The following is a 72089-nucleotide window of genomic DNA, read 5'->3' as shown; positions in this document are numbered from 1 at the left end:
TTATGAAAACAACGGCACAGTGAGTGTTGTATCAAGAATGACTTGGAACCCACATGTCAAAAATTACTTTGTTGATATCCAGGGGGATAGAGAGCAAAGGGATTTAGTCATAATTTTCTCAACAACAGTTCTAACATTTTGGGTAATTTTATGTCAACATACATTCTGTTAAAAAAAAGTAAACGTGGCACAATAAATGATCAACGTTTCACACATACCATACTTAAGTATTGATAAATGAGGCTCTCAGATTTCTAATAAACCTTTAAGTTCAAAGTTCTACATGTGTCTTATCAATAAATGATCATTAAATAAAAGCCAGACCCAAGTTTATTTAGTTGTAAGTATGTTGTTTATTTAAACCCACGAACCATGATCATTACAGTATTAAATAAAGTATACCATTGTTACGTTGTCATTGACATTCTTTAAGCTCGATGTCGAGTCAATGCAACACAACAAAGGCACTCAAAGTAGTTTTATAATAAATATTTAATGAAAAAATTACCGTGAATGAAATGAAGAATAAACTAAAGAAACGACAGACAAGAACACATACTACACAGACAGGCTCAGCACCAGACAAAGGGGAAGACAGAATACTTATACATGAGGGGATGACGAGACAAGACACACCTGGGTTAATTGTAAGTGGGTACAGCTGGGGAAAGAACGATAGGGACTACAACACCAGGACAGAGAACTACAACTAGACATGACGAATCACATTAGGAGCGCCTGATCAGGGCACACACATAGACCCACACATAACAACCATAAATAGATGGTATATTGCACTCTATATTTACCTTGATCTTGATCCTATATATTAGGCATATTTTGGGTTTTAATCTGACATGTATATAGAATGAATAAATGTGCAGAGATGTACCGATGTTTCTGTTTCTGAGTGACTAAAGCTAAGAAAGGGATTAAAAGGAGATGTATTTCTATTGTTGGGGTTAACTTGTGGAACAATGCTGATATACATTTAAGAATAAGTCATTTGCTTTTGGTTTTCAAGAAAATTGTTTGTATAGCTATTTTTGAGGGTTACAAATGTGAATAATCCTTATTTTCTTTGATTTGATTAGACTTTTATTTGGAAATTACTAACACATCATAAAATCAAATGATCATGACCAAGTTGTATTCCTGAGGATATCACCTAAAAGCATGAATTAAAACACTTATTTCCAAGGTGGTCCTTGATGGAAGACATAAAAACACAGCACATATAGCCTACTAGGAAGAACTGGAGTTTCAGTCCCCTGTCTACTCTAGCCCTGGAATCTGATGTCCTGCCCTATGGCTGCTGAGACATTTGCTCTTCCCATAGTTGAGCCTTTACCTTTGTTTTAAAAATGCTTTTAGTTTTACTTTGCTTGGTAGGCAGAGGTAGTTCATTCCAAAGTACAACACCTGTCACTGCAATTTCTTCTCCGGAGACAGACTGGTCAAGAGTGATTTCTAGATATTTCACACTTGTTTTGGACTTTATGATGTTCCCTTCACACTGTACTGTGATGGTTTCCCTTTTCCTGAGCTTCCTTTTAGTTCCAAATAAAATACTCTCTCTTTCCTAAATGCAATGAGAGTTTGTTATCTATCAGCCAGTCCTTAATAACACCAGCTAGCTATATAACAATATATCATATTTAGTTATTGCCACACTAGTCTGTCGCTTGCTTGCTCTGCTATTAACATTAGCTAGCTACCTACTACTAGGTTAGTAAAGCTCTAAAGCTAAACAAACTACAAACGTTGGATGTCTTGCTAGGTAATAATCTGAGACAATTGCATTTAATAAAACTGACCACAAAACATGACCCCAGGAACTTACCGTTTAGTGTTTCTTTGACAGCCTGGTTTAGCGCTAACATTTCAAAGTTGAGGAGCCAGACCGAGTCAAAAATAATTTAATAGCAAACACTTCAGGTAAACCACGCCCACATCTCAGGTAAACTACACCCATGTTTTTATTTATTCCTCCTTTTCCAAAACGAAAAATGAAGGTTATCCTATAACCCTAGTTATATGATTACTGGCAAAAAGTCTTGCTGCTCTTATTGGACTATGCTCGCACGTCGCGCCTATGAGTGTTCGTTGAAAGAAGCTTTCATGCACCTATCATTCACCTAGCCACGCCCACCTCCCTAGTATATAACCAGGTGAAGTGGCCATGCTCACCTCCCTAGTATATAACCAGGTGAAGTGGCCATGCTCACCTCCCTAGTATATAACCAGGTGAAGTGGCCATGCTCACCCATCCGAGCCCGAATTTCACACGAAAAGAGGACTGGGTCCTCAGGGCTAAAAAAGCAAGACGCTTTGCTAGTAATCATATAACTATAGGGTTATAGGATAACCTCCATTATATTTCATACTGGCTTCGCGTCTTGCTCCGCCTATTGGACTAATGGGTGGAAAGCAAGTGTGAAGCCCTGATGAAATGTACCCCCTGAGGTCCCTTCAAGACCATGGAAATCGGGGAGGGTCCTAGCCCCACACTAACGAGGAGCATAAGGATAGAACACAGACACCGTGCGTAACAGGGCGCAGCTCCCTAAAGTGCACAAAATGTGAGTAAACCGTGTGTAAAACCACAGTCTACATCACACATCCCAGCTATTTACACTAACAGTGGGATGATGATGATAAGGTCCCAGCACTAAGGACCGCATGAGAGACAGAACTCTCAGCCGTGTCCATCAGATAGAACCTGATGAAAGGCCCCGGGGAGGACCAAGATGCCTCCACCAAGACCCTCTGAGCAGGGCAGGAGAAGACCCTCTGAGCAGGGCAGGAGAAGCCCCTCTGAGCAGGGCAGAAGAAGACCCTCTGAGCAGGGCAGAAGAAGACCCTCTGAGCAGGGCAGAAGAAGACCCTCTGAGCAGGAGAAGACCCTCTGAGCAGGGCAGAAGAAGCCCCTCTGAGCAGGGCAGGAGAAGACCCTCTGAGCAGGCCAGAAGAAGCCCCTCTGAGCAGGGCAGAAGAAGACCCTCTGAGCAGGGCAGGAAAAGCCCCTCTGAGCAGAAGAAGCCCCTCTGAGCAGGGCAGAAGAAGCCCCTCTGAGCAGGGCAGAAGAAGACCCTCTGAGCAGGGCAGAAGAAGACCCTCTGAGCAGAAGAAGACCCTCTGAGCAGGGCAGAAGAAGACCCTCTGAGCAGAAGAAGACCCTCTGAGCAGAAGAAGACCCTCTGAGCAGGGCAGAAGAAGACCCTCTGAGCAGGGCAGGAGAAGACCCTCTGAGCAGGGCAGGAGAAGCCACCACACCACGAGTAGACTGCGCTCTGATCCCTGAGGGGGGAACCTGTCCAGCCATAGCCACATAAGGGCGATGCCCTCGCACAACCAATGTGACAGACGTTTGTGTTGACGTCGCTTTACCCTTGTTAGGACCGGCGTGAGAATTTAAATATGTTTAAGTTAAGTATTGTGTGATTTTGTGTGAAGGGCGGACTAGCAAAGTATGATTTTCATTGTATGGCAAACTGTCTGTTTAACTGTGCATATGACAATAAACAATCTTGAATCTTGACTAAATAAAAGCTCAAAGCCTATGACAGGAAGATATAGCCGCAGCATATACTTCCACCGTCGAAGCCGAGAGCCTATCCAGGATAGACTGAAGGAAGAATGAAACCGAATAAAAAAAAAATAAAGAAATTGGGTCCAAATCCTCTTACAAATAAAATACACCACTCCCCGTAAACAACAGTAGTAGGTGCAGCGCCGCGCTCCGGATGGTATTAATCACTTCAGCGTCAATACCTGTCCTTTTCAGATTCAACCTCTCAGCAGCCAAGCCATCACACGCCTGTGTTGTAGTCGAGTCACTAAATCTCGAGTCCGAGTCCAGTCTCAAGTCCCCAGTGTTCGAGTGCGAGTCACCAAAGAAGAGTCCGAGTCGAGTCCCCATTACCCTAGTCCGAGTCCGAGTCCAAGTCATCAAGGTTGAGTCCACTCCTCTCGGGCAGTCAAAGAGCTGACGTACAAATAAAAAAGGTCTACATTAAACATAAATGACACAGCGGTCACCATTTCAAAGAGAGTTTACTTACTTTGTGAACCAATAGCCAAACAAATGCACTAGCCATCAATATCTTATGCCAAATGATTAGGGCCTAATACACAAAATATCTATATTGTAGCGACCGTGGGATTTGGGTGATTGGTCAGCCGAGCTGTCACTCTGCACTCTACCAACCTGGGGCTGGCAGGCGACGCTATTGGTCGCACGAGCCCGGGGTTGGTAGAGGGGAGGGGGCAGGGGCTGACCTGTGGGAAGGTATAAGAGGGTGTTACACCTGAGGGTGCGCTCTCTTGGTGTCTGGGAAGTTCAAATGGAGTTTACTAATTACAGGCAGAGGTGATGCATCCCTTGTATTGATAAATACAATATATTTATCAATTAACAAGTCTGAGTCCTCGTATGCACCTTCAGAGTCTGAATGCAGTCAATGCTCGAGTCCAAGTCCAAGTCATCAGTGCTCAAGTCCAAGTCGAGACTCCTTTGTCTACCAGAAATAACAACATTATACATCGTTTATTTCAGAGTGATGTTGTCTCTGTTTCCTATGTTGTCAAATCCACACACCGAGTTCACTTTATGCCTAGAGAATGTTTGGTTTGGTTTCAATACATGTAATGGCAATACAATCAATCTAATCGAATCATTATTTTAGCAAGATTCCATATCCACAAATCCAAATTGAATAAACGCTTATTTATTATTTGAAAATGAAACCTAGCAAATCATGAAAACAATTTTCTCCTCCAAAAACAAGAAGACAATTAATAAGACAATTAATTTGTGCACCTCTTTTAATGTATTTGTATGAATGGACATTATTCTGGCTTTGTATATAATTTTTTGTAATCACTATGTGATAGTGATTGATTGACTTGAATGTTTTTTTTATTGAACTGTGTATAATTAAGAAAAGGAAAAAAAGGCCAAGAAGAAGACCAACTTCCGCTGCTGCTGCGAGGGTGTCTTTATGTCTATAGATATATTCTATCTATGTTTATATCTATATGGTGTTAAATATCTGCTGCTGTTTATTTACAAAGGGGCGGGGCGTATGGTGCCGCGTGACCCGGCCGTAGCTGATTGGTCCGGCCCTCCCTGACGTCACCAGGAAATACGGAAATGCCATGCAGTATCTCGTCCTAGCCACCAGGGGCACAACACTCCATGCTTCACCTCGTTGTCTGTGGCTATAACGAGCTAATGCTGCTAATCTCTAACGTTAACTCTCTGAACAGATCTAGATGCAGTGATCGTGTAAAGAACGGACTAACTGCAGCTGCTGGAGACACATCTGAACTAAGGAGGAGTCGAGACTGGCCGTAAACTTCAGAGTGTTGTGAAAGTGAGATGAAGAAACACAAAGCAGGTTTGTTTAATCAGAAGGTTATTTGGACATTATTCTTTGATCAATAGGTATGATTGATTGATTGATTGAAAAGTGTATTAACAGATTGCAGAATGGGTACAGTACAGTACAGCTCAGTACATACAATTGTTAAGGGGATGCAGACCAGAGAAAGACTTTCGTCTTGTTTACATCAGGGTCCCCCATTTTCAATTCATCATAACATATATGACATACATGACATACAGATAGACAGTACTGCTACATCTATACATTTATGACATATCAGATTTGCAAATACAGTACTGTTTGTGATACAAAAGTGTCCAGAAAAAGAGTGTATATACATTTGGCGTAGAAACTGTACATTGGAGGAGGTTGGGTGGGTGGGGTGGGGTGGGTGGGTGAGGGCTGTACATTGGAGGTGGGGGGGGGGGTTGGGTAGGGGACGCATATGGGTAGGGGACGCATACACATTTTACACTGTACATTGGAATACTGACAAAGCCTTACTTGGTCATTTACTGTACAACTAGGTTAGGACATTTGTAGGGGCCAGTTTCGAATTGCAGTCTCACGTAGGTGTTTTTTGAGAGTGTTTTTGAAAGTGGGTAGTGATTCACATTCCTTTACAGCTTTAGGTAGGGCGTTCCACATTGATGTGGCATAATTGCGAAATGTGTTTAGTCCCTTGTTTGAGCCGAATCTGGGTTTTACATGATTTGTGGAGCTCCCTCTGGTGTTGTGATCGTGGTATTCACTGACCTTTGGGAAGTATTTTAGGTTGCCATCCTAGGTTGTCAAAGTGGGCAGGGGTGAGGTGGGTTCTAGGAGTCAGGTCAAGCAGTAGTCTGACTAGCTTGTTTTGAGATGTTTGTAATTTGTTTTTTAGTGCCTTTGAGGTGCTTTGGTACCATGAGGTGCAAGCATAGTCGTAGTACCCTTGAACGAGTGCTCCTGCTAGAGTCTTCAGGGTATTCTTGTTTACCAGAGAGGAGATCCGGTACAAGAATCGCGTTCGTTGGTTGACTTTTTTTATTACATTGGATGCCATTTTGTCACAGGAAAGATTAGCCTCTAGGATGGAACCCAGGTACCAGCGGTGCTGCCATATATAAAACATTAGATGCGACATTACGCCATAAATCATACCGTCCGCCATCTTACCTGGATATTGTTTAGGCAGCAACTATGTTTGTCGGCTGTGCAGCCTAGTTACTGTACTAACATGATCAGAGAGACTAGTGCAGCCTAGTTACTGTACTAACATGATCAGAGAGACTAGTGCAGCCTAGTTACTGTACTAACATGATCAGAGAGACTAGTGCAGCCTAGTTACTGTACTAACATGATCAGAGAGACTAGTGCAGCCTAGTTACTGTACTAACATGATCAAAGAGACTAGTGCAGCCTAGTTACTGTACTAACATGATCAGAGAGACTAGTGCAGCCTAGTTACTGTACTAACATGATCAGAGAGACTAGTGCAGCCTAGTTACTGTACTAACATGATCAGAGAGACTAGTGCAGCCTAGTTACTGTACTAACATGATCAAAGAGACTAGTGCAGCCTAGTTACTGTACTAATATGATCAGAGAGACTAGTGCAGCCTAGTTACTGTACTAACATGATCAGAGAGACTAGTGCAGCCTAGTTACTAGTGCAGATCACACAAGGCTCAACTACTCTCTTTCTAACACACACACAACATGCACAAACACACTATCTCTCCCTGTTTGATTGATTGAAAACTTTATTAACAGATTGCAGAATGGGTACAGTACAGCTCAATACACACAATTGTTAAGGGGATGCAGACCAGAGAAAGACTTTCGTCTTCTTTACATCAGGGTAACCCATTTTCAATTCATAATGACATACACAAGAATCAAGAGGTTTATTTGTCACATACCAGGCATACAGTGAAATGCGGGTGGTCATGCCCGCATTGATTGTGCAAAATACAATAATAGAAATAGGCATAGAAAAAAATTAAATAGGTAAGACACAAGATATGCATGATAAAAAAAATACATGCTAAGTTCCTGAGAAACTGGTTCCTATGTACACTACTATACAGTATACACTATACAATTTACAATTTTAACTCTTAATGTATCTAAACTATACTATACAGTACCTCCTTCCTTTAAAGTCACTTTCCATTTTTTAAAGTGACATTTTGTTTAAACTTATATTCCCTGTGTTGCTCAATGAGTAGAGCATGGCACTAACACTGCCAGGGTTAGTTTCAAGTTCAAGTTTCTTTAATAGTTGTCATACAGAAGTACAGAATACTTTTATACAAAATGCTTCTTTTCAGAGACTGTGCAAGACAAGATAAGTATGAAATAAAATAACATAGTAAAATTAGAAGTAAAAAAAATGAGGTCACAGTGTTCAGTTTAGACATATGTACAATGTTCGATGCAGAATAGACGTAGTTACCATACAATATACAATACTGTGCAGTGTACTAATATACAATACTATATAGTGCAAGGCAGAAATGGGACGAGGTGCAATTTAGGTACAATTCACAGTAGGTGTACGAGTTGTAGTGCAAATCCTTTATCAATAAATATAAAGTGTAAAGTGTGTTTGTGTGATCTAAAGTGTGGAGAGTGGGTGCTGCAGTGTGTTGTTTGTTTGAGTGAGTGTGTGCGTGTGGGTGTGTGTGCTGTGTGCATTTGATGGTTGTTGCATAGTGTTTATTGTTCGTTTAGCAGCCTGATGGCCTGGGGATAGAAGCTTCTTCTGAGTCTTTCTGTGCTCGCCTTAAGACTCCGGTATCGCTTGCCTGACCGCAGCAGTTCAAAGAGGCAGTTGTTCGGGTGGCTCGAGTCCTTAATAATTCTCTTAGCCTTCCCCTTGCACCGCTTGTTGTAAATGTTCTGGAGGGTGGGAAGCCCCCCTCCAATTGTGCGTTCGGCTGAACGTGTCACTCTCTGTAGTCTGCTACGGTCTTGTGCAGTGCTATTCCCAAACCAGGAGGTGATGTTGCCGGTCAGGATGCTCTCTATTGTACATGAGTAGAAGTTCCTAAGGATCTTCTGACTGACTTGGAACTTCCTTAGGCGCCTGAGGAAGTAGAGGCGTTGTCGTGCCTTCTTCACAACACTGTCAATGTGTGTGGTCCATGTCAAGTCCTCGGATATGTGGGCTCCGAGGTACTTGAAACTGTTCACTCTCTCAACCGGTGCCCCGGTTCATTCTCTATCTCTCTCTCCCTCTCATTTTTCCGCCACTCTCCACTTAAAACTTTGTACAGTAACAAGCAGAAATGCTACAAAGATAATATTAAAAATATATCACCTCTTTGCTTTTCATAGGGTCTGAGGACTTGGGAAGGAGGATATCAGTGGGATGAGCCAAACACATTCATATCTAAGCCTATTATCCACAAAGTCACCCACCACAGCACAGCCTGATTCTGTCAGTCCCACAGGACTCCTTGTACCCATGACCACCGAGAGGAGAGAACCCTGCTAGTGCAACCCGACCAAGCCAGACACCTGCTGTCCAGGACTGCTCCCCACAGACGGAAAGTCAGTGATCACAGTACAAATGAACCTGACTGGTCCAGACCGCCAGCCTCCACCTTCAGTCAGTTACAACTGGCGATAGCTGCCCACTTCATCAAGCCATGAATGACGTAAAAAATGCTTCACTTGTTCCTCCATTTTTGACTGATGGCAGTGCCATCGATCACCAGCCACTCGCCTCTGCATCTTACGGTCCCGCCAGCCAGAGCACATTCACCATTATGAGTCGGACCGGCAGACAATTGAACCCACAACCGCTGAGATTGACCCCCTGTTCGGGTCCTCAGACTTACGTGGGCATCACTTCGTTCCACGTGGCCACCACACAGGCGAGGAAGAGTATTGTCATCAGATTTAGTGAAACTGAGGTGAAACAGCCCACCGTCCAGATGAAACCAGCCTCCTGTCCTCTGCCTGGTACCGATCACGAGAGTCCAGCTGAAGCATCGTCAGTCACGGCTTACAAAACCCCTGCTCCTGCCCCTCTGATCACCAAGAGTCTGGCGGGGAAAGCATCAGACACTTCTACCAAGACCCCCGCATCCGCGGCTGTCAAGACTTCAGCAAGACTTCAGCCTTACCAGTTTTGGGTTTTAACTCCAGTTTTACCTGCTTGGACTGTTTCCTCTCTTGCTTCTACCAAGACCCACGCATCCGCGGCTGTCAAGACTTCAGCCTTACCGGCTTCGGGCACAGGTAGTAAGACCCTCCTATCTGTTAGTGTGAAGACTCCAGTTTTACCTGCTTGGACTGTTTCCTCTCTTGCTTTGAAGTTGGTCAGTGAAAGCTTGACCCTTCTTCCTCTAAAGACTATGGTGAAAAAGTGTCACGCCTCACTGTCCGCCACCACACAGGCGAGGAAGAGTGTTGTCCCCATACCTCGGAAAACTGAGGCGAAACAGCCCCGGCAGCAGGTGGTCACCTCTCTGGTTTCAGCCCCTCCACCGCAGCCAATAACTCCAACACCCAAGCCAGCGGTCTCTCCACCCCAGGATCTAGACCCCAGCAGTGGACTTCCTCCTGACCTTGTGTGCCCTCTCAGCCCTCGGGTGTCAATGGAAGAAGAGGAGAGCCCTCAAAGGCTGAAGGAGAAGAGTGAGTACTGGGGTTTGCATACATGTTGTACATCTCAAAATGGGTGGCCCGTATTTTATTCTCATGTAAACTTTATTATAGTGGAAATCTCTGGGCATGTTTGCGCTTTTTCAGCATTGCGCTGCCATACACTCATAAAGTTACGCACACACTTCTAGGAGCTGATGAAAACTAAGAAATATATTGTGATATGATATTTTGGCCTTATCATCCAGCCCTACCGTTAATTCATTGTATTCAATCGCAGACATCTTGGTCACGAAGTGATTGTAATCAAATAGCGGGTGATTGTCATTAAGTGACAACTGTGGCCAGTGAGTTGTGGCTCTGTGCCATATTGTATAGCAAAAAAAACTTCATGAGAATACAGTTACACACAGCCTTGGTACATCAGTAATTGAGTATCTCAGACAAAGAACCATACAAATCCCTTTTCAGGGGAACAATGTTTAAAAAATATATATATATATATAAATATATATTATTATAGTCGGGTCCATAAATATTTGGACATCAACACAATCTTCATAATTTTGGTTCTGTACAAAATATAATTGGATTTCAGTGTAGCTGTCTCTCTGCATGTGTCTATAGCCCCTTTCACACTGCCCCTTCAAGGTGAGACTCTTACCCCATTATTCCTTCATGCCTTTCTGTGAGAAGGGTACGAACACGGAATGGGGGTCAGAGTTGACACGGCATTATGCCCTCAGCAGGTATATTAAAATTGCCCGGGGGGGGGTTCATCCCAGTGTCTGTGTGAATGGGACTATCCGGCATTGTGGGACAGGGGTGTGACGTTGTGATATGTGTGGATTATAGTCCTTAATGTATCTTGCAGGTAATGTCATAACCACAACTATTTTCATAAGTGGAGGGGCACTGTCCCATGCCGTTATCCCCAGAGACCTATATAAAGGCTAGATGACTCACCCGCGCTGTTGGCCAATGGAGACCGACGTTGCCACACGGCGGCCATCTTGCCACAGGCAGCACGCCCACTCATAACATGAATGTCTATGGTGCATGTACTATTGAAATAACCATAGCTTGCTCAATTTTCAACCGATTTACAAACGGTTTGGTTTGTTATAAACGTCAGATGTAGTTATCATACTGCACATGTATAATGGACTTTCATATGAAAATAATTTCAACATGGCCAAGCATCCTGAATCATAGCCATGTTAACGTTTGTAATAAACCAAACCTTTTGTAAATTTTGCAAGCTATGGTTATTTCAATTGTACATGCACCATAGGCATTCATGTTATGAGTGGGTGTGCTGCCTGTGACAAGATGGCCGCCGGTGAGCTACGCTGGAGACTCCGCCTTGCACCATCTAGTTATATATATCTATGGTTATCCCCACACCACCAACCGGCAGGAGTATTGCTTCATCTAGCTCAGTTGTCACATGAAAGGTGGGATAGAACAAAGGATGACCATGTGATATAATAATCATAACAATAGGCTACATGTTTTATGTCTTAATTAAAAGAATATGCAACGAGAGAAGAAGCAAAAAAAATTGTAAATGGTGCATTTATATAGAGCTTTTATCCAAGTCTTGCTCAATGACACTTCGACACACTACCTGGGAGGAGCGGGAATCGAAGTGCATGAGGCGAGAGGGGGTAATGCATGAGTTCTTGAAGTTTGATGGGCATATCCAGATCCAGAGTAGACCTTGAACGCCTGCCTCCTCCCAAGGTCTGTCTCATCCCACATGTACAGCGAGTCAACTTCAGAGTTGCCTGCTACAAAAGAGCAGACCAGCCAATATTTGAGAGGCCCAAACCCTATGATCAGGATATGGGCTGGGAGAAGATGATGGATGAGGGTAGGGATGCACCGAATGGGAAATTCTTGGCCGAAACCGATACCGAAAATAGAAAACAGTTGGCCGAATGCCGAAAGGCAGAAAAAGATATTTTTTTACCAATGTTGTGGAACATTATGATTATGGAAAAACTTAACTTAAATAATAAATAATCACTATTATGGGTCCATAAAACATTTATTCAGCACTTCTGAATGCATTAATTCCATCTTTTCTCTGGCTGCGCGGCGGACATCTGTGCTCTACTGAGCGCACCTTTCTAGTCCCCAGTTGAATGTGCTCTCTTGACTCGGCACAGTAGACGCGCGACGTGTATGCTCGAGAAAGATTATATTATCAACGACAGACGGCGTCAATGTGAGAAACACTAACCCCCCCCCCCTCTCTCGCTCTGAAGAATATGCGTATTAGATCACTCAGTGATTAACCGCGACGGGCATATAGTAAATAAGGATGTTAAAGACTCATTTATTGGACGCGCTGCGCGCAGAGTTTACATAGAAACAGCGCGACTCCCGACAGCGCGACATCATCACAACAACACGCGTTAGGTTACAGGTTGTTTCTGCTTCGGTATTATATTTTCGGTGAAAAAGCTCTTTCGGCCGAAAACTTTCGGTAGCCGAAATTTCGGTGCATCCCTAGATGAGGGGGTGTTAGAGCCTGTCTGGACAGTTGGACCCATCCTCCCTCCTTCTCTTGTTGTGGTACTCGCCCAGAAAGCGGAGTCAGAAGAGCAAGAAGCTCTTAATAAGGAGGCAAATTATGCAAAACGTAATGTGGATGAGGATTTCAAATTGTATAGGAAAATGTGTAAATTTTTTTTAGGACAAATTAGTCTTTTCACATTCGTCTTCCACTTTTGGCCATGTTTACACAAAATCTACAATATTTAGGGCATAACGGCATGGAGAAAATCATTATTACAATATTATTTATTTCCAATATTAACCTAAATCGATCTCGTCCAATGCACTACATTTCAGTAAAAAGGAAAAAATAGAGAGGTGATATACTTTTTCAGTTTTTTTGCTTTTTCTGTCCTGAAATTTAACCAAGATGTGTTTGAATCTTAAAAATAACAATTGTACTGAATTCCTTGGGTCAAACTTGTTTGGGAAAATGTTTTAATTTGTCCATCTATATCTATATGTTGTTAACTTCAAAGTTTATGCGGTTTTCTTTTTCTTCTTTTTCAGGTTTTCGTTCAAGATAGGTGTAATAAAAGGTTAAAAATAAACCCCATGGGACATTATGTCAACCTGTTACCTGTCAGAATCTTAAAATAGACGCTTCAAGGATTAAGAAAAAACAGGTGGCGAAAAAAAATCCACCCTATGCAGGTGGACCCATGTTTCCATCTAGACTATATCATTGTTCTTTGCGGTTATACTTTCTGTCATTCTGTGCAAATGTTATGCTAAGATTGATTTTAGAGTGATTTGTGGATCTTTAGGAGATCATCAAATGGAACCCCTCTCCCTCGTATTTTCCATGCATCCCAAAAAGGTGGAAAATAATTGACATAAGCCATCTTGCAATAGGGAGGTGTAGTCTGACGTCACGTTGGACCGCCCGCGAGGTCCACCCGTATAGGGATTTATCATTGGGAAAATGGATTATCGGCTATTGTAACAATTCTGACTCATGAACATTGGCAAGCTTTACATTTTTTCTCAAAATGAGTTCCCTTCTATCACTAACATTATTGTTTAAGCATTTTTGGTTGAAATAAAATTTGACGTAATTATTTTATGATTAACACTTTGCCTGCCACACACGAGAATACTCGGGTTTATTTATAGGTGGTTGAAAGCCACTCATGAGATTTCTCTGATTTTTTTTTTTGTTTTTTTAGCGATCTGAAATCATATTGCATCACCCGAGCCTAGCCGAGCGGCGCCGGCGATCATTGTGGAAAAAAGCACCCCCTGTCGTCTCCCAGATGACATAAGTAATTTTGGAATGGACTCAATGAAAATGAATGGGGAAAAAAATCCGGTACTCCACATTTTCCAGTCCACTGATCCAGCCGGGGTTACCACAGTTCATTCTGGAACCTCAGAGCCCCGCGGATCATGGAGTACTACTGTATCGCGTTGGATCCATACACGTATCGATTTTTTCGAATGGTGATCAGGAATTGGAATATACCAGTTGGATACCATCTGATGTCAGGTAAGGACTCTATGTTATCAGTGTTGGGATAATCAGAGTAAGTTTGATGAAGTTATAAGCTGTTTTGTGAAATGTCTTCTTTCAGTTTCACTGTAAAAGTCCGAGAGGAAATCAACGGAGCGATTATCCGTGCGCGACCATAATGTGCTTGCGTGCACGTATAATATTGATCATCTAGCGTTTATTTGAAAACGAATAGACGAATATCAACGTTGTGGAATATTCCAGTAAAAGACGATTTTCATAGAATGCTCCAGAATGAGCTGTTTTTTTTATCTGAAAACGGGTGCTTTTCTAACTGCTCTGACACGGAAACGACGCGATAAAAAACCAATCTGCCTTGACAGCACTGACTGGAAAATAGTCTTTGATAATGCGATGGGCAGATTAGACACATAGCCATAATTTAAAACATAGATTAGGCGATATTAACGTTAACATTGGCGCCGATGGTGGCATTCAGCCGGTAAAAAGGAAAACCAGGCGTGGCGCTCAAAGTGTTAATTGCGAATATTTTCATGTTGAGCTATAGATTGTGGATGAATACGCATAGAAAGGTAGACCATGCAAATGTTCATGCTTTATTCGTTTTAAACGAGAGAATTTAATGCCATTTCAAACTAGGTGGACCGGCCGGAAACAGCAATGACGTAACCACTACACCTCCCCATAGGGTTTTATGGGGTCGGGGGTTCCAGTGATGACATTATTTTGGGGATTTGAGGTCACAGTCACATATTATTTGATGACTAAATGGATAACAATTATGATCATTTGTAGCAATTATGATAATTTGTTCAGTGAAGGTGAGGATCACAGTAGCTAAATGATCAGTGCGCTGCACACTATGCTTTTTGTTTTCTTGTTAAACGATCAGTTAAACGATTAACCAATTAAATTTGTATAGAATATTTGATTATTAAAACCCATTAAACTGCCCATCCCATGTTTGAGCTCACTAACCTGGCGTATTCCCTTTAAATTGGCTGTGGAAAAACAATACTGCTGTTGCCAAAATGTTTGTGCATCTTTGTCATGATGTTGATGACAAAAAGGTCTATCGCAATTGAATTCCTTCAACTACCAAACATTATTATAATATTAATTAATGAGTAATTAACATACATTTAAATCTTTGTCACAATGTTGCCAACCAATCCTTGGTAATCCTTGAAGTAGGCCTAACTATAGGCTATGTGTTCTGTTGTACACAGAGATGAAAGACTTCCGCCGATCCACAATGGTGCATTAAGCATAATTTCTATTTCAATCTTTATTTAATCTCGAAAGAACATTTACAATGATGTCGATAGGTATAATACATAATACAAAAATAATATAGAAATAAAAAAGTAAATCATTTAAACAATTTTAATTAATTAAAAGAAATGGTTGGCTATTATAGATTTAAACTGACCAATGGATACTCAAGTGTTGAGTTTAAAGTTCTTTGCAAAAGATTCCATGTGTCGGGGGCACAGAAGCTAAAAGCAGATGTTCCTAATTCAGTGCAAACTCTGGGGACCTTAACACTTTGAGTGCCAACGACGAGATTTCTCGTTAGTTCATGCCAACCGTTCAGTGCCAACAACGAGAGATATCGTTTTATTTTTTTATTATCGATTTCCTTCATTTTTCATCAATCTAGCCTCACGTTACCAGTGGGGATCTGTCTGAACTCGAACAGGGAAAATACCGCCCCCTATTGTCTCTCCGGATGGTACTGCACCCCTTTGGATTGGATTGAATGAAACGCATGGAGAAAAAAAAAGTCCTGCTTCCACATTTTACTTGTCAGACATGTAACCGGAGACGATCGAAGTCATCGCCCACCCTCAGAACAGCGGAAAATGTGTGTTTCCAGTACCCAGCGTTGGATCAATAAACGCGATCGTTATTTGGAATGGCGATCAGGAATTGGAATAATCTTTTTGGAGAACATCTGATCTGAGGTAAGGAATCTATTTCTACAACGTGTTTTGTGTAATTCCAGTGTATTCCAGTAAAGGGCGTTTATAACAGAATCTTTATTTTCTTCTGGAACTTTCATAAAATGAGCGTTTTTCTAAAAAGGTATCAAACGGAAATGAATCGATTTAAAAAAAAAATATATATATTATAATAATAATCCGTTTCGACAATGTTGACTGCAAACAAGTCATTGATAAGCAACAGCCATATTAGACAGCCATAATTTAATCACCGATTGTCTATGAGCCATATCGGCCGATACACTGCTGATACCGATAGTTTTTTTTTTTTTTTTTTTTTTATCGTAAAAAAAAGTTATTTTAAATTTTCAACAGTAACAAATACTAATAATAATAATAATGACAACAATAAGAAATACAGATCTAAACTTAACTAACAAATTCAAAACGTTTTTGGTTTTGTTATAGCAGCTGGCGCCTGGCAGTATTATACTGTAGGTCTAACACAGGCATTCTCAAAGTCCGGACTCCGGTCCAGATCCGGACCGAACCACAACTGTCTCTGGACTCTGAGCAAATTAATTCTTTTCATATGTATTATCTGTGAGACATCGTCACAAACGCAATGAGTCAAAATTCTCCACTCTCTCTCTACTGCAAGCAGCTCTCTGCACTGTGTGTGTGTGTCTGCTTTGGTCCAATCACATTCCCCCACCGACAGTCTGCGAATCAGAGGCAGAGTAGGGCGGGTCTTTACGGCATGCTAGTTGTGCCTTTCAGTGACCAGCTGGGAGAGTACACTTAATGGCTGGCCGTCCAGCCCTATGAATTTCATGACTTTTCTTGTGATCGCTTAGCCTTCTGACTATCACGGTTATACTCACGGATGCTCTCTAAAGTGGTTTGCGTCAGCGGTCGTTTTGGTTCTTAATCTGCCTTTTTCTTTTTACTCCGCGCCGTCCGTGGTAAGCTTAACAAACTCTCCATGCTCCTCTGTGTGATCCTCAAGGGGGGGACTTTTGTCTTATTAAATTTGTTGTGTTGAAACGTTTTACCTTGCTTCCCCCACGAGGTATTTTATCCTGGCATACATTGCAGATCACTCTCAGACACTTTGTAATAGTTCCACACCACGACATCATGTTTTAGGTTACTTAACATGCGACAATGACACCAATTGGTCGCCTCATTGATCGGTTTTTGCAATCGGCGAAAAGAAAGCATTATCGGAATTCCCCAATCTCATATTTCTACTCAATATCGGCCGATACCGATCGCTGGCCGATCGATCGGGGCATCCCTACTTAGAAATTAAGTAAAGTGAATAGTACTGGGTGTTAAGCATAACAGCATCTAAGTTAATTTACTTCTGACCATTATAGTCAAAGTATTTTCCTATGAACTGAAACTCATAAGATCACATAAGGTTAGCATCATTGGCGTTCAGTTACAGCTATATTGGCCAACGTTAGCCAGCTATCTAGCCAGATACTGCACTACGAACTGCCAGCCGGCCAGCTGGCTACCTTTTTAATTCACAATACAACAGCCAGATACTGCACCACGAACTGCCAGCCAGCCAGCTGGCTACCTTTTTTAATTCACAATACAACAGCCAGCTACTGCACCCCGAACTGCCAGCTGGCTACCTTTTTTAATTCACAATACAACAGCCAGCTACTGCACTACGAACTGCCAGCCAGCTGGCTACCTTTTTAATTCACAATACAACAGCCAGCTACTGCACTACGAACTGCCAGCCAGCCAGCTGGCTACCTTTTTTAATTCACAATACAACAGCCAGCTACTGCACTACAAACTGCCAGCCAGCTGGCTACCTTTTTAATTCACAATACAACAGCCAGCTACTGCACTACTAACTTCCAGATAGCCAGCTGGCTACCTTTTTTAATTCACAATACAACAGCCAGCTACTGCACTACTGACTTCCAGATAGCCAGCTGGCCACCCCCAATCCACAACACAAGTCAGCCAGCCAGCCAACCGTACACAATACGGTCTAAGCCAATCACATCGATTTGTACAGTTAGTTAGCTAGCCACTCCACAGACTGTTGGTCAGTCTGTGTCTGTTCTCCATCTTCTGCTGTTTTTAACGTTATACTCTTCAAATATTGCAGCATATTTGCGAGTGCTCCCTTGACTGAGAGAATGGCCAGTACCGCATGAACTTTTATTAACCTCTTCCGGATCTGCGTTGGATCTGCGTTGGAATCTGTGTTGGCATTTTTCAAAACTACACTTCCTGAACGAATCTATGGGGTTCAAGGTTCATAGTTCTGTATCTATTATTTTAATAACTCTTATTATTCGGGATAATATACGACAAAATGTAATGTTATTGACAAATATTGAAACGCAGTTCGTTTCTCTTCCTTATTGTTAGCATGTAGCAACAATTAGATCTGAAATTAGTTTCGAAACGGTTGCACTGTGAAAATAAAAAAGTACAGTAGATTTCATTATCTGTTCTTATGCACGCCTGGTGATACTAAATCCAAATTTAACTAGGCCATTTGAAAGATAATATATGTATATATATATATAAATGTGCGAATTGGCTATAATAAGGTAATTTATAAGCCTGCTATTCTATATTCTATAATAATATTTCAAATTGCATTGGTCCGTAGAATTCAGTACTGTATCTACAGAACCTTCTGTTTAATCATCTTCCCTTTATTCATTTCCTTAGATTTTTTTGTACACATGATCTCAAAAAGGTACTGAACGAAATCAGTGGCAGTTTTTAATGTTTGGTCATTATTAGTATGGTGTTATTCACTGTCAAAGATGCAAAGAAAAATCATAATTCATATTCTCCTTTGTTTCATCACAATTTAAGCAAGCCTAGTAATAGACACAATATTTCTGACACTGGAAATACATTCACTGAGGTCCATAGATGTCCCTAGATACCAAGAATATGCAAATGGACCTTGTAGAAGTGTAGCAATATTCCATTTACTTATCTGTATTTTAGGCGGATTTTCAGAAAATAGGCTCCGGGTGGAAGATGTTAAACATTCCGATATTTTCGCGGATCTCGTGCCACTGTCAACTACTAAGCGAGCACTCAGAAGACGCGCACCGTAGCGGCTGGGTGGCGCAGCGGAGATTGCGCTCGTCACCAATGCGAGAGACTCCGGTCTCGAATCCGGGTGTCAGCATTGCCTCCGGCTTGGGCCAGCCGTCATACTAACTCGTTTGGCTGAGTTAGCGGGAGGGAAGTCAGGGGTGGTAATCTGGCGTTGTGGACAGCAACTCCTACAGGTCAGGTCTGGGCGCCTGCACAGCAAAAGACAGGAAGTGGTGAAGGCAGCGTGACCTCCCACGCGTTACACTTCACCAATGAGAGTCCGCGCTGTCAGGTGAAAAGAGAGCCGCTGGCTGTCTCTGCATGTGTCGGAGGAAGCATGTGGTAGACCTCAGGGCTCCCTAGACCGACCAGTAGGGGGCACATGCGCACAACGACCAGGTAGGGGAGGGGGGAATTGGCATAACGACTCAATTGGGATGGGAGGAAAAGCACAGAAAATCAGGCGAGAAAGAAAAAAAGAAGGGCACCGTATGTCCGGGACAAGTAATATTGACGTACAGAGATTGTGAGTTTTCAGTATGACACTGTGAGACAGGCACTTTCTGATCAGATTGAATAACATTACTATTAGTTTGGGGAATATATATATATATATATATTTTTTTTTTACTTGTCCTTCCGGACAAGTTAAATTGTATTATGCTTGTCTGACTATTTTCTTTTACTTGTCCCGGACAATAGGACAAGCCTTAATGTCAAGCCCTGCTAAAGTAAATGGTTTACTGGACCATTTTGTTTAATGCTTCAGTGATGTTGAAAGAGGAGCTGTCACGACAAGTTGCGGAGGCTATTGCACTAGACTCTTGCCATCTTCTGAGCGAATGAGAGGATTTGTTGACAAGACGGGTCTGTGAGGGGGAGGGGCAATGTGTGCACTGCAGCAGCGTGTGTGTGCCTGTGTCATCAACTTGCTGTAGGAGAGAAGACAGCGAGATTCCAACTCCTCTGAGAATTGGATCATGTTTTTCATATTTATACTTAGGGCTGGGCGATATGGCCTAAATATGATATCACGATATTTTCTGACCTTTCGGCGATACACGATACACATCACGATGTTTTTCTTTTTTACCCCAAACAATTCATTATGAGGCTTACCAAGACAGTATTTGATTTTGCAAGCTAACATTAAAGACAAAATAAAATACCCATGCATTTAGCATTTTTATATTATATATTAGATTTAGATTATTAGATTATATATTGCATATATTTAGCAATGAGATATATGATTTAGATATGAAATATGATGAATTGAAAATGGGGGACCCTGATGTAAACAAGACTAAAGTCTTTCTCTGGTCTGCATCCCCTTAACAATTGTATGTATTGAGCTGTACTGTACCCATTCTGCAATATGTTAATAAAGTTTTAAATCAATCAATCAATCAATAGCATTTTAGCATTTTTATGAAACTACTGTATATATGTATGTCTCTAAATGTTTTGATGAATTGAAAATGGAGGACCCTTATGTAAAAAAGTCGAAAGTCTTTTTCTGGTCTTCATCCTCCTGTACTGTTCACTCATTCATTCTGACGGAAGCATAATAATTTTGATTGACAGTCGAGTCTGCCAATTACGTCACAGCGCTTGCACCCGCCCTGCTGTTCTTAGCACCAATCGGCAAGCGCTACTAGTTTTTGACTTCCTGAATGTCCTGTGTGCTGAACAACGTCAACAAAGCTACTAACGTTAGCTCCCCGCGGCCGTCGAGTAGGAGACCAGTGCTCCACAGGATGACTAAATGAGGCATAATGATTTTACTACAACGAATGTTATAATAAAAGCCTTTCCATACATCGGTCTGATTGAAAACTTTATTAACAGACCGCGGAATGGGCATATCTCAGCACGGGCTGAGATATGAACGAGTAACGTGTGGACAGATTGACGCGACACAATCCTCTTGGGCAAAACATCACGATATCCACGATACGTTGAAAAAGTGTATCGTTAATGAACTGTACCCGATATTTATATAATATCGTCATATCGCCCAGCCCTATTTATACTACTAAATATCGTCCGATACCGATCGATCGATCGGGGCATCCCTACATTTACATTTTGTCATTTAGCTGACGCTTTTATCCAAAGCGACTTGGTATGATTAATCTGAGCTATTGTTAATACAGCTCTATTTTGTACTTTATTTTAAATGATAATAAAATCTTGAATCTTGATTACTATCTTGACTATTTTCCTTTATCCTCTTATAAGATCTCACAAGTTTTAAGTTTGAGTGTTTGTTTAAAGTGAGTGTGTGCAATGAGTGTAGATGAATGGGTGTTGTTGTAGACGGCCTGGGGATAGACGCAGGGTCACAAGACACTGACAGTCATCGGAATAACAAAGGCCTCAGACTGGAAGCTGCAAGGTGTGAAGTGGGGAGGAGGAGGGGGTTACATTGATTTCTGGGTAGGGTAGTTATACCTTGTAAGAGAAATGGCCCCATTCTCTCTTAACTCATTCAGCGCCGGCCATTTTCCTCATCCTGTTCTAGCTAGGCCAGGCTTTAAAAGATAGGACTGCGTCACCTTGTTTGTAGAGCTATATCTATATTCTATATTATAGCTATGGATACAATACTATGGTCATTTGACCGTAACTATCTTCTGTCCAAGATGCAAAAAATAATAAATTTTTTCATGAATACATTCGCACGTTATCCCGTGGTGAATATAAGTATAGTTTCGGAGTGATCCAGGCTAATTCCTGGAGAGCTGAGTTATAGGGCCCTACGTGAATTCTAATAAAAGCATTGGCGTTTCATCCCCTGACACGCTACTATTTCCAAATCAAATGTATATAATAGGTATTATGTTTCATCATGAATGCATGAAAGGGGGGGTGGGGGTCGTTTCTGATGCTTTGATTGCCAGTAACGGCATTCGTTGTGAACCCCACACACGCTGATCCGCTGGATCGATATGAAAACATTGTACGATCAAGCTGGAATTGACGTCTGATACCTTTAATCGGGCGTATTCCAAAAAGCGATTGATGTATTCCAATTGTCTGCTTGCGATTTCCAGTATTGGTGTCCAACTGGTCCCGGACATAATTTGGCACAACTTATGGATCAAGTGTAGGGATGCTCGATATTGGCTTTTTTACCTATACCGATATTGTCCAACTCTTAATTTCCGATACCGATATCAACCGATACCGATATATGCAGGGTTCCCCCCCCCCCCCCCCCCAAAAATGGAATAATTTCAGGTAATTCACATTACATATCTCTTGTTGTGGAATTAACACAACATTATGCATACTTTTGACAAATACAATCAGAATTTGTTCTTACTTGCTTGCCTGGGTAAATAAAGGTTATAGAAATGTAAAAAAAAATAAAAAATTTAACCGATACAGATATTTTCCGATATCACATTTGAATGCCGATATCGGCCGATAATATCGGTAAGCCGATAATATCGGACATCCCTAATTGAGTGTGCTAGATGCGTTTCGAAGTGGTCGGATGAAGCGATCTACTTGGCTCCGTCTAAATTCAGCGCCCGGAGGGGTTTAAACATAACACACGGTCTGGAACAGGGTTTACTTCACTCTCGATACTGCCACCTAGCCGGATCTGGCCGGTACTGCACCCTCGGGGTCCCAGTATGCCTTTTAACGGCAACATACAGGTCCGTGACATTGAATAGAATATTAAAATCGAAAAAAAGAAAAACGGACCAAATAACGTATGCTTGTCGAGCAAACATGTATATAAACGTTGTTGGCGCAAATTGTGTTAACCTCTTTAGCCCATGCGGTCTGCCGGCGGACCGCAAATGACATCATGTCATAAATCAAGCAGACTGTGACAAAATTATCGTTTTCTTTTTCAAACGTATTCAAGAATAAACATCATAACCATGTCACATAACCATGTCACACAGCAGTTATAATGTATATTTTCATCAATATGTTTGTTTACCAATAGGTAATGGGTCAACTCTGGAGAGCTTGATTTATGACGTGATGTCATTTGCGGTCCGGCCCCGGTCATTTGTTCTGTTGGATCCAAACAAATGACATTTGTTGGATCTAACAAAATGGTTTGATTGCCAGTAACGGCATTAGTATTGAACACTAAAAACGCTGATCAGCTGGATCGGTATAATAACATTGCACGATCAAGCTAGAATTGACGTCAGATCGTCCTTACCTGTGATCGGGAGTATTCCAAAAATAATATTCCAATTGTTTGATCGCCATCTGGTCCATCCGATGTCCATTTGGTCCACGACATAACCCACCACAACATATGGATCGGGGGCATTTGACGCGCTTCAATGCAACCGGGAGAACCGCTCGACTCACCTGACCCAGAAAACTGCGCCCGGTGACATTTGAGTGTAACGCAGGGCAAGATATAAGGTTTCGAAGGGTGCTCGATACCGCCATCTAGCTGGATGCGGCCGGTATTGCACTTTGGCGATCTCAGACTCATTCCCTATGGTAACACCAAGGTCCCTGGATGAATAATGAATAAAAATATTGACGAGTTAACCCGACTTATCTCGGGTTTGGCAATTAAAGAGTTAACATGATCTAGATGGAAAGACAATCTAACGTTACTGGTGAAAAGGTGATTTACCTTGGAATACTCCTGTGCCAACTTGCTGTACTTTGCTTGCAGGTCTGCAGTCATTATTGCTGGATTATGAATAGCAATAGTGGCCTTTCCCTTTGTTACTTTCAAAAGTAATGGTTACAACAAATTACATTTAAATTATTGTGTGCCCTTCTTTCTAGACTCCATGGCTGTGCCCTTCTTTCTAGACTCCATGGTCTTACAGCTGTTTATCTGTGAAGAGGAGGTTCCCCATGAGCAGGAGAGGAGCCCCAGTCTGGTCCAGGAGGAGCCAGAGCGCCTACAGATTAAAGAGGAACAGGAGGAACTCTGGATCAGTCAGGAGGGAGAGGAGCTTCCTGTCTCTGTGAAGAGTGAACATGATGAAGAGAAACCTCAGTCCTCACAGCTCAGCCAAACCCAGGACACAGAGCCCCTCCAGATTAAAGAGGAACAGGAGGAACTCTGGATCAGTCAGGAGGGAGAGGAGCTTCCTGTCTCTGTGAAGAGTGAACATGATGAAGAGAAACCTCAGTCCTCACAGCTCAGCCAAACCCAGGACACAGAGCCCCTCCAGATTAAAGAGGAACAGGAGGAACTCTGGATCAGTCAGGAGGGAGAGGAGCTTCCTGTCTCTGTGAAGAGTGAACATGATGAAGAGAAACCTCAGTCCTCACAGCTCAGCCAAACCCAGGACACAGAGCCCCTCCAGATTAAAGAGGAACAGGAGGAACTCTGGATCAGTCAGGAGGGAGAGGAGCTTCCTGTCTCTGTGAAGAGTGAACATGATGAAGAGAAACCTCAGTCCTCACAGCTCAGCCAAACCCAGGACACAGAGCCCCTCCAGATTAAAGAGGAACAGGAGGAACTCTGGATCAGTCAGGAGGGAGAGGAGCTTCCTGTCTCTGTGAAGAGTGAACATGATGAAGAGAAACCTCAGTCCTCACAGCTCAGCCAAACCCAGGACACAGAGCCCCTCCAGATTAAAGAGGAACAGGAGGAACTCTGGATCAGTCAGGAGGGAGAGGAGCTTCCTGTCTCTGTGAAGAGTGAACATGATGAAGAGAAACCTCAGTCCTCACAGCTCAGCCAAACCCAGGACCCAGAGCTCCTACAGATCAAAGAGGAACAGGACGAACTGTGTCGAGATCTAGAGGAGGCTGATGGCTCCAAGATGACCTTACAACCTATGAAATGTGAAAATGAAGGTGAGAACACTCTGTCCTCACAACTCAGCCAAATCCGGGACCCAGAGCAGATTAAAGATGAACTAGATCAAGGGCTGGAAGAAGCTGATCTCTCCAAGATCACAGTTCACCCAGTGAAATGTGAAGATGGTCAAGAGAACGCTCTGCCCTTCCAGCCTCTTCAAACCCAAAGGGAGAAAAACAGAGAAGCATACTCTTTACCCAGCACCTCAACTGAACACATGAAAACAGAACCTGAAGGAGAGGACTGTGGAGTAGCGGAACTAGCCAGTAACTTAGATCCAGCTGGTGATTTAGAACCAACTAGAGATAGCCAGCCTCTCTCTTCAGACTGTTCTCTAACTGAGACTGATGACAGTGATGATGACAGTTCTGGAGCTGAAACTGATGACTGTGATGATGACAGTTCTGGAGCTAAGACTGATGACAGAGATGAATGGAAGGAGAGTGGAGGTCCAGGTTTGATGGCACTAAAACGAAAGACACAAACGTTGTCTAACAGGCCTGGATTCAGCAAGAAGAGAGATGTGAAGATGCATGTAAAAAATCATACCGGAGTGAAACCATTTGGTTGTTCTGTTTGTGGGAAAGGGTTCAGTAGGAAGGGAGATCTGAAGAGACACATGTTAACTCATACTGCAGAGAAACCATTTAGTTGTTCAGTTTGTGGGAAAGGGTTCAATCAGCAAACCAGTCTGAAGACACACATGAGAATTCACACAGGAGAGAAGCCATTTAGCTGTTCAGTTTGTGGGAAAGGGTTCAGTGATAAAGGACATATGAAGTACCACACTAGAACTCATACTGGAGAGAAACCATTTAGTTGTTCAGTCTGTGGGAAAGGGTTCAATGTCCAAGCAAATCTGAAGAGTCACATGAGAATTCATACTGGAGAGAAACCATTTAGTTGTTCCGTTTGTGGGAAAGGGTTCAGTAGGAAGACACATCTGAAAAGACACATGATAATTCATACTGGAGAGAAACCATTTAGTTGTTCAGTTTGTGGGAAAGGGTTCAGTCAGCAAACACATCTGAAGACACACATGAGAATTCATACAGGAGAGAAACCATTTAGTTGTATAGTTTGTGGGAAATTGTTCAGGCATAAAGGACATATGAAGTACCACACTATTATGAGTTGTTCCGTTTAAGCTGAGAGTAGACTTTAAAAGAATAAAGAGAGCAGGTCCCCAAACACAGTTTGCAGTATATTAAATAGAAACCCCATGTACTTCTTTAGAAGAAGAACACACACATGAGAGATGGGCGACACACAGGAACACTCACGCACACATGCACTGATGAAATGTCTCTCTGCACTTTTCCCATCTCGTCATCCTTCCCCCCAAGGGCAGCCGGGAGCAGACATGGGCCGCGCCCGGGGACCAATCCAAGTGCTCCTGTCCCTCTTTGTCAGGGACACGACAGCGTTAGCGATCTGTTCTACATGTTTTTCTTTGGGTTTATTTTATCTGGAGGGGGATCCCTTGCGATCACAGGGAGAACATGCAAACTCCACACAGAAAGGCCTGGGAGATACCCCACCTGGGTACCTGGCATTGCAGTAACCTGGTCCCCAAGCGAAAAAAATCGAACACAGGACCTTCTAGCTGTGAGGCGACAGTGTTAACCCCTACATCACTGTGCCGCCCAGAAATTCTGTTCCCACACTAAGCAGTATACACAATAGGAACCCCATGTACTTATACTAAGCAGTATACTCAATAGGAACCCCATGTACTTATACTATTGAAGATATAATGTTTGTTTGCAATGTTTGCTGGAGCCACTTCATCCAGACGGCACACCCCGGTCAGAGAGCGGACACAGACACAGAACAGTCCTTTGTAGTTTTATTTAGGATTCTGTTGAATGAGATGGTGTTTCAGAGTGGTTTCTGTAACACATAAGCAGAAACAAGGAATTATAATACATAATACATAATTAGCAGAGGTAAAGGTCATATGCATCATGCACTATCCACTGCCTGCATTAGGCCGCTAGGTGACCCATATGCATGACCACGGCTAGTCGATACCCCGTGCCATGCCCGGCCCATGCGGCCAACCGAGCCAGCGCCAGTGCTGACATGCCAATGGAAATATGCCATATAGCATAGCCAGCTGGCTAGCACTAGCTCAATTAGCGGCACTGACCAAACGCAACACAAAGCAGCAAACCCCAAGCCATAATCATACACACAAATCACAGCGCCCCAACAACACACAATGCAGGCTACATATGACATTTACCTAGCATAAACCACAGGCACTACATTGGAGGCTGGTGATAACTTACTTCCTCAAGGACGCACTCTCAGTCTGCAAATGGAAACACTGGTGCCGGCAATTCACCACCTGTATTTAATTACCAGACTAAGGACCCTTGGGCTGTCTGGAGAGATGCCTGACTAGGAACAAGAATACCCCCTGGGCTGTCCAAAGTAATGCCTGGATAGAAATAATAATACACAGTATGGCAAACTAGTGGGGAATTTACAACATATACTAAGCAGTATACTCAATAGGAACCCCATGTACTTATACTAAGCAGTATACCCAATATGAACCCCATGTACTTATACTAAGTAGTATACCCAATAGGAACCCCATGTACTTATACTAAGTAGTATACCCAATAGGAACCCTTAGGACTTCTTTTTCTTTTGTGACTGATTTCTGTTTATCTTCATTCATATCAAAACACAAAGATTCTGTACCTCCTTTCTTGATTTAGTCAATAAAATATATTTTATATTCTTGTTTTGACTCTTCATTGTGAGTGTTATAATAAAAAATTCTGCGGAGCCATTAGGACATGATATATTTTACTTAAGTTAAAAGTAGAAATAAATAGTTGTTAAATTAAACAAAAAGGTCTAAAGACATTAATGTTGAGTTTTTCAAATGTATTATTTTGGCACAAACCCGGTGCCATTTAGCTCCATTGTATTGGAGTGACAGCGGACATCTCTACTGCAGATATGTCGTGCCCTAGTGGGCTTCACTCATAAGTAGTTCAAAGTAGCAGTCAGAAGACTGAGGTGTGACAGCAACAGTGTATTCCTTCAATAACTGGTGGCGCCAGAGCATCTGACAAAACCTCAGAGCCTGTTTCACCACAGAACTGGTGGGTCACGTGCTTGAAGCTCTGATCACTAGCAAGACTTCAGTGGTCAATGTTAAGAGACTTTACATTATTTAATTGAAATATGTACACTAATTTAATACAAAGATTTTGTTTTTATTCATATTACCGATGGTATGGCTATATTATTAATTTGTGAGAAATCTCTTAATGTCTTCACATGGGTCTAACCTATTAGCCCCTCTCCCCGTAATATAAGGAACAGGGAGTGATGTGAACTTTAAAACATGTCTTTATGTCAATAAGAGTTTAGAGACATGGGCGGCTACGTGGCGTAGTGGGCAAGGCGCTCGCCACGAATGCGGAGACGCTGGGCTCGACTGTTCGAGCCCAGCGCTCCACATTGCTTTCAGTTTAGCTGGTCGTTCATACTAATACACATTGGCCGTATTAGGGGGTGGGAAACTGATGGGTGGGGATCGGGCGTTGTGGACAGCGACTCCTACAGGTCGGTTGGTGCGCCTGCGCAGTAGAATCAGGAAGTGTCGGGGGCAGCATGAGCCTCCCACGCGTTACTCCTCGCCACTGAGAGATCGAGCTGCGCAGGTGAAAAGATGCGACTGCTGTTACCTCAAGTACCGGAGGGGACTTGTGCTATGTATGACTTAGTCCACATTGCAGCCGGCTTGTGGGAGGCAAGAAACAGCGTTTGTGACAGGGGAGGGTTGAATTGGATGATACGAAAATTGGGATGGGAGAAAAATATAGAAAAATGGGAGAAAAAGTGGATAAAAAAAATAGTTTAGAGACGTAACCTAGGCAGAAAAATTAAATAAAATAATGGTTTAATTTAAAACTAGTGTCTCATTCTCTGTTGCTACTTTACTGTTTGTTGGATACCATTCCCCCACATAGAGAGGAATGTTGGTTTAGTGCTTCTACACTATATATAATAGAATTATCTCCTATCAGGTCGGTTCTGTCCACCTGTCTATCTCTGTCGGCAGCTAACCTCACAAACTACAGGGCCGTTTTTGACAAGTATATAAGTAAATTAATTTCCATCATTGTCCATTGAAATGCATATTCAAATCAAATTTATTTGTAAGGCCCGACAACACACGTTAATGTCCCCATGGGCCGGACACGTCTTCTTTAAACAAGTCAAGAAGAAACATAACAATAAGTCAAGAACAAAACAAGACCACCATAAGGTCCAACAAATTTAAAATAAATGCAAATAAATGAATGAATGAATGCAAGCACTCCCAGACATACCCCACGCGAAGGTAAGGAAAAACTCACTAAAACCTAACAATAGGGAAAAATGCACCACAGGCAGTGGAGGAGAGAAACCTTAGAAGGGCCATTCAAGGGGGGATCTCCCTTAGATGTCGGTGATAGTAGTGTTTCAGACTAACAGTTGGTAAGCATGCACTCGTGTGTAGTGAAACACAGATGAGTGCATGCAATAGCAACTGAACATTTTGAAAGATTAAAGATAGAGCTGATAGCGAATCTATTTGAGGCACAGGGGCGGCGCAAAGAGGGTCGCGTCCTCCCCGTCTTAATCACGGGGCGTTCAACACTCCAGTCATCGCTCCGAGACAGCCAGAGACAGGGAGATAGTGAGCGGCGCAGAGAGGGTCGCAACCTCCCGGCCTTCATAGGCTGGTAAAGCTATGCCTCCTAAAATGTGAATCGGAAATACAGAAATACCGGCTACAGGCTTTCCGGTTTCCGGGCACCCCCTGATCTGTTTATAGTCCCCAGCTAAACAAACAACAAGCAGGTCTGTCAGCCTGTCGAGGGGGGCGATAACGAGGTTGTTTCTGGGGGGGAATACATTTTCATGAGCATCGTGTCGTGATTTCAGGGGCGGGACTTCCTACCTGATTCCCACTTTCGGCCGTAGTGCTTTACCAGGCTTTATCTCTCGAGATAAAGCTGGGAACGAGGTTACGGCCTTCATCACTGGACGTCCGACACTCCGGTCAACACTCCGGGACAGCAACTCACAGGGAGACGGGACAGGCGTTAGACAGCTCGCGTGATTGTAGTGGGCGGACATAGCAATAGATACAAGTGGTAAGCATATATGTGAATAGAGTAGATATATGAAGTAAGCATATTATGTGAATAGAATAGAAGTACTTAACCCAGCAATGAAAGCACGTTGACAGACCACAAACCATGTTGACAGACCACGGACAGAAGACGGTAAGGAGCTGATCCGTGGCCTCAGTGGTGCATGTAGAGCAGTCTCTGCAATCTTGGCCAAGACCCCGAGACATCCATCACCTCAGCACTACGAGACAGGCACTCAGAGAGATGGGGGGGGCAGGGGTTAGAGAGTTCCCATGTTTGTAGTGCTGTGGAAAAGCAGAGATGGGAGAAAATAGACATCCTAACTAAACTAGACAGATTAATATAAAGGTCAGTCCCCGACCAGGTGAGATCAGGGTAGGTTGAAGGAGAGAGAGAAAAGATGGGTCTTAAGCAGGGATTTAAAAGCTTCGACAGCAGGCGCCCCTGACGATGGCAGGTAGTTTGTTCCACAGGTAGGGAGCGCGGTAGACAAAGGCTCTGTGGCCGGCGGATTTCTTTTTAACCCTAGGAATCGATAGAAGCCCCGCATTTTGTGAGCGCAGAGCACGAGCAGGTGAGTATCGGGAGATGAGATCGGATAGATAGAGCGGTGCAAGCCCATTAAACATTTTGTAGGTGAGGAGTAGCACTTTAAAGTCAGATCGGGCTTGAATAGGAAGCCAGTGTAGGGCGGACAAAACTGTTGTGATGTGATAACATTTTCTAGTTCTAGTTAGTATCCTCAGTAACTTCAGTATGAAGTTACAGCTTTTGATCAGGGCTGACGTGTGCACTGTGCACCAATCAAGGGGGGGTCACCTCATCGCCCAGCCGAAGGGCATTGTCTCTGATTAGTACAACGTTGGGGAGAATGCAAGGGAACAAACAACACACAGTAAACAAAAACAACAGCTCACCAACAACATATTACATACATAAAATAAACTCCACATAAACTGATGAAAGTCACCACTGAGATGCATTGTTTTTCCATTTTAGTGAAATGGTGATTTTTATGTTTAAGACACATTTTAAGATACACTGGAAGCCAATTAGCACCACATCTTAGTAATGGTTAAAGATTATGAAAACAACGGCACAGTGAGTGTTGTATCAAGAATGACTTGGAACCCACATGTCAAAAATTACTTTGTTGATATCCAGGGGGATAGAGAGCAAAGGGATTTAGTCATAATTTTCTCAACAACAGTTCTAACATTTTGGGTAATTTTATGTCAACATACATTCTGTTAAAAAAAAGTAAACGTGGCACAATAAATGATCAACGTTTCACACATACCATACTTAAGTATTGATAAATGAGGCTCTCAGATTTCTAATAAACCTTTAAGTTCAAAGTTCTACATGTGTCTTATCAATAAATGATCATTAAATAAAAGCCAGACCCAAGTTTATTTAGTTGTAAGTATGTTGTTTATTTAAACCCACGAACCATGATCATTACAGTATTAAATAAAGTATACCATTGTTACGTTGTCATTGACATTCTTTAAGCTCGATGTCGAGTCAATGCAACACAACAAAGGCACTCAAAGTAGTTTTATAATAAATATTTAATGAAAAAATTACCGTGAATGAAATGAAGAATAAACTAAAGAAACGACAGACAAGAACACATACTACACAGACAGGCTCAGCACCAGACAAAGGGGAAGACAGAATACTTATACATGAGGGGATGACGAGACAAGACACACCTGGGTTAATTGTAAGTGGGTACAGCTGGGGAAAGAACGATAGGGACTACAACACCAGGACAGAGAACTACAACTAGACATGACGAATCACATTAGGAGCGCCTGATCAGGGCACACACATAGACCCACACATAACAACCATAAATAGATGGTATATTGCACTCTATATTTACCTTGATCTTGATCCTATATATTAGGCATATTTTGGGTTTTAATCTGACATGTATATAGAATGAATAAATGTGCAGAGATGTACCGATGTTTCTGTTTCTGAGTGACTAAAGCTAAGAAAGGGATTAAAAGGAGATGTATTTCTATTGTTGGGGTTAACTTGTGGAACAATGCTGATATACATTTAAGAATAAGTCATTTGCTTTTGGTTTTCAAGAAAATTGTTTGTATAGCTATTTTTGAGGGTTACAAATGTGAATAATCCTTATTTTCTTTGATTTGATTAGACTTTTATTTGGAAATTACTAACACATCATAAAATCAAATGATCATGACCAAGTTGTATTCCTGAGGATATCACCTAAAAGCATGAATTAAAACACTTATTTCCAAGGTGGTCCTTGATGGAAGACATAAAAACACAGCACATATAGCCTACTAGGAAGAACTGGAGTTTCAGTCCCCTGTCTACTCTAGCCCTGGAATCTGATGTCCTGCCCTATGGCTGCTGAGACATTTGCTCTTCCCATAGTTGAGCCTTTACCTTTGTTTTAAAAATGCTTTTAGTTTTACTTTGCTTGGTAGGCAGAGGTAGTTCATTCCAAAGTACATCACCTGTCACTGCAATTTCTTCTCCGGAGACAGACTGGTCAAGAGTGATTTCTAGATATTTCACACTTGTTTTGGACTCTATGATGTTCCCTTCACACTGTACTGTGATGGTTTCCCTTTTCCTGAGCTTCCTTTTAGTTCCAAATAAAATACTCTCTCTTTCCTAAATGCAATGAGAGTTTGTTATCTATCAGCCAGTCCTTAATAACACCAGCTAGCTATATAACAATATATCATATTTAGTTATTGCCACACTAGTCTGTCGCTTGCTTGCTCTGCTATTAACATTAGCTAGCTACCTACTACTAGGTTAGTAAAGCTCTAAAGCTAAACAAACTACAAACGTTGGATGTCTTGCTAGGTAATAATCTGAGACAATTGCATTTAATAAAACTGACCACAAAACATGACCCCAGGAACTTACACCATTTAGTGTTTCTTTGACAGCCTGGTTTAGCGCTAACATTTCAAAGTTGAGGAGCCAGACCGAGTCAAAAATTATTTAATAGCAAACACTTCAGGTAAACCACGCCCACATCTCAGGTAAACTACACCTATGTTTTTATTTATTCCTCCTTTTCCAAAACGAAAAATGAAGGTTATCCTATAACCCTAGTTATATGATTACTGGCAAAAAGTCTTGCTGCTCTTATTGGACTATGCTCGCACGTCGCGCCTATGAGTGTTCGTTGAAAGAAGCTTTCATGCACCTATCATTCACCTAGCCACGCCCACCTCCCTAGTATATAACCAGGTGAAGTGGCCATGCTCACCTCCCTAGTATATAACCAGGTGAAGTGGCCATGCTCACCTCCCTAGTATATAACCAGGTGAAGTGGCCATGCTCACCCTTCCGAGCCCGAATTTCACACGAAAAAAGGACTGGGTCCTCAGGGCTAAAAAAGCAAGACGCTTTGCTAGTAATCATATAACTATAGGGTTATAGGATAACCTCCATTATATTTCATACTGGCTTCGCGTCTTGCTCCGCCTATTGGACTAATGGGTGGAAAGCAAGTGTGAAGCCCTGATGAAATGTACCCCCTGAGGTCCCTTCAAGACCATGGAAATCGGGGAGGGTCCTAGCCCCACACTAACGAGGAGCATAAGGATAGAACACAGACACCGTGCGTAAAAGGGCTCAGCTCCCTAAAGTGCACAAAATGTGAGTAAACCGTGTGTAAAACCACAGTCTACATCACACATCCCAGCTATTTACACTAACAGTGGGATGATGATGATGAGGTCCCAGCACTAAGGACCGCATGAGAGACAGAACTCTCAGCCGTGTCCATCAGATAGAACCTGATGAAAGGCCCCGGGGAGGACCAAGATGCCTCCACCAAGACCTTCTGAGCAGGGCAGGAGAAGACCCTCTGAGCAGGGCAGGAGAAGACCCTCTGAGCAGGGCAGAAGAAGCCCCTCTGAGCAGGGCAGAAGAAGACCCTCTGAGCAGGGCAGAAGAAGACCCTCTGAGCAGGAGAAGACCCTCTGAGCAGGGCAGAAGAAGACCCTCTGAGCAGGGCAGAAGAAGACCCTCTGAGCAGAAGAAGACCCTCTGAGCAGGGCAGAAGAAGCCCCTCTGAGCAGGGCAGAAGAAGCCCCTCTGAGCAGGGCAGAAGAAGACCCTCTGAGCAGGAGAAGACCCTCTGAGCAGGGCAGAAGAAGACCCTCTGAGCAGGAGAAGACCCTCTGAGCAGGGCAGAAGAAGACCCTCTGAGCAGGGCAGAAGAAGCCCCTCTGAGCAGGGCAGAAGAAGCCCCTCTGAGCAGGGCAGAAGAAGACCCTCTGAGCAGGGCAGAAGAAGACCCTCTGAGCAGGGCAGAAGAAGCCCCTCTGAGCAGGGCAGAAGAAGACCCTCTGAGCAGAAGAAGACCCTCTGAGCAGGGCAGAAGAAGACCCTCTGAGCAGGGCAGAAGAAGACCCTCTGAGCAGGAGAAGACCCTCTGAGCAGGGCAGAAGAAGACCCTCTGAGCAGGAGAAGCCCCTCTGAGCAGGGCAGAAGAAGACCCTCTGAGCAGGGCAGGAGAAGACCCTCTGAGCAGGGCAGAAGAAGACCCTCTGAGCAGGGCAGAAGAAGACCCTCTGAGCAGGGCAGAAGAAGACCCTCTGAGCAGGGCAGAAGAAGACCCTCTGAGCAGGGCAGAAGAAGACCCTCTGAGCAGGGCAGAAGAAGCCCCTCTGAGCAGGGCAGAAGAAGACCCTCTGAGCAGGGCAGAAGAAGCCACCACACCACGAGTAGACTGCGCTCTGATCCCTGAGGGGGGAACCTGTCCAGCCATAGCCACATAAGGACGATGCCCTCGCACAACCAATGTGACAGACGTTTGTGTTGACAGCGCTTTACCCTTGTTAGGACCGGCGTGAGAATTTAAATATGTTTAAGTTAAGTATTGTGTGATTTTGTGTGAAGGGCGGACTAGCAAATTGTCATTGTATGGCAAACTGTCTGTTTAACTGTGCACATGACAATAAACAATCTTGAATCTTGACTAAATAAAAGCTCAAAGCCTATGACAGGAAGATATAGCCGCAGCATATACTTCCACCGTCGAAGCCGAGAGCCTTTCCAGGATAGACTGAAGGAAGAATGAAACCGAATAAAAAAAAATAAAGAAATTGGGTCCAAATCCTTAGACAAATCCTCTTACAAATAAAATACACCACTCCCCGTAAACAACAGTAGTAGGTGCAGCACCGCGCTCCGGATGGTATTAATCACTTCAGTGTCAATACCTGTCCTTTTCAGATTCAACCTCTCAGCAGCCAAGCCATCACACGCCCGTGTTGTAGTCGAGTCACTAAATCTCGAGTCTGAGTCCAGTCTCAAGTCCCCAGTGTTCGAGTGCGAGTCACCAAAGAAGAGTCCGAGTCGAGTCCCCATTACCCTAGTCCGAGTCCGAGTCCAAGTCATCAAGGTTGAGTCCACTCCTCTTGGGCAGTCAAAGAGCTGACATACAAATAAAAAAGGTCTACATTAAACATAAATGACACAGCGGTCACCATTTCAAAGAGAGTTTACTTACTTTGTGAACCAATAGCCAAACAAATGCACTAGCCATCAATATCTTATGCCAAATGATTAGGGCCTAATACACAAAATATCTATATTGTAGCGACCGTGGGATTTGGGTGATTGGTCAGCCGAGCTGTCACTCTGCACTCTACCAACCTGGGGCTGGCAGGCGACGCTATTCGTCGTTTATTTCAGAGTGATGTTGTTTCTGTTTCCTATGTTGTCAAATCCACACACCAAGTTCACTTTATGCCTAGAGAATGTTTGGTTTGGTTTCAACTTTCAATACATGTAATGGCAATACAATCAATCTAATGTAATCATTCTTTTAGCAAGATTCCATATCCACACATCCAAATTGAATAAACACTTATTTATTATTTGAAAATGAAACCAAGCAAATCATGAAAACTATTTTCTCCTCCAAAAACAAGAAGACTATTAATAAGACAGTTAATTTGTGCACCTCTTTTAATGTATTTGTATGAATGAACATTATTCTGGCTTTGTATATAATTTTTTGTAATGACTATGTGATAGTGATTGATTGACTTGAATGTTTTTTTTATTGAACTGTGTATAATTAAGAAAATGAAAAAAAGGCCAAGAAGAAGACCAACTTCCGCTGCTGCAGCGAGGCTGTCTTTATATATGGTGTTAAATATCTGCTGCTGTTTATTTACAAAGGGGCGGGGCGTGGGGTGCCGCGTGACGCAGCCGTAGCTGATTGGTCCGGCCCTCCCTGACGTCACCAGGAAATACGGAAATGCCATGCAGTATCTCGTCCTAGCCACCAGGGGCGCCACCCTCCATGCTTCACCTCGTTGTCTGTGGCTATAACGAGCTAATTCTCCACTTGCACAATCTGAAAGTAGCCACTTCTGGCTGACTTCCGCTTGCCAATGGCACTTCCTGTCCCATCCAAATACATTGGTTTTAGCTACTTTTCTCCCCTTATTTAAACAACTTTGTCGTCACAGAGAGGCAATGAAACGTTTGTATTATTATAGTATAGAATGTATTTAATAAGCAAACGTTTGTCAGCAGGGTTTTTGGGCCGTATTTCATGTAAAAACGTTTACTGTTAGTTTCCTTGCTCAGCCAGCATTAGCTAACAGAAGCTAGTGGTTAAACAGGCCGGATTAGCTTTGAGCTAACTATCTTTCCCGACCCATGTATTCATTCCATTCTAAACATAACGTTAGTTTACAAAACATGACCTGTCTATATAACGTTGAGGAACAAATTATAAGTGTGTGGGTGTGTGTTTTGGTGAACATTGGACTGCAAACAGAAAATGCATCATAGTTACAGACAGTAGCTGTTAGCTGCACTCAGGCTGGCTGCACTCAGGCGGCGCGATCAGCCTGTTGGACAGGGAATGAAGATCTCCAGTGAACACTTCATTGCCTCGGATTATGTTGTTAGCACCAGCCGGGGACCTGGAGCGATGGCTAGCTAGTTAGCACCAGCCGGGGACCTGGAGCGATGGCTAGCTAGTTAGCACCAGTCAGGGACCGGCGTTAGCTGCCGGGAGCGATGGCTAGCTAGTTAGCACCAGCCGGGGACCGGCGTCAGCTCCCGGGAGCGATGTCTAGCTAGTTAGCACCAGCCGAGGACCGGCGTTAGCTGCCGGGAGCGATGGCTAGCTAGTTAGCACCAGCCGGGGACCTGGAGCGATGGCTAGCTAGTTAGCACCAGCCGGGGACCTGGAGCGATGGCTAGCTAGTTAGCACCAGCCGGGGACCTGGAGCGATGGCTAGCTAGTTAGCACCAGTCGGGGACCGGCGTTAGCTGCCGGGAGCGATGGCTAGCTAGTTAGCACCAGTCGGGGACCGGCGTTAGCTGCCGGGAGCGATGGCTAGCTAGTTAGCACCAGCCGGGGACCTGGAGCGATGGCTAGCTAGTTAGCACCAGTCGGGGACCGGCGTCAGCTGCCGGGAGCGATGGCTAGCTAGTTAGCACCAGTCGGGGACCGGCGTCAGCTGCCGGGAGCGATGGCTAGCTTTTCCCATGGCGACTATGGATAGGGAATTTCTTTATTTAATTAAAATGTTCACGACAACATGGATGCATGTACTCTGCCAGCATGTTTAATATCCATAATACTAAAGGTTTGACCAAGATTTTTATGAAACTTTATTTAAATTATTATTATTTTTTTTTAAATATATATATTTTTAAACTCATAAAATAAATTGGGTCGCACCTAAATCGGCAGGGTCGGTCGGCAACCGGAACCAAACCATTTTTTCTTTTAGGCCTTACACAGAGTGATTGATTGAAAACTTTATTAACAGATTGCAGAATGGGTACAATCAGTGGTGCGTTGTTAATATGGACTGAGCCGGCACGCAGGATAATGACGCCGCGCGCACGGGCACGCGGCCCCGCGCGCATGCGCATATGTTCCCTCGCGCACATAATAATAATAATACACTTTGTTTGTATAGCCTTTCATACAGAAACTGCAGCTCAAAGTGCTTCACAACAGAAGAAAGACAGGCATAAAATGAGCACATAAAGTGCAGACATATAAAATCAGTTTTTCACATTAGGATCTAACATCCCAACAGGCAACCTTGTTTATGGTTTGATTCAGTTTTAATATAAATAATAAAAATAAAGAGAAGATTAATTAATTATCTACTCAGTCCCAAAGTTTGTGATGTAAATATGGAATGTCCCAAGTTGCTGCTGTTTACAGAGTGTATTGTTGTCCAAAGGTGAATGATGGTGAATGAAGGGTTAAATCAAAACAGTTGTCAATTCCAAACGGTGAGACACGTCCTCATACATCATTCACCTTTGGACAACAATACACTCTGTAAACAGCAGCAACTTGGGACATTCCATATTTACATCACAAAGAGTCCAGACGTGGTTGAAGACACCGGCCTAGCGGCTATTGTTATGATAATGCGAGGTAGCGCCGGGAGGCAGGTAAACAGACGAGCCGAGTCGAGCGCAGCGCGTTCTTGAGTGCACGCGCATGCGCGCACAACCATGCATGTGCGTGCACGCGCTTCTGCTCAAATCTTTAATACTCAGTGAGCTTGCACACCGTGCTACCCCGTCCCATGAACAACGCATGCCTGTCAATAACCCTATTACCATTACTGCAATTAAATGCGGCGCGTTACTATGAATGAACCTGTTTCATTCATATATGCGCTGATATCTGCGCTGAGAGGCATATGTTCTTCCTTGTTTAGTGGGCAGTGTGCGAGCCAAGCGGATACATGCTGACGATTGGCTGAGGTTGAGTAAATGTCATGGTAAGCCAATCAGAGGTAGAGGTGGGCGGGTGTTCGAAAGCATCCACAGTCTGACACACAGCGACACAACACAAGCGATTCAGTCAGCGTGAGACCGCGAGTCCGTGTAGTGTACGTTTTGAGCCCAAATAATCCAAAACGAATCCAACCAACATAAGCGAGCAGTCAGCGTGAGACCGCGGTTCACTCTTGTTGTGTTGCAGCGCAGGGCAGTAGTGGCTCTACTGCTGACAGGCTCAACATAGTGCTGCACTTCCTGGTTTAATAGCACAGTCTGGTGCGCAGAGATATATATCTGTATGTCATGCATGTCTTAAATGTCACGATTAGATTAGTTTAGAATGATTCGATTCGATTCTTATATCTGTATGTTGTGTATGTCATAAATGTCATGAATTGAAAATGGGGGACCCTGATGTAAACAAGACGAAAGTCTTTCTCTGATCTGCATCCCCTTAACAATTGTGTGTATTGAGCCGTACTGCTGTACCCATTCTGCAATCTGTTAATTAAAATGTTCAATCAATCAGTATTTGTTATTTATTTTTGGTATAGTGCTTAACAAGCATAATTTAATGTTGCCCAGTTGTGGCCTGTTGAGGGGCAATACATATCAAAAGTTCCAAAACATCTATTGTATTTGTATGATCCACTATATAAACATAGTAATTATAATATCTACATACATGGCATTTGATTGGAAGCTAGTCTCACTTTGTCCCACAGCAACATTAAAATAGTTTAGATTTGTGTGTTGTTTATGTAAAAAAATATATATATAATTGAAAGTAACGCAATAGTTACTTTCTGAAGTAACTAGTTACTTTTATAATTTGTAACTGAGTAAGTAATTTAGTTACTTTTTGGAAGAAGTAACTAGTAACTGTAACTAGTTACTTTTTAAAAGTAACTTGCCCAACACTGCTTTAGACACCATTGAAACAGTCATGAAACAGACGTGTTTTACTTTAGACACCATTGAAACAGACGTGTTTTACTTTAGACACCATTGAAACAGACGTGTTTTACTTTAGATACCATTGAAACAGACGTGTTTTACTTTAGACACCATTGAAACAGACGTGTTTTACTTTAGACACCATTGAAACAGATGTGTTTTACTTTAGACACCATTGAAACAGACGTGTTTTACTTTAGACACCATTGAAACAGACGTGTTTTACTTTAGACACCATTGAAACAGACGTGTTTTACTTTAGATACCATTGAAACAGACATGTTTTACTTTAGACACCATTGAAACAGACGTGTTTTACTTTAGATACCATTGAAACAGACATGTTTTACTTTAGACACCATTGAAACAGACGTGTTTTACTTTAGATACCATTGAAACAGACGTGTTTTACTTTAGACACCATTGAAACAGACGTGTTTTACTTTAGACACCATTGAAACAGACGTGTTTTACTTTAGACACCATTGAAACAGACATGTTTTACTTTAGACACCATTGAAACAGACGTGTTTTACTTTAGACACCACTGAAACAGACGTGTTTTACTTTAGATACCATTGAAACAGACATGTTTTACTTTAGATACTTGATCACATTTAATATGGAGCACCTTAATGCGACAGAAGGTTAACCCTTTCACTGCCACACGACAGAAGGTTAGCCTCCGCGGAGCTAATGATGGAGCATCGCCGTCGGTTGTGTGATAGTAAAGGGCTAACCTTCTGTCGTGTGGCAGTGAAAGGGTTAACCTTATGTCATGTGGCGGTGAAAGGGTTACTGCTTTTACACAAGTAGAACTTTCAATGGAGGACCTTTCCCTTCGCCTGAGTGGATGAAGTGCTTCTCACAAAGAGAAACAGCCATTTATTGACGAATTGAAAATGGAGGACCCTGATGTAAACAAGACAAAAGTATTTCTCTGGTCTGCATCCCCTTAGCAGTTGTTTGTATTGAGCCGTACTATTGTACCCATTCTGCAATCTGGTAAAATACAGTTTTCAATCAATCAATCAACCATTCAACACTCTGACCAGCAGGTGTCGCCATACTAAGAAACGACGTAAACTCCATGATCAAAACTGCAAAAAAGAATTTCATCAATGACAAAACTGAGGAAAACAAAAACAAACCACGTGAACTTTGGAAATTACTCAATAATCAACTAGGATGCAGTAAAAAACTTAAAACCAGATTCTCAAACATAAACATAAAAACGGACAACACGCTCATCACAGACAAGCTGGATGTAGCCAATTACTTAAACATTTTCTTCACAAACATAGCCACAACACTGGTAAACAAACTACCCTCCCACTCAGGGCTTTATGGGGTAGAACACATAGTAGCTTACTACAAAAACCTAGGGGTCCGCAAGGACGACTTCAAGCTGGAAATGGTAACAACAGATGAGGTACTCAATAAACTGAGCGCCCTCCAACCTAACAAGGCCACTGGCCATGACAACATCCCCTCCAAATTCCTCAGAGACTCAGCAGCCGCCATCACACCAATCATCACACACATAATAAACCTCTCCATAAAACAGGGACACGTCCCCAAGGACTTCAAAATTGCGAGGGTGACCCCTCTGCACAAAAAGGGCAGCAAATTAGACCCAGGCAACTACCGCCCTGTTTCTATTCTCACCTCCATCTCGAAAGTCATGGAAAAAATAGTCTACGAACAGGTCGAAAAGTACCTAGCGGAAAAAAATCTAATCTACGAATTCCAATCTGGCTTCAGAACATCCCACTCCACTGACACATGGATTCTCTATTTGAATGACCACATCAAACAAGAGGTGGACGCAGTCAAATACTGCGGCATGGTCATGCTGGACCTACAAAAGGCCTTTGACACGGTCAATCACTCCATTCTGATTGACAAGCTAAAAGCAATTGGTTTTGATAGTCTATCAGTGAGCTGGATGCAATCCTACCTTGAGGGGAGGGAACAGATGGTGGAGGTAAACGGTACCCTATCCCCCCCCCTCACAGTGAGCTGTGGTGTTCCACAAGGAAGCATACTAGGACCACTACTGTTCCTAATTTATGCAAATGACATGTCGTCAGCTTGTGACTGCAACTTGTTCCTGTTTGCGGACGACTCAGCCCTGCTGGTCTCTGACAAGAACAAGTTACAGGTTGAAAAAACCCTCAGCTCGGAACTAGGCAGAATCTGCATATGGCTCGCTGATAACAAACTATCATTACACATGGGCAAAACAGAGTCCATTCTCTTCGGTTCAAATAACAAACTCAGCAAGACCGACGGCTTCTCAGTTACAGTGGGTGACAATATTGTCACAAGGAAAGATGAAATTACCTACCTGGGTTCCATCCTAGAGGCTAATCTCTCCTGTGACAAAATGGCATCCAATGTAATAAAAAAAGTCAACCAACGAACTCGATTCTTGTACCGGATCTCCTCTCTGGTAAACAAGAACACCCTGAAGACTCTGGCAGGAGCACTCATTCAGGGGTACTACGACTATGCTTGCACCTCATGGTACCAAAGCACCTCAAAGGCGCTAAAAACAAAATTACAAACATCTCAAAACAAACTGGTCAGACTACTGCTTGACCTTACTCCTAGAACCCACCTCACCCCTGCCCACTTTGACAACCTAGGATGGCTTAGAGTAGACGACAGAGTACAACAACTTGCAATGGGCCTGGTCTACAAGATACACTACACGACCAAGGTACCCATGTACATGTCAAAATACTTCCCAAAGGTCAGTGAATACCACGATCACAACACCAGAGGGAGCTCCACAAATCATGTTAAACCCAGATTCGGCTCAAATAAGGGACTAAACACGTTTCGCAATTATGCCACATCAATGTGGAACGCCCTACCCAAAGCTGTAAAGGAATGTGGATCACTACCCACTTTCAAAACCTCTCTCAAGGGACACCTACGGGAGACTGCAATTCAACACTGGCCCCTGTAAATATCCTAACCCAACCCCCTCCAATGTACAGTCATTTACCTGAATGAATGAATGAATGAAAACTTTATTAACAGATTGCAGAATGGGTACAGTGCAGTACAGCTCAATACATACAATTGTTAAGGGGATGCAGACCAGAGAAAGACTTTCGTCTTGTTTCCACCAGGGTCCCCCATTTCCAATTCATCGTAACATATATGACATACATGACATACAGATAGACAGTACTGCTACATCTATACATTTATGACATACCAGATTTGCAATTACAGTACTGTATTTGTGATACAAAAAGAGTCCAGAAAGAAAAGAGTATATACATTAGGCGTAGAAACTGTACATTGGATTGGGTAGGTGGGGGTGGGACTGTACATTGGAGGTGGTTGGGGGGGGGGGGGGGGGGTAGGAGTGGGGGGGGGGGGGGGGGTTGGCGGGGGTTGTGTTCGGACATTTACAGGGGCCAGTTTCGAGTTGCAGTCTCCCTTAGGTGTTTTTTGAGAGTGTTTTTGAAAGTGGGTAGTGATTCACATTCCTTTACAGCTTTGGGTAGGGCGTTCCACATTGATGTGGCATAATTGCGAAACGTGTTTAGTCCCTTGTTTGAGCCGAATCTGGGTTTAACATGATTTGTGGAGCTCCCTCTGGTGTTGTGATCGTGGTATTCACTGACCTTTGGGAAGTATTTAGTCATGTACATGGGTACCTTGGTCGTGTAGTGTATCTTGTAGACCAGGCCCATTGCAAGTTGCTGTACTCTGTCGTCTACTCTAAGCCATCCTAGGTTGTCAAAGTGGGCAGGGGTGAGGTGGGTTCTAGGAGTAAGGTCAAGCAGTAGTCTGACCAGTTTGTTTTGAGATGTTTGTAATTTTGTTTTTAGCGCCTTTGAGGTGCTTTGGTACCATGAGGTGCAAGCATAGTCGTAGTACCCTTGAATGAGTGCTCCTGCTAGAGTCTTCAGGGTATTCTTGTTTACCAGTGAGGAGATCCGGTACAAGAAACGAGTTCGTTGGTTGACTTTTTTTATTACATTGGATGCCATTTTGTCACAGGAAAGATTTGCCTCTAGGATGGAACCCAGGTAGGTAATATCTTCTTTCCTTGTGACAATATTGTCACCCACTGTAACTGAGAAGCCGTCGGTCTTGCTGAGTTTGTTATTTGAACCGAAGAGAATGGACTCTGTTTTGCCCATGTGTAATGATAGTTTGTTATCAGCGAGCCATATGCAGATTTTGCTTAGTTCTGAGCTGAGGGTTTTTTCAACCTGTAATTTGTTCTTGTCAGAGACCAGCAGGGCTGAGTCGTCCGCAAACAGGAACAAGTTGCAGTCACAAGCTGACGACATGTCATTTGCATAAATTAGGAACAGTAGCGGACCTAGTATGCTTCCTTGTGGAACACCACAGTTTACTGTGAGGGGGGGGGATAGGGTACCGTTTACCTCCACCATCTGCTCTCTCCCCTCCAGGTAGGATTGCATCCAGCTCACTGATAGACTATCAAAACCAATTGCTTTTAGCTTGTCAATCAGAATGGTGTGATTGACAGTGTCGAAGGCCTTTTGTAGGTCCAGCATGACCATGCCGCAGTATTTGCCCGCGTCCACCTCTTGTTTGATGTGGTCGTTTAAATAGAGAAGGCATGTGTCAGTGGAGTGGGATGTTCTGAAGCCAGATTGGAATTCGTAGATTAGATTTTTTTCCGCAAGGTATTTTTCGACCTGTTCGTATACAATTTTTTCCATGACTTTCGAGATGGAGGTAAGGATAGAAACAGGGCGGTAGTTGCCTGGGTCTAATTTACTGCCTTTTTTGTGCAGAGGGGTCACTCTCGCTATTTTGAAGTCCTTGGGGACGTGTCCCTGTTTTATAGAGAGGTTTATTATGTGTGTGATGACGGTTGCTGAGTCTCTGAGGAATTTGGAGGGGATGTTGTCATGGCCAGTGGCCTTGTTAGGTTGGAGGGCGCTCAGTTTTTTGAGTACCTCATCTGTTGTTACCATTTCCAGTTTGAAGTCGTCTTTGTGGACCCCTAGGTTTTTGTAGTAAGCTACTATGTGTTCTACCCCATAATGCCCTGAGTGGGAGGGTAGTTTGTTTACCAGTGTTGTGGCTATGTTTGTGAAGAAACTATTTAAGTAATTGGCTACATCCAGCTTTTCTGTGATGAGCGTGTTGTCCGTCTTTATGTTTATGTTTGAGAATCTGGTTTTAAGTTTTTTACTGCAGCCTAGTTGGTTATTGAGTAATTTCCAAAGTTCACGCGGTTTGTTTTTGTTTTCCTCGGTTTTGTCATTGATGAATTTTTTCTTTGCTGTTTTGATCATGGAGTTTACATCATTTCTTAGTCTGTTTCTTTGCAGTTTGAGTTCAGTCACGTGGGCTTGGAGTTCACTGCTCGTGCTTATGTTAAGCTTTGACTGACTTTTACGAAACTTTTTTGTCTCTGGTTTTCATAGCGGTCAGTATTTCAGCGTGCATCCACGGCTCAGCGCGATTTTTTACCCTTATGTAAAAAATTTATGACATACCAGATTTAAAAATACAGTGCTGTTTGTGATACAAAAAGAGTCTAAGAAAAAATGCATTTGAGGGGGAAGAAACTGTACATTGGAGGTGGTTTGGGTGGGTGGGTGGGGGGGGGGGGGACTACATTGGAGGTGGTTTGGTGGGTGGGGGGGGGGGACTACATTGGAGGTGGTTGGGTGGGTGGGGTTAGGGGTGTCTGACTCCTAACCACCAAAACCTGCACGGACTACAACGTGTGACGTACATCATGCCAGTTATGGTACCTTGTGTATACTGCACCTTGTGTATACTGTTTACTTTTACTCATAGTACTCAAATTCTTTATTGCCTATATTTATTGTAGCGGATAATATAACTGATAGGGCACACAGACCCTCATCTGCACCTTTGTTTACACTGTTTAATTTTCTCATATTTTTATATTCATATTTAATTTTTATTGGCTATATTTATGTCTTTCTACTATTACCCTGCCCATAACTGTACCCCCCCCCCCCCTCCCATGCTGCTATGATGCCCACATTTCCCCAATGGGATCAATAAAGGAATATCTCGTCTTATCTTATTTTCAGAAGATGCAGTCCATTAATGAGATAAATATGCTAATAAAAATTAACAAACTTTCCTTTTTTAACCTTTTTCAGTGTAGTAAAATGTCTCTGACACACCACACACACGCACGCACGCACGCACACACACACACACACACACACACACACACACACACACACACACACACACACACACACACACACACACACACTCTCAAATGGGGCCATTGTTAAACAGGGTTAGTCATGTAACGGCCCCATTGACCTGCTGAAGAACGAAGAACGTGCTCCTCAGCCCCCCTCCTCCCTGGAACTCATCCCTGTTTTGTTCAGAGATTTCAGAGCCTTGTGACGCCGGCCATGACCAATGAGAATTTGGTAATAAAGCCAGCAGATAAAGGCTCACAAATTGTCATAAGGGACCAAATTCAGTATCTCTCAGAAGCTCATGGACAATTGTCAAATCCCTAATGCAGTTTTACAGTGCTCAAGAAAGCACATAAGATAATTGATGACCCCACACATCGTCCTTCATGTGTGTTTTGACCTGCTGCCCTCAGGAAAGCACTTTAGACAGCCTGCCTGTAAAACAAACAGAAGACAGTTTGGGTTTGTTCCAGAGGCCATCCGACTGGTGAATGGCCACAGTGCAAGGAATGGTCAGTTTACTAACATGCACCCTTTGACCCCTTGATTTAAAAAATGTTGACGAAAGTGCCTTTCTTGAGTCTCTGGACTCTAAACGTCCTGATGGAGCTTTACTCCAACTCTTAGAATTGAGCCTCTGAGAAATGATTTTGAGTTTAACGGGAAGTTTTATTTACAAATACATGGAACAGCCATGGGGACGAAATTTGCCCCTGCATTTGCCAATCTCTATATGTGCATGTGGGAAGAAGACGCCTTGTTGAAGAGTAAGATTAAACCACTGTTTTACCTGAGATACCTAGATGACTTGTTTGGTATATGGGGGGAACTAGAGAGGACTTTTTAGAATTCATTGACATCCTTAATTCCCATCACCCAGCCATCTCAGTCACTCACAACTTACAGGCAGACTCACTGGAGTTCTTAGATACTCAGGTTTTCTTTATACCCAGAGAGGGGGAACATAAGGGGTTGGGAACCAGGGTTTGGTTTAAAGAAACAGACCGCCACGCCCTCCTTTTCAAAACAAGTTTCCATCCCGACACACTTTTAGAGGGCTGGTGAAATCACAGTTAATTAGATTCAACTTGATATGTACATGCCCGCAGGATGTGGAGAAAGCCACTCAAACTTAACAAGAGCCTCATCCAGCTCTTGCTTCCGGTCCACTAAGACAGACAAACAAATGAGAAAATGTATGTAAATGAGGCAAGGCATGATGAACGATACTATTATATCCTATTGCATTTGTATAGTGTGTTTAATGAATGATAATGAGTTAATGAGAGTGTAATAATGTGTGTACAATAAATACAACCTACCTTGATCTGAGTCCTGCTGGTTCTCCTTCTCATGCTTGGCTCTGAAGTGCCTCAGCATTGAGGACGTATTGTTATTATAGGCCAATTGCTGATGACACAGCAAGCCCTTGCTGTATAAAAATCGAATTGCATCCAAACTAATTATTTGATGGTCTCTACAAAGCATAATAAATAGGCTACAGAACACATATCTAATCATATAGAAATATATACTCAAACAACAAGCCCTGTCTACTGTAGCCAAAATTAAGTCAACCAAAGAAGGGAACACCTCGTACCTAGCAAAACTTCTGTTTACTTTGTGTGTTTTTTTTATTTTTAAAGGTATGGTGAAATTGATGTTTTAGTAACATTGATGAGCATTCTGAAAGCAATTCTTAAAAAGATTCACTTTTAAAAACAAGCTTAAATTGTATTTAACACTGTAAAGTATTTTGTTTTGTTTTTTGTTTTCTGTTTCTTTGCTTGCATGTAATTTTAGCCATCTTAATTGTTTTTATCTCATTCACTTCATTACAGATACCTGTGTTCTTATAAAGCATTTTATAAAACTCTTTGAAGGCTGAGGATATTTCCTCTGGTTTTGCTAGGTTTGATTTTTGATTTTATTTTATTACGGATCCCCATTAGCTGGTGCCATGGCAACCAGCTAGTCTTCCTGGGGTCCACACAAAAAAAACATACAAAAACAATTGTTATTGCAAAACAGAATTATTAAAAGTCTGTACACAATGCACAATTAGAACTAGAGTTTCAGTACCCCCCCCCCCCCCCCCATATCTACTCTAGCCCTGGAATCTGATTTTCTGAACGTTGTCAAATTGGTCATTAGTTCCATGGTGTTGGTGTAATAAGTAAGCTAATGTTAGCTAGCTGATGCTATTCGCTAGCTATCAAGCTAATGTCAGTTCAGCTAATGTTAGCTAGCTAGCCCAGCTAATCTGCTTGCTACAAAGGCTTATTGCTGTCACGCAAACATTTATGAAAAGAATATGTCCTGGCCTCAAAATAGTATTTTGTTACCTCAAAATGTATTTAGTTATCTCAAATTAATCAATTTGGGGCCTCAAAATCATATTTTGTGGCCTCAAAATAGTTACCTCAAGTATTTTTTTCCCCTCAAAATAGTATTTTGTTCCCTCATGATTTGAACAAACCTTCACTCACTGGAAATGTCTTTTTCCCCATACGAAAATGTGAGTCTCTCTCTCCCTCTCTCTCGAACGCAGTGAGCGCTCCGTAATATGATCATGATCATTATGATCGACTGGAATTTAAAAAAAAATAATACGTTTACAACTTACATACTCTAGTTGTCTCCTTTGTTCATTAATGTTATCTAAATGTATAGAAACAACTCACCAAAATTTACTATTGCACAACTGATTTGACAAAAAAAATCCACCAAAAAGACCCCCCCTTCACCCCCACCTGCCCCCTCCCTTGCCATACCATGGCATTTTGTGAAATGATGATACTGCTCTAGGGGCTGAGCCCCCCTAAAGGTCTGATGCTAGAACCGCCCCTGGGGTACAGTACGGCTCAATACACACAATTGTTAAGGGGATGCAGACTAGAGAAAGACTTTAGTCTTGTTTACATCAGGGTCCCCCATTTTCAATTCATAATGACATTTATGACATACACAACATACAGATATACAGATATATATCATGTATCTTTTCTTATCTTTTCACAATAGTTGCTCATTGGCAGCCAAAGTAATTGCTTGACATAAAATGATGCACTAACAAAACAAATGTTTCAAACAATGTAAGCATCCTGCCGGCCAAATACTGCAGCGATCTATAGGAATGGTGTCTGTGTTTTCCACCAAAAGGTAGGACTACAGAAAAAAGCCAAAGTAACCAGATGCACCAGTCTGATGTATCTCAAATCCGAAAGACATTCACACAAAAACCTAACTAACTAAAAGAAAGGAGATAGTAGTTTTGCAAATATTATCAAAAGCTTTATTGCAACCCCAAATGAACAAATACATTTCTTTCAAAACCTCAACGTACCCCAAGTTACAGAATAATAAATAATACAATACAAATTGTTAACATGCAAAGAAATTCAAAACCATATAAAAAAAACTGAAGATGAATGAATCACCTGGAAGTGACGGATATACCAGTGAGTTTTAAAAAGAGTTCCAAGATGTGCACACACAAATACAATTTTAAGGCACTAGACAACCAAACCTGAGTATCAACTTTGAATAATGCTATTGTAACTGGTCTAAAGCGGGAAAAGACTCTACAGAATGTTCTTCATACAGAATGGTCTTCATATAGGCCAGGGGTGGCCAACCCGCGGCTCGCGAGCCGCATGCGGCTCTTTGCCCGTCAATGTGCGGCTCTTCCATCCATAAAAAAAAATAAAAAAAAATAATTTTTTTTTTTTTACTTTTTTTTTTTTTTTTTACTTTTTTTTTTTTATGTCACTCATTCCATAAGGACGTAGAATAAACATTTACAATTTTTAAAAAAATGGTCCATTTGCATGTTCTTGGTATCTGAATCTAGGGACATATATGGATCAGTGTCAGAAATAGTGTGTCTGTTACTAGGCTTGAGTAAATTGTAATGAACCAAAGGAGAATATCAATTCTATTTAAAAAAAAATTATCTTTGACTGTAAATAACACCATGCTAAAATTGACCAGACCTGAAAAATCTAAGCAAATGAATAAAGGGAAGATGATTAAACAGAAGGTTTTGTAGATACAGTACTGAATTCTGCCATCTTTTTTATAATGTAAATTTCTCCACCATTTTTCATCATATTGCAACACCGTTTTTTGCAAGACGTTCACAGAAAGGTAGAGAAACTAACTGCGTTCTGTTTTATGGCAATAACGTTCAGGTTTGTGGGAGATAATCCCAAAAAATAAGAGAAATTAAAAAGTAAATCCAGAAGTCAGATGATTGACAGGGGCTGGTGTGAGCTGGGTAGGGTAGTTTTTCGAAATTTGAAAGCCCTGAGTCTCTTCCTTCAAAAGACTACACTCACTTCCTCCTGTCAATATGCGCCCGTTTCCGACTCAATGCCCTGAGATTTCTATAATCTTATATTTCACTAATAACAGTTAAAATAATTGGTAAACAAACATAATGCTGAAAATATACACTTTTACTGTATATCTCGGGCTTAAGAGGTTAACCCTGTGAGGCCCAAATTAAAAAGAAATTAGCAACTTCAGAGGCCAGAGGGTGGGACATATAAACACATTTACTATCAAATAGCATTGTGAGGCTGAACAACAGGACCAATTGACTATACATGTGCTTAAAGGGGAACTATCTTATAAATGGCTTTTTTCAGTGTTTACCATTGTTTCTTAGCTATGTGGACTTATATTAATAGGATATATGTCTCTAATTCTTCCAATTCTCCTCTCACAATATTCACCCTCACTGAACTGAGTCATCTGAAAATTTGCATATCTGTGATGTCAGAGATTTCTCAGCTGCATAATAATGTGGCAGTTGATGTGGCAGTTGGCACCAGGCCACACAGTGGTTGGAGCCCAGCCTCAAAACGGCTTAAGATCTAGATCTAGGTAGAAAAATGCGGTTTTTAGTACTTGATTAGAAATACAAAACAATGCATTTTTTTTGAAAAAAACCTAGGTGTTCCATAGACTCACAGGAATTGTGTAAAAGTGCCCAAATAGTGAAAGAAATAGTAAAATAGTTCCCCTTTAACATTTTTTAAATAAACATTCTTTTTTTAAATGGCTAAAAGTGATTTTGTAATTTTGCAACCGTGGGTCTCACAGGGTACTTTTAACCCTGTGAGGCCCAAATAAAAAAGACATTAGCAACTTCAGAGGCCAGAGGGTGAGACCTATAAACACATGAAGGGTGCCGTGACTGAAAAAAAAGGTTGAGAAACGCTGGTATATGGTGTGGCTCTTTGTGGTACCACAGTAATTTTTTTGTGGCTCTTAGTCTCTGACTGGTTGGCCACCCCTGATATAGGCCAATACGTCCTACAGAGGACCTTGGTCTGACACCACTTCCTGTGTCAACACAACCTTTGCATCAACAACCTCAGGTTGGATGATGATAATGATGATCATAGAGGTAGGATTCAAGGTACATTCTAAGGTACACCCTGATGCATACAAGCCAAATTAGACTTAATTTAATCCTATCTCTGTGATCATCATCATTATCATGATTAGACTTAATTTAATCCTACCTCTATGATCATCATGGGCCTTTCCAAAACAGGAAGCTCACAGTATAACCAGATGCGTCTTTGTCTACTGAGGAAATGGTTGCAAACTAGGGATGCTCGATATTGGCTTTTTTACCGATACCGATATTCCAATATTGTCCAACTCTTAATTTCCGATACCGATACCGATATCAACCGATACCGATATATGCAGGGTTTCCCCCCAAAAAAACTGAATAATTTCAGGTAACTAATAATTTCACTGGATGCATTCAAAAGGCTTTCTAAATGTAAGCATTATTTGTGCAAAATATGATCATTAAAAAAGTTAAAATTAACATTACATATCTCTTGTTGTTGAATTAAACCAACATGCATACTTTTGACAATAAATAAAATAAGAATTGGTTCTTACTTGCTTGCCTGGGTAAATAAAGGTTAAATAAATGTAAAAAACAATTTTTTTTTTTTTTTTTTTTTTTTTTTACCGATACCGATATTTTCCGATATCACATTTTACTGCCGATATCGGCCGATAATATCGGTCGGCCGATAATATCGGACATCCCTATTGCAAACCACTAGATAGCACAAGGCCTATGAAACTCATTAGGTTTGCAAACATTTCCTCAGTAGAACTTACCGGTATGAATACATGATTATACTGTGATGTACAGTATCATAACTTTAACTAAACTATATTTCTCTTGACGGTAGATCTTCAGTAGTTCAACTTCTTCCAGTGTTAAATAATTGGTAGGTTGCAAAACTATACTCTCAGAGTACCTTCCCAAACACTGCCTTTAATGTCTCTTTCTTCTTTCAGCAGATGTAGGACAGGAGAACATTAATCATATTCTTGATAATGGGCAGGCCTGGGTGGATGTTGTGGGGAAGGTGGTGGGCCATGCTCATCTCCCAGGAATCAACCATGCGAACGTTCAGTCCCTTGAACATGGCTCTGAGCACCCTGTTTTGCTGTAGGGCGTACCAGTCACTGTAGGACAGTAGGTGATCATATGCCTGAGCCCTTGGGTTTCCCATGCGAATCACCACCAGTGTTCCAGGGGCTCTATCAAAGAGGCGCAACACTGCACTCCGAATGTTGCGTAGCCGATTGATGTAGATCTCAATGGGGAAAGGGGTAAAATGGGCCCAGAGACTGAGGACAACAACAGTGTCTGTGCCGCCAACCAGGCGGTCCAGCTCATTAGCTACATAGCGAAGCACGCTGACTGGGACATTGAAGGTGATGGGAGGACCGTGGCAGCGGAAGGTCACCCTGACATTATGGGTGATGTTCACTGCCTCGTATGGTCCAAGTTTCACAGGAGAGTGAATGATCTCTGTCAGCTCTAAGGGCCAAGATTTATGATCAACAAGTTAAAATTAAACAAAGATATGGATGCAAAAATAGTAAAATTGATTAGCAACACTTACCTGGTAACGTTTTATTGATGTACTCAAACCACTGTCGGGCAGTGGAGTCCCCATACAGGTGAACCTGCTTGTTTTTCAGACACTGGATGACGGCAGACGAGTTAAGGAACTGGCGAACTGGAACTCCACCCAGTGCTCGCCACACACCCTGGTAGTAGTATCCAGAAGGCATCACCTTCATAGGCCTTGGTGTCCCCTCTGGTTCGTCTGAGAGCAAATAAGACATTTCTTCAATGGTTTTTGTTGTGAAGGGCCAGATTAAACTGAGAATCTACCTTTATTGTTTGATATACTTTGTATATTATTTATATATATATACGGAATATCCCTTTACCTACGTTCAAACCAGAGTAATATTCACTCTCCTTATTGGATAGCGCCCTAGGCTCCAGGCAGTCTCGCACTCAGACAGGTGCAGTGGGCAAGTTTGGGGCATGTCAGAACATGCCCGGAGTCAGCGTAGTGATACCAGACAAGGACTGAGGTTGGGACTAGATATTCACTTAAGTATAAATACAGCGCAAGGTGCGCACACCGTGCTTAGTCGCTTAGTTCAATTCAGCTTCGTTCAGTACCTTACCCACCTTCACCACGAGTCAACGTGCAGTGAAGTGAGCAACCTTGCTTCTAACAGAGCATTGAGAACCACGTGCGAATAGAATAGTAAAAGTGTCAGAGTTTAATGAAGTAACGTCAAGATTGCAGAACCATTACTGGTTGGATTATATTGAATTGGGACGTGACCACCGGAGAAGAGCATCGTTGATTTCCACTATCGTTTGGGATTTAACCTCGTGAGGATTACAACTCGGGCCTGCCTCGTGGACGGGGCTGGCTAGCTGTCATCAATGCTGTCGGGCAGTTGGATTACAATTATTGCTTTTGCTGCTGATCAAGGGAGTTTACAAGAACCGACTCCTGTACCTGGAGTCTCTTTATTCCTCATTGAATCAGACTGAGTATCCGAGCATTCCTCTACCCTCCAGGCCTTACACCCCCGGAGGGAACCCATTGTCTCCAGTCGGTACCAGTGTTGCCCTATATAGTTGCTACTATACGACAGGTGGTGTCAACTTAGACCCATCATAGGATTCCTGCTATTCTTAGTGACTCATGCTCTTGACTGACTTTACGTATATTCTTCGCCATACAAGCGCGACCCTAATTCTCATTCTGTAACCTAACGTTGCCTAATAATAATAAATTACCCTCAAATACTATTTCTGTGTCAATGCCGTGTTCTTGTGGGTGTTCACCATCTATATTTGATGTACTGTCTGGCCAGTAATTAAAGTACATAACTAGCAGTGGTTTAATCTATCACAATCTTTAATACAGTCAGGGTTTTGTAACCCCTCAGTTACAATTGGTCCTTCGAGCCGGAGGGTATCAGTGTAATATTTAATATAATATTAATATTGACATGGCCAGCGGTGAACACTCCCCAAGCGGCTCCCCTAAGCTAGAACGCCCGCAGCGCAAACGTCAGCCACCTCCATATCTAGAGGACTTCGCTTTCGTTTTACCCCCTAGCTTATCTAAACGGACGTTAAATACAAATAAAACGGATAGTTTAAGCATGCCCACTCCTATCGACTTGGCGGCCCCGCCAGTAGAGACCCCAGAGGGTTCAAACAAAACTGACTTAGCTCACGGGGGGGACCAAGCGGGACATGACGTGACTATACCTCCAGACAGCGTCACCGGTATAGACCCCGGAGCGCTCCAGGATAAAGAAAGCGCTCCAGGGATAGACCCCGGTGCACAACCAACCCAAGAGCGCATACCCGAGACAGCCCTCGGCGCGCAACCACGAGAAGAGTACCGCGCTCAAGAGATAGACCTCGGAGCGCGCCAGGAGGACAGGTCTCCCCCAAGCCCCGTCAGCGCCCGATCACCTCCACCAGTGTCATCCCCCAGCGAGGCTGACCAGAGACTGGCGCAAGCCTTGATCGCCACGCTGACAGCTTCAACCGAAAGAGACCGACTCCAGGGTGAGCGCGACCAACTCCAAGCACAAGCCCTTAGTGAGCGCGAACACTCCGCAGCGGAACGAGAGCGCCTCCAGGCGCAAGCCCTTAGTGAGCGCGAACACTCTGCAGCGGAACGAGAGCGCCGCCAAGCGCAACAACAGAGTGAGCGCGAACATTCTGCACTAGAAAGAGAACGCCTCCGACTGGAAGAAAGTCGCCTCCAGGCTGACGCGGCGATGACCATCAGACTGGAAGAGAGGCGCCTCCAGGCTGAAGAAACCATTCAGCGAGACCGTACCAACGCGCAACGCGATGCACAGCGCGACGCCGCCAATGCACAGCGCGAGGCGGAACGAGACCGCGCCAATGCACAGCGCGACGCCGCCAATGCACAGCGCGAAGCGGAGCGGGACCGCCTGCAGGCGCAGATGATAGAACAATTGATCCCCCACTCCTCCACGCGGAGCTCCCGGAGATCATCACGACACGGGTCGAGGGCACCTTCCCCTCCCCGACACATCTACACGGGACCCAGCCAGCAGGAAGAACCTGTTCACGTCACCGAGCCCTCTCCCCGACCAGACTACACGGGACCCGGCCAAAAGGAAGAACCTGCCTATGTCGCCGAGCCCCCTCCCCGACCGGTCTATACGGGACCCAGCCAACGGGAAGATCCCGCCTACGTCGCCGAGAAACTAACTAGAAGACTCCAGGACCTAGCGGAGGAAGAGGAGGGATATCAAGCCCACCAGCACGAACCCATCTTGGACCAGGAGGCCCAGTACAGCCCCGACCCCAGCCCAGAGCCACTGCGTTACGAACCCCCGACCCAAACCAAGGTTGAGTTTAATACACAGTCAGCACCGAGGAGCAGCACCTGGGGGCCCGGCCTCTGGTACCCACCCAGCACTAACCCACGACCCCATGTACGGGGAGACTCGCCCAGGAGGCCTCTCCCCCTACGCTCATCGGTGTCCCAGCCATCCATGGCATCTTACCTTGGCGCACCGACGTTCCCAGACTTTACGCGCGAGGACAGAGCACAGTACACGGAATTACGCATGTGTTTGGAGACTATGATGTCCGATGTCCACGACGAGTCGTACAAATATGCCATCCTCTTCAAGCATCTCAAGGTGCCCAGAGCGTATAACATAGCGCTGGCATATTCCAACTCAAGCACCCCATACTCCGCGGCTCTGGTGGCCCTCGACCAGCGCTATGGACGCATATGGGATTACGTGATCCAAGAAATACGAGATATCGACCGCCTCCCCCCAGCCAAAGACAATAGAGCACTAGATGACCTCTCTATCAAGGTACAATCCCTCGTGGGGATGCTGGGGTCACAAAAGGAGAAGGGGAGACATGAACTGTATGCAAATTCTAACGTGGAGCGAATACTGGAGAAGCTCCCTCCAGCCCGTCAAGAGCGTTTTCGGCGGCAGAAAGACCACCGTGACCCCAACGGCCCAGAACCATCCCTCCTAGACCTAGCTGATTTCCTCGCCAGGGAGGTCAGCAGTCTACGACTGGACACATTCGTGTGGAGTGACTCTAGCCCTAGAGATGGACCGCGGAGGTTCAATGACAACCGCCGGTCCGTGACAGTTATGCACCAAGCCGAGGTTGAGCCACGGCAGACGAGCCACAACACCCACGTCAAGGAGAAGTGGAAGGCTGTCTGTCAGTACTGTGAAAATGAACATTGGCTGTCTCAATGTGACACCTTCAAGAGGCTGACCGCTGACGAGGTGAGTCAGTGGATCAAAGCGAACCGCCGCTGCTTCCGCTGCGCACGCAGCCATATGGCAGCTGAGTGCCGCCTAAAGAAAAGATGCAGCAAGTGCGACGGCGCCCACCTGGAGGTCCTGCACGACAGCAACAAGCGTCCGCCAGGACAACAAAGTAGGCCCGTCACGGTAATGTACCAGGCCGAGGCGGTGTCACCACAGACCAGTCCTGAAACCACCCCCTGGTGTCCTGACTGTCGCAGCAGACACGGGGACCCACAGTGCCACCCGTACTACCCCGAGTCGGCGCCACCACCGCCGAGTTACAACTCCCCCGCCAGAGAGGAATGGGAGATCGCCTGTACTTACTGCGACGGCGGACACTGGCTGGCACAGTGCGACGAATACAAGACACTGAACCCCGCCGAAATTGATCAGTGGCGTGAGGAGGACCAGGCGGGCGCCGCTCACTGCGCTTCACTGTGCGGGGCCCACCAGCGAAGATTAGCCAAACAAGGCAACCGACCAACAGGAGTGCTCCACATAGACCCCAAGCATAGCGGGAGCCCCCGAGTGCTCATCAAAGTGGTCAGAGTGCTCCTGAGCTACGAGGACAAGGTCCTGGACACTTACGCCGTCCTTGACGATGGGTCTGAAAAGACTCTCCTCCTCGCTTCCGCCGCAGCCCAGTTGGGCCTGCGGGGTGTCAAAGAAACAATGACAATCCGTACCATTAGAAGAGACCGGAAGACCATAAAGGGTGAAAATGTCTCCTTCACGATAGCAGCGGTCGAGCAGCCCGAGAAGCAGTATAGCATCACTAACGCCTTCACCAGCCACGACATAGGTCTGTCACGGTACAACTACCCCATCCCACAGCTGATGGCGAAGTACGCGCACCTACGCAGACTACCTATACCGCTCATCGACGGCGCCACACCGACCCTGCTCATAGGCTCCGACCACCCGGACCTCCTTGTCCCAATCGAGGCGGCCCACATCGGACCTAAAGGATGCCCAGTCGCGGTTCAGACCCGGCTCCTCCTCAGACGGGGCACCGGAAGAACAAGAGGAACAGACGGAGGATGTGGAGACACAGCCAAGCACAGATCAACCAGTCTCAGGCCCGCTTCCTCCTAAGCTCCCTACCATCCCTTCCAGCCCGTCAGAAGCGGGTCAAGGACAGGGACAACTTAAAAGTGGACACAGTCGTTATGATCATAGACCAGTCACTACCCCGAGCTATGTGGCCGGCCGGCCGCGTAAGCAAAGTGATCACTGGTGCAGACGGAAAGGTCAGAGCGGCCGAAGTTATTGTCCAGGGGCGGACCTACACCCGACCCGTGGCGAGGCTGATAGAGTTGCCGAGGCTCCCTGACCCCCCTGATGACGATCATGACCCACTGACTTTGTAGATTGCCCTACTCCCCACAACAGACATTGAGCAGTTGACTGGACTATTAATCTGTCTCCTTTAACTAATTAGGTGCGGACTAATTAGGAGGCGGCTGTTGTGAAGGGCCAGATTAAACTGAGAATCTACCTTTATCGTTTGATATACTTTGTATATTATTTATATATATATACAGAATATCCCTTTACCTACGTTCAAACCAGAGTAATATTCACGAGGATTTAACCTCGTGAGGATTACAACTCGGGCCTGCCTCGTGGACGGGGCTGGCTAGCTGTCATCAATGCTGTCGGGCAGTTGGATTACAATTATTGCTTTTGCTGCTGATCAAGGGAGTTTACAAGAACCGACTCCTGTACCTGGAGTCTCTTTATTCATCATTGAATCAGACTGAGTATCCGAGCATTCCTCTACCCTCCAGGCCTTACACCCCCGGAGGGAACCCATTGTCTCCAGTCGGTACCAGTGTTGCCCTATATAGTTGCTACTATACGACAGGTGGTGTCAACTTAGACCCATCATAGGATTCCTGCTATTCTTAGTGACTCATGCTCTTGACTGACTTTACGCGACCCTAATTCTCATTCTGTAACCTAACGTTGCCTAATAATAATAAATTACTCTCAAATACTATTTCTGTGTCAATGCCGTGTTCTTGTGGGTGTTCACCATCTATATTTGATGTACTGTCTGGCCAGTAATTAAAGTACATAACTAGCAGTGGTTTAATCTATCACAATCTTTAATACAGTCAGGGTTTTGTAACCCCTCAGTTACAGTTTTGAAAAAAAAACGGGAAAGAAAAAAAACACTCTACATGTTCCCAATCAATGTTAATGTAACAAATAATCTGCAACCCCTGCACCGATTATTACATCATCAATGTAGAGCCACTGTGGGGAAATAAATGTTATTAGGCCTTTATGGAGAATCAAAGAGGACATGTCTTGCTCACAGGAACCACAGCCTACATGAACCACAGACGGAGCTAGGAATGATCTATTAATAGTCCATTCATTTTCCAGAGGTACCGGAGAAACAGAAGAGACTGGAGCAGCCGGACATAAGTCACCTGTGAGAGTTCTATAGTTGGGGTTATAACATAATTTACATCTACAAATCAGCATCTTTACACAGGCAAACACACATGCACTCCCAGTAGGCCTACCTTGCTTCTTAGGCAACACATTGACACTGTTAGACTTTATGGAGTTGTGGACTTTTATGTAGACTTGCATGTTGACACCCCTGAGGAAAAAGAGAGGACATTTATTTATTTTGTATGCACTTTTTCTCCTCTTTTTCTATTTTTCTCCCATCCCAATTACCCACTGTGCCAATTCTCCCCTCCCCTGTCTTGAACGTTGCTCGCATATTCCCCCCACTGGCCGGTTGTAGGGAGGATAGAAGCCTTGCATCACGTGTCCCCTCCGATACACGAGGAGGCAGCCTGTCACATCTTTTCACCTGCCAGCGCAGACTCTCATTGGCGAGGAGTAACGTGTGGGAGGCTCACACTACCCCCGCCATTTCCTGTCACTGCTGTGCAGGTGTCCCCAGCCGACCTGTAGGAGTCGCTGTCCACAACGTCCAGATTACCACCCATCGACTTCCACCCGCTGACTCTGCCAATTGAGTTAGTATGACGACTGGCCCAAGCTGGAGGCAACGCCGACAGCCGGAGTCGAACCCGGTGTCTCTTGCGTTGGTGACGAGCGATATGTCCGCTGCGCCACCCAGCCGCCCAAGAGAGGACATTTCTATAGGTCTCAACAGTACAACTACTGTACTTACGCTGTTGGGTGTCAGACAACAAAATAAATTAAATGGGCCAAATCCTAGATTGTGCCTTTTGACAATGACCCTGATATGGTCAAACTGTCTTCATACAGATTTTAATCAGTAAATTGATTATTTTGAATGGCCTAGGAGTAGGAAAAAGTAGGAAACAATTAGTTTTTGAGAAATCGAAATGGTGGCCGTATTATTTTACATAACATTTTCAATGTATGTACAATTTAAAATGTAACCATGATCCGACAAGCCGCTAGGGAATAGTTTATACTTTTTGTGGGAATAAATAATATATTGGAAAACAATGGTCCCCAGATGCCACACAGCAGGTTGAGATAATCAGTTATAGGGGGAGTATAGGGGAAAAAAGTGTTTTTCAAAATGACGTTTTTAATCCAATATGGCGGACATAGTCAATTTGTTCTCCACAAGGAGCCACTCATAATTAAAAGTTTGGCCTGATGATGGTGTTAGAGGAAAGGACACAGGGTCATCAAAATCAATAGGATTCTTCCTCTAGAGGTCATGAATGTTCACAATAAATCTGAAAAGATTTATGAATAAATCAATGTAGAACTCTCAATGTTGAATCTACTGTTGACCTTGATTGTGTATGGCGTATGGCTTGGATAGCTCAGCTCTTTTAAAATAATTATTTTATTCCAGGGAGAACACTGAAATCAGATTGTGCAACCATAACCTTAATTCACCTTTTAAAGAGCAGTGCGTCTTGCCTGGTGGCGACGGTTCTCTTCAAGCCACCGATATTGTTGTCAAACCTTTTGTCACAGCTCAGTTTCGTGGGCTTGTAGCAGTAATAGTGCTCTCCTGGGTTGTGATCGGTGTAGTTGCACAGTGGCTGCTGATTTGAAGTCAGGCAGACGTTACAAACCATGGTTTCGGACACATTGCCTGAGCGGAACTGGCTCTTGTAGAACAGCCGGTCAGGCTGTTGCCTTTTTGTCCTGAGAAGCACAGAGACAGCCTCACTAGGGTGGAGCAGTGTCACCTCCACCTGTGCACTACCCTCCCAGAGTAATGGGAAAACACAAGAGTAGGACCCATTCAGGTGGTCCACCACCTGCGCCATCATGCCCGCGACAAGCTTCCGGTTGTGCAGCCGAGCAAATAAGACGTCTCCCCCGTATCGCTTGGGCCGACCCTGGAAGTCGTTCATTTGGATCCGAACACCGAGCTGATCTCCTACATGCCGCTCTCCGCCGCCCACCACCGGAAGGATTGTGAACCAGCTGTGGGAGGGGGCACTTGTCTCTTTCAGTGTGGAGAAGAGTGGAGGCTCAGGCTCAGGCCACTTAATGGAATCGAGTAGGGAGCGTTGCTCCAGGGCCTCCTCAGATGACAACTCTGGGCCCCAGTAGCTACAGTAGTTGTGGTTGTGGTGTGAAAGAGGGGCCAGGTACTGAGGGGTGGAGTGGATTTCTGGCCAAAGCTGGTAGAGAGGGTTGAAAGAGAAGAGAGGTTACTGTACCTATTCATAGTATTCTCATGAAGTATGATGCATTTAATACCAGAATTGACCACCACAGCGGCCATTTTGCTCTTATATCAAGCTCAGGTTGGATTCCTTTCCACCCTGTTCCGAGTGTGGGCTTTTGTCCAACATGTTGTATTGTCCCCTAAACAACCGCCTTTATTATCTTTTATTTTATTTTATGACGACAATTAAATGTGTTGCTCTGTTGCCTATACTCAACCTATACTGTAAGAACTCTGACCTCTGTTGTCTAGACAAGAAACCATTCAGGTACCATCACTGTCACATTCTAAAAAAATCAGTTGGGAAAACCGGATTCTTTATCAAAAGTATTTTGTAGTCTAGTATTTAAAATAAAGTGTGGATTGGCTCCTCCTCCTTTGTCTGGTTTCATCAACATCAAGTCTGCCTCAACCAGGAATACTAGAGGTGCGGCAAGGGGGGACTGTACAATCCCTTAAAAAAAAACCGTGCATTTGGCCAGGCCGTCTTTTCATATAGATGTGGCGGGTAGACGGGCAAAAATAAATGGGTATTGCCCTTCGGGCGGATTCGTTTTCTTTATCTACGTTTGTTTGTTTATTTGTGTGTCAGTTTCCCCCCCACCATAAGGCCAACCCATGTACAAGGTACCTCTCTCAGACATGGATACGGGCAGGCTTAGTGTGCCATATTATATGGATGGCGTGGTTATGCACACGTGTGCCAATGTTTGATAAAGTTGAATCACAGAGTGGTATGATATCCGTTTACTTCATTGTGAGAAGTTTGATATCTCTTTTTCTTCAGTTCGTGAAGTGGTATTTATTTATGTTTGATATCGTTTGCCTTCATTGTGTGAAGTGGTATTTATTTACGTTTGATATCGTTCTCCTTCATTGTGTGAAGTATCACCAGGTTGCCGTGAATCAAACCCTGCCCGGTCAACTCTGATTGGGGTTCCTGACAGGAAGTCGAAGTGGGCTTACAGTGTTTTTGTCCACCAGTTTTATATAATAAATACTATTGTTAAATTTTTTTTTACAAGTATTTTTATTGCACATTACTTTAGTTACATTCCATAATGATTCACACATGCAATCTTATTTTTTTTCTTGTTAAAAAACAATTGTACAGCGGCATATAACAAAAAAGATTAAAAATAAAAATAAACATTCTTTCTTTCCTTTGGCGGGTCTATACATACATATAATAAACAGGATAGTTAAATAAGCTAGATTTTTGCTGGGAAATAAAAAAGAGACCAAAAAATTATAATCAGAGCATTAGAAAAAGGCCAAAAGCCAAGACACAACAGAGAATATACCTTCAGACATTACTGTAATATGAGTGACATTTTGAACTTATATATCATTTTATATATCATTAGAAAAAGGCCAAAAGCCAAGACACAACAGAGAATATACCTTTTGGCAAAAATTGGGTGCATTTACATTTGTAAAATGTTTTATTAATGTACGCTGTCCCCCTTGATCAAATAAAGTAAACCTAAACCTATACTCAACCTATACCATAAGAACTCAGACCTCTGTTGTCTATACTCAACCTATACCGTAAGAACTCTGAACTCTACAACTGTCTTACACTGTACTCATACCTATGTCACTGTACTCATAACTTCCTAAATCTATAGTCTATCCATATAACACTATATGATGGCAATGTACAATAACACTGTATACAAAGTATTTGTCTACATCTGTATATACATATATATCATATACTGTGTGTGTGTTTTACCCAAACTGTATATACTTTTATCTACATTATATTCCATAACTACTCTTATTATTTATACCACTGGCTTGTATTCATACCACTGTATATAATAATACTGTATACATTAGCTTACCATATTTACTCTGTAGCCTCATCATATATACTCCACATATTACACTGTATATTGCTATGCACTTTATTGTTACATTGCACTCTGGTTAGAATACCGACTTAATTTGGTTGTACAAGCAATGAGCAATGTTTCAGGCTTTCAGGTGTAACCTCTGGCTGCTCAGACTTCCTCTTCTGTCATTGTTTACAGTCAATTGCCAACTCCTGTGGTTATTCCAAAGAGGCCTCGCACGGAATGTCTGTGTAGTTATTTCCTCCTGGATGGCTGCATGTAACATAGCAATCATTATTTTGTGCAAGAGACAACAGTTACTATGTGAAAAACAATGGTTGATATGTGCCGCAAAATAAGGATTGCTATGTTACAGGCAGCCATCCTGAAAGAAAGAGAAGTACATACGGTACACATTCCATGCAAGGTTGTGTAATCCAACTTTGAAAGCAATTTGTTAATTTTATTACTAGAGTCGAATGTTTTTCCACACAATACTTGTGGCGTTTCAGGTCCAGATGACATTTCGGCCAATAATTCCATGCATATTTCCATAGCTCCCCACATGGACTGTTTATCTGCATGCAACCAAATTATGTTCCTATAGAAATTGCCGCCTAAAAGTGCCATCCTCACTCAAAACAATACAACTCGGACCAGGCCTCGGACTACAAACAGAAACCTTATCCCTTGCCTACAGATTCTGCATTCATATGCAGATATCCGTTTTTTGGAAATTACCTCCTAAATAATGTATAATGTTATAACCAGGCTTTTACATTAGGATATCTCCCCTCAACATTATATGGGGCCTTAATATCAGTAATACCTAAAAAAGATAGGGACACAACAAATCCTGGTTTCATTAACCTGCATTGCAAAATAATCTTTAACCAAGATTCTGGCTCTACGTCGGAAAGGGCATTAATCATATATCCTGATCAAGTAGGGTTGATGGTAATATATTTACGTATTGTGAAAGTAATATATTTACGTATTGTGTAAGTAATATATTTACATATTTGCTTGCATGAGTGCTCACACGGTCACACCACTACACTAACTCCCCCGCCCACCCTTATCCACACACACCAATAATATGATTATGGTTAGAGTTATGGTTAGTTTTAATGTTTGCTTAACATTATGGTTAAGATATAAAGTTAGGGTTAGGACTAAGGTTCGGGTTAGATGTAAAGGCACTTGCCTCTCACACAGGTGCCCAAGGTTTGATCCCCAGCAGGGGCACTTTAATGTTAATCCGAAAACGTAGACAAGTTAAATATGCAATATATGTACTTATTTGTAATACGTAGACATTGTACATTTTCTATACAATATGTAAATATATTACTTATTATGGCTATAACATTTATAGCAATATTTTGTAATAAGAAGAGGACAGAGTATTCTGAGATTAAGTTAAAACACGGCTAGAGTTTGGAATCCAGTGAAATCCTGTCTACCGGGATTCTATATGCTGTGCATTCCCTGGGTGCACCGGGAGCTTATGCCAAAATAAACTAAAATACAACCAGAAATATATATATTTGTGACATTAGTTAAATTAAACAGGGTCCATCTTTAGTAGACCCAGTCATAACTGTGCTCTGACCTTAAAAGACGGGACCGTATATAGCAGGAGCAGGACAGCCAGCCCCAGGAAGATGAAGATGGTGATATATTTCTTGGAAAGGAAAAGTGAGGCTCTCGTCTTCTTAGAGTTACCAGTCTCCATCTCATAATCCATTGAGGTTACAGTGTTGCACGCTTATCTGATGGAACAAAAACACATGAAAAATGGCTAAATAACATATTCAACTGCAAAACACAATGGGCAATGTGTCTTGTTTCTTCACTTATGTGTCTATTCTTAAAATGCTCTTTTTGTACAGTATAGTATATAGTACGGTGGCTTAGCAAAAAAATGTGGACGCGCCGGACAAAAGCACCACATTTTTTCCACGTGTTCCCCATCACCATAGCTTTCATTTTGGGGTAGGGGCCACGTCATCATGATGGATTTCAAGATGGCCGCCATGTAAAATCAAGGTTCTGCCCATTAATAAATATCTTGGTCCATAGCGCGCTCAATATTTGAGCGAACACAAAGGTATTGGTATCCCTGTAAACTAGAGAAGCTAAGCTTTCCATTGGTACCAACTGTTGGGAAGGGGGTTTTAATAGGCAATGATTCAAAATTATGTTAAATTTTCGACCTAGAGAAAACTGCCATGCTCATCTTCCAAAAGGTCCCTTGGCCGTTCACATGAATATATCAGAGTGTACATTGGTTTTATAGGTACCCACAAGCCTCTTCTTTCCAGACATACCCACTTTGTCCAACTTGCATGCTATTTGGGGCAATAATCAAGCAGGTTTTGTACAGTAATATTGAGCGCGCTATGGACCAAGATATTTATTAATGGGCAGAACCTTGATTTTACATGGCGGCCATCTTGAAATCCATAAATCCATTTTTGCTCCATTTCCTAATTCGCTTTCAAGATTTATATTTGAATACATTTTATTCTAGTCTTGTCTATTTCTATATTTCCTTGTTGGAAAAGGATTCAGCTTGTTTTTGCATTTTAAATTAATAATTGATTCTCTATATCCTCTCTTTCTGACTCTGTCCTTAGTACAGAATAAAAATGTTAATACTGTTTGGTGTCATGCGTACTCATTCACTTATTATCACATACTTTGAAACATCTTATTGATTATTGTACCATATCATCACCAACAGGGAAATCACCCCATATGTGGTCTCCTACATTTGCATTAAATATATTCAAAACATTCCCTTAATATATAATTTTCAAAAAACGTGTATAGTCTTAACTAGCATACTGGTATAAACCATTGTCTCTCATTAAAACATTAATCGATTGCACTCACAGAATCCTTTCTTCCTTCATTATTCACTTATTGAATCTAAACACATCTAAACACATCAGTATTATTTTCTGTTAGCGCCTGCATCCTCAACAGGTCACACCTCCCGCAGTCATTCATAAGTATGCAAGTTGCCCCATTCTTCCGTTCTCCACTCACAAATCCTTCTTCGCCCCACCCCTAAACTCTGAGACTGGACCTTAAAAACACTTCTAATCATATAATATAACCCAATCTAAGTCTTTGTTGAAGCTATGGAATTCAAACACCCTTCTAAAAACATGATTTTCATAAAAGCAAACATTTTATTTGACTAAATCCCCAAAGTTCCTCCTACTAGTACAATATCCTTCCCTACCTTACTAGCAGACGTTGCTAACAATCTTTTCCCTATTTCTGTTAAAAGCCTATATGAGCTGAAGTGCACTTTCATTTAATATTTTCCAAATGTGTGTATTTAACAGCAAAGGAATTTCTTTATAAGCAACAATCTACATAGTTCTAAAGAGCTAATGCCCCATTTGATACAGTAAAAATATCAATAAAAAACAATAAAATATACTTTCAACATTTGTCCATATGTCATATGTCATAGTTCTCTAATTTAAATGTATTTTCTGAAGTCTAAAACAACTAATCTCTCCCAACATCAAGTGTCTTCTATGTGTTAGCTGTGTGAGTTTTAACCTGATACTCTGTGATATATCTGATATTTGTGTACTAAATTTGCAATGTGATCAATCAGGATGCAATATTTCTACTGAAATGCAGCGTTTCAACAGCTCAAAAATGTCCTGTGAAGCTGTTTTCTAGTTTCTAACATATCTATTTATTTATCTGTAACTATTTTTTACTTCCATATCATTTAACATGTAGAGTAATGTTCTATTGGACATATCTATTTGCTTTGTAGCATAGGCAGCGTATTTAACTTATAAAATCAAGCCATTGTAATGGATTAAAAATTACTTGTTGTGATTCGTTACCACCTTGTGGTGAAAAACGAAATTCCCTCAATGATTTTGAGCAGCATTTTCAGTGTGGCGGTCTCTCTAGCAACTCTTGTAATTAACTGCCGTCTCTACACATTGTTCTCACATACACACAACAAATTGCAATTTAGTCCTTCACTCTATTTCACAAACATAGAACTCCTATTCGGTCGCCCACATTTATACATATAATCATTGTCTTTTCACAAGGAAGTGTATCTATTTCTAATCAAAACTTCAGTTTTGCATCAGTTTTGCGCGTTATTTTTTTCCGTAGCCGCATTTTGCGGCGACGCTCTCTGATTGGCCACTGACATGTGCGCCCAATCGCGTGACGAGCTGTGTCTTAGCCCATTTCCGGGTCTAACAGCCTGAATGAATGAATGAATGAAAACTTTATTTAACAGATTGCAGAATGGGTACAATACAGTACGGCTCAATACATACAATTGTTAAGGGGATGCAGACCTGAGAAAGACGTTTGTCTTGTTTCCATCAGGGTCCCCCCATTTTCAATTCATATAGACATTTATGACATACACAACATACATGACATTTATGGCATAGGGACATATAGGTATTTAGTACTGATACATTTGTGACATAACGGTATTCAAATATACAGTACTGTTACCCCTAGATCCTGACAGAGTATATACATATGATGGGGAGGGGACTGTACATTAGGAGGGGGTGGGTGGGTGGGAGGGAAATATACATACGGCGGGGAGGGAATATATACATGCAGTGGTGAGGAGACTGTCTATTAGGATAGACTATACCTAACGCCTAGTTTATCACTGGTTAAGCTTAGGCGACTCTTTCGAAGTTGGTTAAGGTTAGAGTTTGGAATCAGGGCTGGTGTTCTATCGCCCTGCTCTAAGACAAACTCTAACCTTAGGCATCACACGATTGGACGCACATGTCACATGAAGTGGCCAATCAGAGAGCGTCTCCGCGAAATGCGGCTACGGAAAAAAATAACGCCAGTTTTGCAACTGAAGTCCGTTAGTAAAACCTCTCCCCCATTTGCCAAATGAGAAACGTTCCGCTTCCCTGTAATGTATTTTCAAAACACTAGGCGTGTTCGAGATGGGATAGGCGGACGCAGATCTGCGCAGGTTTTACTACGGCCTCGCCAAACGTGTTGCATGACGGTTAGAATGTTGTCCGACTTGCTCTGAAAATCTGACGAGACGAGGCGCGGAAATATCGCGGGACCGAGCCAAGCACAGCCTTCAGAGCGAGGCGCCACAGTACCTCTCACCCGGCTGCTCCACTCTCACCCGGCTGCTCCACGCAAGCAAAGCGCCTATTGGCTCAGAAAAGCCACAAAAAAAAGCCACGTGACAGCCAGGGAGTTATGAGATGTTTGATTGATTGATTGATTGATTGATTGAAAACTTTATTACAGTAGGCCTACGGGTCCCGCGTACCCGTCTATCAGATATATTTATTATTATTATTATTATTATTATTGGATACAGGAGTTTGGGTACCAAGGGCTTCCTCAAATAACGTTATGTGTTATCATCATATCATCATGATAAACTTCAAGCTGTCAGACACACACACATGACACACATACACACATGCGTCATCTGTTTTGCCTCAATACTGTATATATAATTCTGTTTTTCCTCAATATACACAGTATACATATATATATTGATGCAAAACAGAATTATTCAGCAGTGTGTTGTGTGTGCATGCGCGATGCGGTGGCCAGGAGCGCACAACAAGATGGTATATACATTATATGCGGAGGAAAATGGAGGGGGAAAAAGATCAATAAAAAAAAAATGAGCTGGGCCCCGTTCCCCGTACCTGGATAACTGAGTTAGCCGGATAATTTCCGGTCTAGTCTGACTTAAGCCGGACCTTTCCATTCCCCGACGCTCGATTGTCCAAATCACCATGACAACAGATCAAAAAGTTTGAGCCTGGTCGAGAGCAGGGTTAACTTCAGTTAGCCGGATTAACCATGGCCACGCCCCCGCAAATAAATGACAGCTCGCTTCCTGAAATGATTCTCACAGTCTAGAGATCCCATTTATACCATTCTGAATTATGTTTCTGTGCTTCGTTTTCCTAGAGGGGGCTTTTGAAATGTATAATAATAGAACTAAATGCTGATAATAAATCATATTGAGCCTATAGATTTACTTTGTCCTAAATAAAATAATGCACGTCATATACGGCGCTCGGAGTCGCGATACACGCTGCATGTGGTTATTTTAATAACGGCGCATTGCAAATGTGAATCCCGCAGGGATATTTTTAATTAATGAAACCTATCGGCCGTTTGGCTCTGATTAGTTTCATATATTCTCCGCTGTAGATTTGCTTAACGGAGCGCCCGGATTGTGTTTCATTCAAGCATAAAATTGAAGTGTCTATGCGTGGATTGTGGTTTTTGTGTGATATTGTAACTGGGATTAAAATGTCTGATGAGATGCGCTGTTTGACGGATTTGAGAAATTGAATGAGCCGTTGACGTCACATTAATGCATTTGAGAATAAAGAGATAAAACTTCATTCAAAAGAAAAAATATTCTAAACACGGGTCTCTCGTCCATTAATGGATAAACAATGAATATATCCCGTCTGGCACAGTGGCGCAGCGGTAGTGCTCAATCCTGGCAACCGGGCGACCGGTGTTCGAAACCCCACGTTTCCAATATAATTTTTTGGAATATAATATTAATGATTATACGCAAAAGTAGCCTAGTTTTAAGTTAAAATATTATAAATCTACATGCATTGAGGATGTCATTCTTTATATAGCTCTCAACGTGCACCAAATTGAATTAATCCTACATTGCAAAAAGAAGGAAAAGACTAGGAGAAGTGGGATTCGAACCCGGGCCGTCTGCGTGAAAGTCAAAACCACAAACCTTCACACCACAGTGCAGATAAGTAAAATATCCACCATACATCAATCAATGGGTAAGAGAGCTGTATCCTTATTCTGTATAACAGTTTAACTAATTATTTTCGCTAGCAAGATCTCATTTGATTATTCAATCCATAAACCTACTGCCAGCAGGCGAGTTTAAAGAAATATAATCTGATTGATTGGGGTAATGAGGGACTTAAAATTAGCCTATAGATAACGCATTTAACTTGTCGGCGAGGCTATTGAGCCGTACTGCAATCTGTTAATAAAGTTTTAAATCAATTAATCAATCAATGCCGTTAGAAAATCAGGATCTCTGCTATCGATACGTGATGGCTTTTCAACTGAAGCGGCCGCGCGCACTTATCCTGGGTCTCAAGTCTGGTTCGAGTTAACGAGACTGAATCCACCTTCGAGGAACAGGAAAATCCTGGCTTCAAACATCGGGTTAATTGAATCTGGATAATGGGACTCTTGATCGACTTAGTTGAACCAGGTACGGGGAATAGGGCCCTGGACAGGTGTGTATGGGAACGTGGACGCGTATCTGACATGCGAGACTTCCCAAAGGTCAGTGAATACCACAACCACTACACCAGAGGAAGCTCAACAAATCATGTTAAACCCAGATTCGGCTCAAACAAGGGACTAAACACGTTTCGCAATTATGCCACATCAATGTGGAACGCCCTACCCAAAGCTGTAAAGGAATGTGAATCCCTACCCACATTCAAAACCGCTCTTAAAGAGCACCTACGGGAGGCTGCAATTCGAAACTGGCCACCGTAAATGCCCAAAACCCCCACCACCTCCTAATAGACAGTCTCCTCCCCACCGCATGTATATATTCCCTCCCCGCCGTATGTATATTTCTCTCCCACCCACTTACCCCCTCCTAATGTACAGTCCCCTCCCCATCATATGTATCATCATACGTATATCATATATCGTATATCATATGTATATACTCTGTCAGGATCTAGGGGTAACAGACAACAGTACTGTATATTTGAATACCGTTTATGTCACAAATGTATCAGTACTAAATACCTATATGTCCCCATGCCATAAATGTCATGTATGTCATAAATGTCATAAATGTCTATATGAATTGAAAATGGGGGACCCTGATGTAAACAAGACAAACGTCTTTCTCAGGTCTGCATCCCCTTAACAATTGTGTGTATTGAGCCGTACTGTGTATTGTACCCATTCTGCAATCTGTTAAATAAAGTTTTCATTCATTCATTCATTCACAGAGGCTGTTGTCAAATCTGAAGTGTCCGACGTTCTGACTCCTCCCCCGGCTGCACTCGTCTACTTTCGAGGCGAGCTGAAATCAATCTCGAACACGCCTACTTTCTCCATTGTCCGCCATACCGGAAGTAGCTTTTTAGATGTATGCTGACTGCGTGATTACCAAACCAAGCCGCATTTCTCGGAGACGCACTCTGATTGGCCGACGCCTGTTTCTACACTGGTTAAGCTTAGGCACTCTTTCGAAGTTGGTTAAGGTTAGAGTTTGTCTTAGAGCATGGCGATAGAACGCCAGGTAGTTTGCAGGCTGTTTGACGTGGAAATGGGTAAAGACACAGCTCGTCACGGATTGGGCAAACGCGTCAGTGGCCAATCAGAGAGCGTCAGTCAGTGCCAATCAGAGAGCGTCTCCGAGAAATGCGGCTTGGTTTGGTAATCACGCTTTAAAGACGTTTCCTAATGTGAATCTACATGATATAAACATATAATAACATCGTTATTCTGACGTGAATCGATATAAACTATATACGTGTTTATGCTGTTCTTAAAATGCTATTTTTGTACCGTATATTATATAGTTTTGAACGTTTTTGAAAACACGTAGTTTTTCAGTACCAAGGGCAGCGCCTTCATTAGAGTGCTCACGCTGCCTTATTAACTTATTAAGTGCAATTTTCATAGTCAACAGTTTTGGAAAGACGTCTCTTTCTTTAGTACATATATGTAGACTTCCATGGATTTGTTCTCTATTCCTCATAGTTTGAAAATGCGTCTTATCAGACCGTCAACGTCATTGTTTCTGGGACTATACATATATTTTTTC

The 72089-nt window shown here is 42.9% G+C and overlaps 2 protein-coding genes across 2 annotated transcripts; both read right to left on the bottom strand.

The window, feature by feature from the left end:
* Nucleotides 1-52350: 52350 nt before the first annotated feature.
* On the bottom strand, nt 52351-59326 carry LOC311245918 (NXPE family member 3-like; the record flags this gene model as incomplete). The annotated part of the gene is made up of 3 exons (XM_084335942.1): nt 52351-52883; nt 52969-53175; nt 59257-59326. The coding sequence occupies 3 exons, from the start codon at nt 59324-59326 to the stop codon at nt 52351-52353; spliced, it is 810 nt and encodes a 269-aa protein (XP_084192068.1).
* Nucleotides 59327-60588: 1262 nt separating this feature from the next.
* On the bottom strand, nt 60589-64970 carry LOC311245917 (NXPE family member 3-like; the record flags this gene model as incomplete). Its single annotated transcript, XM_084335941.1, has 2 exons — nt 60589-61332; nt 64836-64970. 2 exons carry the CDS (start codon nt 64968-64970, stop codon nt 60589-60591), a joined length of 879 nt encoding a protein of 292 aa, XP_084192067.1.
* Between the last annotated feature and the right edge of the window lie 7119 nt (nt 64971-72089).

The sequence above is a fragment of the Notolepis coatsorum genome (assembly GCF_963971535.1).
Source record: "Notolepis coatsorum genome assembly, chromosome: 19".
Lineage (NCBI taxonomy): Eukaryota > Metazoa > Chordata > Actinopteri > Aulopiformes > Paralepididae > Notolepis > Notolepis coatsorum.
This window is presented reverse-complemented; position numbering and strand designations above follow the sequence as displayed.